The sequence below is a fragment of the Chionomys nivalis genome, chromosome 24, assembly GCF_950005125.1.
Source record: "Chionomys nivalis chromosome 24, mChiNiv1.1, whole genome shotgun sequence".
Lineage (NCBI taxonomy): Eukaryota > Metazoa > Chordata > Mammalia > Rodentia > Cricetidae > Chionomys > Chionomys nivalis.
Genome location: NC_080109.1, coordinates 50,683,517 through 50,735,203, shown reverse-complemented (window position 1 = coordinate 50,735,203; position 51,687 = coordinate 50,683,517). Strand labels below are relative to the sequence as shown.

At 38.1% G+C, this 51,687-nt stretch overlaps 1 pseudogene; it reads right to left on the bottom strand.

Moving 5' to 3' along the window:
• Nucleotides 1-26,866: 26,866 nt before the first annotated feature.
• Nucleotides 26,867-27,437, bottom strand: LOC130865838 (60S ribosomal protein L9-like; annotated as a pseudogene).
• Nucleotides 27,438-51,687: the final 24,250 nt, after the last annotated feature.

Sequence of the window (51,687 nt, the reverse complement as noted above, 5' to 3'; positions counted from 1 at the left end):
AAAAAAAAAAAAAAAAAAAAAGAAATTACTATTGAAGTTTTTAGCTGTATATTAATTTTGTCTATTCAAACTTCATGTAAATGAGACTGTATTTACCATGAGCATTTCTTTGTATAACAACTTCTTTTGTTTTTGAGAATAATCATCTTTTAATATTCATATCTTTCTACACACAATCACCATTTCACTGTGAGCATACCCCAATATTTCTAGTTGCTTTTATCATTTGTAACTTTGTGCTACTGTAAATAACACTTGAACAAACATTTTGCACAAGTCTTTTTGTTGACATATACTTCCATTTGGGTGAAATTGATGAGTAATAATTTGGATGCAGGCTTACCATGATTCCACCAAGCATTTTCCACAGTGTTTACATGACTTTAAGCTTTGGCTAGTTGCTTTAAATTCTCTACATTTGTCATCGTTCATTCTGCTAATTCTAGTAACTGTGAAGTAACTTCAAAATAATTGTAGGTTGCATCTTCTCAATAATTGAAAAGGCTCAAGACCCTTTCATTTGTTTAATCATAATTTATGAATCTAGTTTTGTGAAGTATCTACTGAAGTCTTTTGAAAAGAAATTCATTGCTTACTTTTTTATCTTCATTTTTTTGTCAGGATTTCTTTATAAATCTTGAATATATGTATTTTAATTTTTTTTATTTGTGAGTGTGCACATACAGCTGTGTGTGTGTATGTGTTTGTGTGTGTAGGACTTCTTTATATAGCTGTGTTTGTGTGTAGGATTTCTTTATATAGCTTAAACACATTTTTTAATATTTTATTTGTGTATATGTGTGCACATATATTTGCATGATATAATGTATATGAGGTCAGAGGATAACTTTCAGGAGTCTATCCTCTCCTTCCACTGTGAGTTAGGAGGATTAAAGACCGGGCATTAAGCTATAGCAGCAGGTGATTTTTATCTTCTGAGTCATCTAATGGGCCCTGAAGACAGGTTTGTTGTTGGAAATCTATGTTGCAAATATTTCTTGCTGGAACAGAGTTTACATGTTCATAAATGTTTTCTTTAGATATATAAAAATTTTATGTTTTCTTAAAGTTTCATTTGTTTCCAATTTTTATAGTTAGAGTCTGTTTATCTTTTCCTGAAAGATATTATTATCTATGCTAGGATCTCTTACAGAAGCTTTGCCATTTTAGTTATTTTGTATAGTGTTAACTAATTTTTAAATATTTGGGTATTCAGTAGATCCAGTTTTCTTTTATTGTTGAATTTCTTTGGATTCTTTGTCAAAATGTATTCGCCATGCATGCCATGAGTCCATCTCTGAACTTCCAGTTATGCTCCATGAACCTTTTGGTGTAATGTAAGATACTACTGGTTACTATTTCTTTTTTCACTTTTATATTAGTTTATTTTTTTGCTTTATAAATAATACCATTCAAAATTTCCACCTCCTCCCCTCCTCCCACTTTCCTCCCATTTCCCCACTCACCCTTCCCCCACCCCCTCCAGTCCTAAGAGAGAGCAGGGTACCCTGCCCTGTCGGAAGTCCAATGCCCTCCCCCCTCCATCCAGGCCTAGGAAGGTGTGCATCCAAACAGATTAGGATCCCAAAAAGCCAGTACATGATTCTACAGTACAGTAGAATCAAATCCCAGTGCCATTATCATTGGCTTCTCAGTCAGCCCCCATTGTCAGCCACTTCAGAGAGTCCGGTTTGATCAAATGCTCATTCAGTCCCAGTCCAGTTGGCCTTGGTGAGCTCCCTTTAGATCAGTTACACCATCTCAGTGGGTGGACAAACCTCTTGCGTTCCTGACTTCCTTGCTCATCTTCTCCCTCTTTCTGCTCTTCAACTGGACCTTGGGAGCTCAGTCCAGTGCTCTGATGTAGGTCTTCTGTCTCTATCTCCATCCATCACCAGATGAAGGTTCTATGGTGATATTCAAGATATTTATCAGTGTGGCTATGGGACAAGTCCAGTTCAGGCACCTTCTCCTCTACTGCCCAAGGACCTAGCTGGGGACATCCCCTTGGACACCTGGGAACCCCTCTAGAGCCAAGTCTCTTGCCAACCCAAAAATGGCTCCCTTAATTAAGATATCTTCTTCTCTGCTCCCATAGCTGCCCTTCCTCCATCTCAATTATCCCACTATCCCAAGCTCTCCCCAATTCTCCCCTTCTCCCTTCTCTCTCCCCCTCTCTCCTTCCCCCATCCCAGCCCCACCCCCATGCTCTCAACTTTTGCCCGGTGATCTTTTCTGCTTCCAATTTTCAGGAGTATTTATATATGTTTTTCTTTGGGTTCACCTTATTATTTAGCTTCTCTAAAATCAAAAACACCAATGATAACCTGTGGCGGCGCAAATGAATGTAGACAGATTATATAGATATATACAGCTTTAATAAGGAAATAGACTTACAGGACCACAGGTTCCCGCGGAGTACTGGAAAAGCGGAGCAAAAGAAAAGGGCTGCTGGGCTCACACCCGGCAGATTTATCCGTAAACATTAGCCCGAGGCGAACACGCCCCCAATGGGTGGGGCTATGTCCCTACAATAACCTAATGCTGGAGAGGTTGTGGAGTAAGGGGAACACTAATCCATTGCTGGTGGGAATGCAAACTTGTGCAGCCACTTTGGAAATCAGTGTAGTGGTTTCTCTGGAAACTGAGAGTCAACCTACCTCCGGATCCAGCAGTTTCACTCTTGGGGATATTCCCAAGAGATGTCCAATCATATTACAAAAACACTTGTTCACCTATGTTCATAGCAACACTATTTGTAATAGCCAGAATCTGGAAATAACCTAGATTCTCCTCAATGGAAGAATGGATAAAGTGTGGCATATGTACACATTAGAGTTCTACTCAACAGTAAAAAACAATGATATCTTTTATTTTGCATACAAATGAATGGAAATAGAAAACACTATACTGAGTGAGATAACCCAGACCCCAAAATATGAATATGGTATGTACTCACTCATTAGTGTATTCTAGCCATAAACAAAGGACATTGAGCCTATTACTTATGATCCTAGAGAAGCTAAATAATAAAGTGAACCCAAAGAAAAACATATATAGATCCTCCTGGAAATTGGTTACAGTTTCTTAAAGCATGCCTTAAGATCAAACAGTAGAATCTTAATTTTTTTGTTTGTTTTTTGAGACAGGGTTTTTTCTTTTTTTTTCTTTGTTTTAAATTTATTTTTACTTAAAAATTCCCACCTCCTCCCCTCCTCCCATTTCCCTCCCCCTGTCCCCTCTCCCTCCCTCTCCAGTCCAAAGAACAGTCAGGGTTCCCTGCCCTGTTTCAAACAGTGTAACAGAACTGGTTATCCTGGAACTCTCTTTGAGAACATGCTGGCCTCAAACTCACAGAGATCTGCTGGGATTAAAGGTGTGCACCACCACAAATGGAGAAATTTGTTCGTTCACAATATTGTGTTTGTTGTGGTAAGAATTTTACATTTACGTATATATTTTAATTTTCATGAAAAACTTTACTTTCACTGGGATTTGCACCAAATGTATGTATATACAAATTTGAGGTAAATTACATTGTTATACTGGGTCTTTTGTCTCATAAAAGTAATACTTGCCTGCATTAATTCAGTCTTTGTTGAAACATTTGATAGTTTTTTTCAATCCACAAGCTAGCAAGTTACCCTGGCTAGTCTGAAGCATTTTGGCAGAAGACATGAAACTGAAGTCGGAAGCAAAGGAGTTCATTGTTCATGGTTTAGCATGAAACACAAGAGTTTAATTTTTATCAGTTCTATTTCTCCTTGGTAGGATGGAAATCATGTATGGACCAGCTAGCTTATGTAAATCTGTACACTTGTGTCACAAGGGAAGCCTACTGAATTTAGAAAACCATCTCATGAAGGGGATCTTTGCAAATTCAGGCAAGCTTTATTCCAAACAAGTTTTATTATCCTGTTATCAAATAGGCCTTTCCTATTTGCTGGAGTAAGGGCAAAGAAGGAACGTAACATCTCCATTTTCTGCTGTTCAAAATACAGGGACAGTGCAAATAAAGCTGCCCTAAAAATGGGGAAATAGTATGACTCACAGTGAATTGGATCTTAACAATTTTAAATTGTTCTTACATTCTTGAATGGACCTTCCCATTAATATGCCACTTGATAAACACTTCAATTAATATGATTTAGGAGAACTGGAATTAAATGCACTCAGTCAGTCTAACATGGCATCAACTAGGCCTAATATTGATAGGATTCCATGTAATACAATGAAGTTGGTTGGTAGCACTGACATCAAGGATTCTTGCCCAAGGTATTGGACCCAATGGCTAGAACAATGTGCCTTCAAAACTTGACTGATGGGGGAGAGTCTTCTGTTTTGTGTTAATTTCATTGGTTAAATAAAGAAACTGCCTTGGCCCTTTAATAGGACAGAAAATTAGGTAGGCAGAGTAGACTGAACAGAATGCTGGGAGAAAGAAGCCGAGTCAGGAGTTGCCATGATTCTCCCACTGGACACAGATGCAGGTTAAGATCTTCCCTGGTAAGACACCTCATGGTATTACAGGGATATTAGAAATGGGTTAGATCAATATGTAAGAGCTAGCAAATAAGAGGTTATAACTAATGGGCCAGGCAGTGTTTAAAAGAATACAGTTTCCGTGTAATTATTTCGGGTATAAAGCTAGACGTGCAGGTGGCCGGGTGCCAGGAAAGTAGCCTGCCTCTCCTATTACAACACTTGACAGATTTCTCAAGTTAGTTTCAGGATTGACTGCCTTAATTCTCATTCATTCTGACTACAAGAAGATCTATTAAGGTAGAACAAACTCATTACAACCTGTAATAGGGAAGTCTAGGTCACTTTGGTGGTTCACAACAACCTTGTCCAATGAGTAGGAACTGATCTTATTGTCTTCCAGGGCGAAGATGTTCAATATACTGTATGCATAAATGATTTAGGACCCAGTAAATAGTATCATTTGTTTGTTTCTTCTCTCTTCAGTCTTTCTTAAGGTGGACTGGAATGTCAAAATTTATCTTTAATATCTTTGATACTTTTAAAGAGTACAAGCCAGTTGTCTTTTGTTTATTTCCTTATTTATCCTGATTTCACTAAGAATTTAAAAGCATTTAAATCTCAATTGCATGGCATTCTGAATATGAAGGCATAAATGATTCATTTACCTTTACAGATAAAACTAAGTAGTAAGTTGAAATTTTAGGCTGCTTTGATTTTGACAAGTTGGTTTGAGATATTCCCTTCTCTTTGCTATCTTGTAGCATTTTGCTTTAACCTATGTACTTTAGTTAATTCATTTTGGATCTTGGTAGAATATTTCTGAATCTTTACTCTGTTGTAATAGGATCGGCAGGGCTGCGTCCCCGGCACCTAGCCGCCCACATGGCTAGCTTATTCCCCGAAATAATTACACAGAAACTGTATTCTTTTAAACACTGCCTGGCCCATTAGTTCCAGCCTCTTATTTGTTAGCTCTTACATATTGATCTAACCCATTTCTAATATTCTGTGTAGCCCCACGAGCTGGCTTACCAGGGAGGATCTTAACCTGCTTCTGTCTGGAGTGGGAGAATCATGGCGACTCACTGACTCGGCTTCTTTCTCCCAGCATTCTGTTCTGTTTACTCCGCCTATCTAAATTCTACCCTATCAGAGGCCAAGCAGTTTCTTTATTAATTAACCAATGAAAGCAACAGATAGAAAGATGACCCTCCTCCATCATTACTCTCTCTTGGATTGCAGTCTCCCAGACAGATTAAACTGGGTCACATTAAATTGGATCTTTATTCAGTATTTTGATGTGTTGTAATAGGAGCGGCGGGCTATGTTCCTGGCACCTGGCCACTCACACTTCTAGCTTTATACCTGAAATAATTACACGGAAACTGTATTCTTTTAAACACTGCCTGGCCCATTAGTTATAACCTCTTATTTGCTAGCTCTTACATATTGATCTAACCCATTTCTAATATTCCTGTAACACCACGAGGTGTCTTACCAGGGAAGATCTTAACCTGCATCTGTGTCCAGTGGGAGAATCATGGCAACTCCTGACTCGGCTTCTTTCTCCCAGCATTCTGTTCAGTCTACTCTGCCTACCTAATTTTCTGTCCTATTAAAGGGCCAAGGCAGTTTCTTTATTTAACCAATGAAATTAACACAAAACAGAAGACTCTCCCCCATCATTGATGACTTTATTTCTTATTACATTTATATATTTAGTGTGTGTGTGCATGTGCATGTGTACATTCCATAGTATCTTAGGTCTACTATTGCTATGACAAAACACCATGACCATGCAACTTGGGGTGGGAAGAGTTTATTTGGCTTACACTTCCACATTTTAATCCATCTTCAAAGGAAGACAAGACAGGAACTCAAACAAAGTATGAACCAGGAGGCAGAAGATGTTTCTAGAAGTAGTGGAGAGACATTGCTTACTGGCTTCCCTTGGCTTTCTCAGTCTGCTTTCTTATACAACCAGGGCCTCCTGTTCAGGGATGGTACTATGTGCTGGCCTTTCCCCATCAATCACCAATTAAGGAAATTCAGGAAATCTCATAGGCTTGCCTACAACCTGATCTTATGGAGGCTCCTTTTCAATCTAGACTCCCTCATTTCAGATGACCTTAGCCTGTGTCAAGTTGACATAAAACTAGCTAGGACATGTGGCTTATGTGTAGATGTCAAAAGAAAAACTGAAGAAGCTGGTTCTCTTCTTCCAACTGGGTCCCACAGGCTCTGGGTATTTTTCATCCTAATTTATATTTTTTAGTAGGTACAGACTTCTTTGTTCAATAGAAATAAAATGAAATAATAACAATCTGACATCTTGACATCTACAAAATCCCAATTACTCTGGTACTGTTGAAATAATACATTATAGGGAGATTACAATTAAGGTGGGTAGTCCTTTTATAGGAAGTACAAATGCTTTTCTTTTTGGTTGATATCAATGACACTTTCCAGAATCCCCTCTTAGTTTTATAAATATATAGAAAGTCACATGAAAAAATTAGAAATATCTCAAATTATAATCTTGCTCCCACTCTGTCTACACTCCTAGGGTTGATAGTTTCTGTTCGAAGATTCTTAGAACTCTCTCTCTCTCTCTCTCTCTCTCTCTCTCTCTCTCTCCCTGTGTGTATTTCTCTGTTTCTCGTCTTTATCATTCCTTCTTTCTCTCCTTACCCCCATCCCCCCTCTATGTTCTTCATTTTAGACATGATCCACTATGTACCCAGCTTGGCTTCAAGTTTACTCACAGCCTCCTTCTGTCACAGCCTCCATAGAGTTAGGTTTACAGGTGTGAGCCACCATCATACCCAACTTATATGATGTCCTTTTGATTATCATACCCATATCGCACATTGTGCTCTGGTTCCTACATAAATGGTAAATGATATGATTTATTCTTTAATCATGAATTACCCTGAAATATCTTAAACCAACATACCATGCATATGCATGTTATCATACTGCAGAATTTTCCAGATTCTGATTTCACTCAGTTCTATTCAGATCTTGAGAAGTCTTTTCTGGGTGTCATTATTTCTCAAATGAATGTTAAACTTAACAGGTCAATGCTTTTACTACAAGGAAAGTTGGGAGAGTTAAAATCTACTTCCAATTTTGGTAGTGAGAGGATCTCGTGCTTTCTGGGTAACTTAATTGGAGAATTCTCTAAATTCACATAATGATTCAGAAGGCTCAGAATCATAAATATTCACTCAGGAAGGACACAATCATCTATGTCTGATTTCTATTTTGAACTGTGAAAATATTTGAGAGTTTATCTCAAATTAGTAATTCGTGAATCTAAGTAGAGGGAAATTAGGTTCATAATTTCCCATAGATACTGACATTTTGTTTCTTGTTTTATGTTTAAATTTTAAGTTATCCTTTTATATGTATAATACTGGTGATTAATAAAGCAGGAGGCACCATTGTGTCTTTCTGTGTTTTTTGTAATTGTTTGAGATTTTAGAGTATCTTAAAATTGCTCTATGGTGTTATAATTCATTCTATATCATCTTCAAATATGTGGAATTTTTTTTTTCCATAAACACATCCCATAGTACAAAAGGGTTCTGAGGTCAAATATGTTTGCTTTAAGCTAAAATAAACAAGCTCCTTTTTGAGCAATTTCTCAGGGTCTGTAATATGTGCTGTAAATCACCAAAAGTGGAATTTGGCATGCAATGTTTCCAGAACACATATTCCAGCTGTGCATGGGGTTGACTGAGTAGAGTTAAACCAAAGACTTCAACCCAAATCTACATTCCCATGCATCTGGGTATGGATCAATTTCTTCAAAAGCAGTACTTTGGTCACAGTTTGGGACTATCTGAACTGAGTTCATGAGTAGAATTATAACTTTATGGTGTGGTACTGTGAATTTCTGATCATTTTTATTAATTAAATTTTTTATTTGACAACTTCGTGAACACATGCATAATGTATTCTGAATACTCTTTACCCTAACTCTTTCTTATCTACCACCTACCCTAAAAACTCACACCCCTCCCTTCCAGTTCTTTACCCAGATTCTTCATTTTGGGTTTTGGTTTCTGCGAGATTTACTCAAACCAGTAACATCCATGGTAATTGGAAATACCTCTTGAAGCATGGTGGGGTCACCAGAAGACACATATCTCAAGGAAATGATTTCCACTTTCCTTAAATCTATTAGTAAAAAATATCTCACTGAATCTATCAGCAGTGGCAAGTACAGCCATTGATCATCCCTACATCCATTTCTGACCACTGATGATGCTTTCTTGTGTAGAGCCAGTGCAGGAAATCACAGCTGCTTTAATTTCACAGTTGTGTCTTTCATTTCCCATCCTTTATTCCTATTGTCTAGCTCTTACATTCTCTCTACATCCTCCACTGCATCCTAATGGGGATGTTATAAATGTCTTGCTTAGCTTTGAGCACTAAACTCTCACTCTTTAGTGTTGCTTGCAGCCATGTATCTGTATTCACCACTATTCACCAAGTGCCATATCTGAACAACTGCTGCAACCCCAGCAGTCCATCATCTCTAATGCATCTCCTCTTACCTCCTTCCCCATGTCATGGCTTTAATCAAGACCCCAACTCCAGCAGGCACTTCCTGGAAACCCATAGACCATTATAGCCAGGAGTGCAGGTAGGCTAACTAGAGATCTTGAACTCTTTCTCCATTCTTCCAATTCATATTACTAGTCCTAATCCCAGCTCTGAAGTAGAACATCTGCTGTAGATTCTTTCACCCTCTGCACCCATCTCCAGTAGATTACACAGACCCTCTCCACTAAAAATTCTTCCTCAACCCATGATATTGTCCCAGATCATAACTCCAGCAGGCACTCAACCCACAGCCTAGTCTGCCCAGGGAAGCAACTAACTGCAATCTTCTCCTCTCCTTCTATGCCCAGTTCTGTATCAGATCTTCTGCTATTGCCTCTCTTTCTTTGTACCAATTCCCATGTTACTACCTAAGCAGGTATTGGGGGAATACACTGATTTCCTCACTCCTGTGAACTTCCTCCATGCCCCCATCCATCCCTAGTCCTAAGTGTCTGTTCCCAATACCCAGAAACAGATTTTACCTGGAACTCCCAGTAGCCACCCATATCAGGATCCCAAAAGAATTTTCTACAAGACTACACACTGCTGCCACCTCTAAGAACCAGAAAGGAAGCAGAAACCAAGGAAGAGAATGCATACAAAAAAGGAAGACAAGACCAGATATCAGCAGCTAGAATAATAATTTTCTCAATTTCAAATACCCAGATGCTGGCACAAAAGTAAAATAATAACATCTGGAAAAACATGTCTCCAACAGAGCCCAGCAACCCTACCATAGCAAGCCCTGAATATTCCAACATAGCTGAGACATAAGAAAAAGACCTTTTAATAGCCTTTATCAATATGATAGAGATTTTTTAATAGAACACATGAATAAATCTCTTAAAGAATCTATAAAAACAAAAATAAACAGTGAAAGGAAATAAAGATGAACATTTACAGCCTAGAAGTGGAAATAGAATCAACAAAGAAAACCCAAAACCAAGAGAAATTTGGAAGCAAAAAAACTTAGAACCAAAACAGAAACCTCGGAGACAAGTTTTGCCAACAGAATACAGAGAATCGCTGACACTGAAAACACCAGAGAAGAAAGGAATACACTGGCCAAAGAACATGTTAAATCAAAAAAAAAAAAGAAAAACTGCTCGTATTATAACATCCAGAAAATTAGGTACACTATAAAAATAATTAAGAATAATAGGAATAGAGGAAGGAGAAAAAACACAGATCAAAGGCACAGAAAACTTTTTCAAGACACTTTCAAGCTATGTTTTAATACTGTGTTTAGAGTCACTGAAATACACATCAAGAAATGAAACTAGTCTACCCTCCATAGAAAAGCATTTTTAGCTGTATTTATAAATTTTCCAAATTTCAGAAATTATACCCATACTGAGTAGATACATTCATTCCATTATGTAAAATAATAACAACACACACTATCTCATTCACTATGCCTTAGCATTTGACAACGATCACAGACATGACCATAAACCAATAAATATAATGTTTTACTAAAACATTTTTTTTAAAAAAGAAAATCATAGAAAAAATTCTCTAACATAAAGATGGAGGTGCCTATCAAAGTACAAGAAAGCACACAGAACACTAAACAGACTAAACCAGAAAAGAAAGTCCTCTTTCCACATGATAATCAGCAAATTAAACATAAAGAATAAACAAGGAATATTAAAATCTGCAAGGGAAGAACACCAAGTAATATATGATGTCAGACCTATTAGGTTTAGACCTGACTTCTCAGTCAGTTATAATTGCAGATTTTAAGAGACCATAGATGTCAGCCCAGACTACTGTATTCAATAAAATTTGCAATTAACATAGATGGTAAAAGTAAGACATTCCATCATAATGTCAAATTTAAGCAATATTTCTACAATCTTCCCTAAAGAAGGTGCTAAAAAGAAAACCCCAACCTAGTGCTTAACTACAACCAAGAAAACACAGGACACAAATAAACCCTGACCAGACCAAATCAAAAGAAAGAAGTTTCACACATGCACACACAAACACACACCACCACCACCACCAACAACAATAACAAAATAGCATGAATCAGCAATCATTAGTCACTAATATGATCACATCAGTGACTTCAATTTCCAAATGAAAGATGGGTGTGAAAACAGGATCCATGCATAAGAATTACCTTAATATTAAGGCTAGATATCACTCTAAGGTAAAGGGTTGGAAAAAGCAAGCAAATGAACCTAGAAAGCAAGTAGAAGTAGCCATTTTAATATCTGACAAAATATATGTCAAACCCAAATGTGTAGGAGTTCCTTTTGTCTTTGTGTTGCTTTCATTGGTTAATAAAGAAACTTCTTTGGGTCTGTCGATAAGGCAGGATTTAGGTAGGCAGGGAAGACAGAACTGAGTGCTGGGACAAAGAAGGGTGGAGAGAGAAACGCCATGAATTCGCTGGAGACAGATGCTGGGAATTTTACCTGGTAAGCCACTGCCACGTGGTAATACACAGCTTAATAGAAAGGGTTAAATTAAGATGTAAGAATTAGCCAATAAGAAACTAGAGCTAATGGTCCAAGCAGTGATTTAATTAATACAGTTTCTGTGTGTTTATTTTGGGGCTAAGCTAGCCCAGTGGCTGGGAAAAACAAGCAGTCTGCCTGCAATACCCAAACTAATCAGAAGAGATAGGAAGGGGCAGTACACACTCATCAAAGGAAAATATACCAAAAAGACACGGCAATTCTCAATGTCCATGTACCAAACACAATGATACCCAAATTTGTAAAAAGAACACTGCTACAGCTTTCCCCCATAGCAGTCATGGCACTATAGTACAAGTATGTACACTTTCAACAGATTTAAAGATTTCTGGTTAGTCAAAGTTGATTTGAGTCTTGCAATCAAATTGTGTGGTGACTACAACAATAGGGTCTTATTGTATAGTTAAGGTAGGAAGCCAAAATCAATGACAATAGCATGAGTAGTTATGGGAGAGGTGACTGGACCTTCCCTGACAACTAACTCATGGGGATGTTATTCATATCTATATCTATATCTATATCTATATCTATATCTATATCTATATCTATATCTATATATATATATATAGAGAGAGAGAGAGAGTCATTCAATAAGTTCTGTGATTCTAGAGAATCCTAATACAGATACACAATATGGTGTTTTTGATAGATGTATATTATGAGATGGTTAAGTCAAGTCATCTAATATGTGAATTATTTTATGGAGCATTTTCTTTTGCAGTGATGTTGAAGGAGAGCTGGAGGAGATGTGGAAGGAAATCCTGGAGAAAGCTACCCCAAGATTACTAAAGGAAGATGAGCCCAGCACTTTGGAAACAAATTTATTTTCTTGCTCACTAGTCAACTACTGTTCTCAGGAAAGAAATTTTCCCTCTTTTTAAAATTTTTTTCTTATATCTTTGAGACTTTCATATAATTACATCATTTCTCCCTTACTTTTTTTCTCTTATATTTATAAACATAACCTCAGCCCACACAGTGTTACTTGTATGTATATTTTCAGGATTGACCATTTGGTCTTGGATAGCCAACTGCTGTGATTTTCCCTGGAGAAGATGATTTCTCCCATTCTAAGTTTTCCTTAGTTACCTGCTATTTTTTTTGTGTAGGGTTGAGACCTCATGGACTTTGACACATCTGCTTTGACATGTCTACTGGTGTTTTACTTATTCAGTTCATATTTGTACAGTCAAATTGGTGAGGCTAGGGGTGCATATTCTGAAATTACAGACATAATCTCACAGCAGACTCCTTGATTTTCTGCTCTTACAATCTTTCTGCCCTCTCTTTTGTAGTGTTCTTGTAAGTGTTAGGTGTGGGAGTGTTTTGTAGATGCATCCTTTGGGAATGGGTGCCACAACTCTAAATAAATTATTTTTGTTTTTATTTCTAACTATGCATTCCTGGTACAATTGATTATCTTGGGACCCAAGAACCTGGAGATTTCACTATGTGGACTCCAACCCCAACTCCATGCTAAAAAACAAGAACACTTAAAATGCACTCCTTTAACAATATTCATGTACATAATATGGTGATATAAACTTATTCTTTTACTGACACAATGATTTATAGTAAAATATGTGAACTATTTTTCCTGTATATCTAAAGCATTGTGTCCTTTAGTAGACATTTTTAATATCAAATAAGAATAAACAGAATAAGAAATTTTCTCAGTCTGCTTCACAATCTCTATTTTATACAATCTTTTTTTTTTTTTTTTTTTTTTGCTTTTTCAAGACAGGGTTTCTCTGTGGTTTTGGAGCCTGTCCTGGAACTAGCTCTTGTAGACCAGGCTGGTCTCGAACTCACAGAGATCCGCCTGCCTCTGCCTCCCAAGTGCTGGGATTAAAGGCATGTGCCACCACCGCCCGGCCTTATTTTATACAATCTTAATTCTTTCTTAGGCAATAGATATATTTCTGTCAAACAAGTTAATGTAAACTGAGAACACAAACATGGAAATTCATATTGGTGTTCTCATGTAAAAGTAGTTTATCTTTCATTATCAATTTCAGGCATCTTTTGTAGCATTTTGGAGACACAGTTGTTGAGGGGGCTGGTTGTTATTTCCTGACTGCTCATTGTTTTCTGGCTGCTTGGACCCAAAATAATCACACAGACACTATATTATTTGCAACACTAGTTGGCCAATAGCTTAAGTGTATTTCTGGCTAACTCTTATATCTTAATTTAACACATCTCCATTAATCTGTGCATTGCTACGAGGTCATGGCCTTCCAGCAAAGTTTTAGCATATCTGTCTCTGGCAGAGGCTCTATGGATTCTCTCTATCTCTGCCTCCTTTCTCCCAGCATTCAGTTTAGTTTCCCACCCATGTCTATTCCCTGCAAAGACCCAAAACAGTTTTTTTATTAGCCAATGATATTCACAGCATACAGAGGAGAATCCCACATCACCTCCCCTTTTCTGTTTAAATGAAAAAGATTTTTAATTTTAGCATAGTAAAATTACCATTACAAAACAAGTATCAAGCAAAAATTACAGTTACAACATTTATATCTACTTTATTTCTTATCACAACTAAGGAAAACTATAACTATCAAAAAACGGGGGGAGGGTCTTGCCCCAGGCCCCCAAAACACAAGTGTACAGGGCCATGAGCAGAGCAGCGGTTCCCATCAGATTCATTCCTCAAAGAAATGCTTCACTGTCAATGACCTTGTACAAGGCACCTCAGGAAGTACAGGACTAGACCTCTGTACCTCCGCCCGGGCAGTATTGACGCCACAAATGGATGTGCAGGCCTTGGGGACTGGAGTATTTGGACCTATTCCAGAGGGTTAAGTAGGTATAGTTTTGGGTAGAAGTAGTTCTGTGCTCAAAGGAATTAAAATTTTACCAGGAATTATAGACTGTGATTATACTGGAGAAATTAAAATTATGATTGAAGCTGGTATGGGAGTCCTTGTCATCCCTCAAGGAGCAAGAATAGCTCAACTAGTGCTTTTGCCCATGTTTCGCTATATTAATCCATTATTTATTTATTTTTTAATTTAAATTTATTTATTTATTAAAGATTTCTACCTCCTCCCCACCACCACCTCCCATTTCCCTCCCCCTCCCCCAATCAAGTCCCCCTCCCTCGTCAGCCCTAAGAGCAATCAGGGTTCCCTGCCCTGTGGGAAGTCCAAGGACCACCCACCTCAATCCCGGTCTAGTAAGGTGAGCATCCAAACTGCCTAGGCTCCCACAAAGCCAGTATGTGCAGTAGGATCAAAAACCCATTGCCATTGTTCTTGAGTTCTCAGTAGTCCTCATTGTCTGCTTTGTTCAGCGAGTCCGGTTTTATCCCATGCTTTTTCAGACCCAGGCCAGCTGGCCTTGGTGAGTTCCCGATAGAACATTCCCATTGTCTCAGTGTGTGGGTGCACCCTTCGCGGTCCTGAGTTTCTTGCTCGTGCTCTCTCTCCTTCTGCTCCTGATTTGGACCTTGAGTTTTCAGTCTAGTGCTCCAATGTGGGTCTCTGTCTCTGTCTCCTTTCATCACCTGATGAAGTTTAATATTCAGGAGGATGCCTATGTTTTTCCACAAATTGTGCTGGCAAAACTGGATGTCAATCTGTAGAAGAATGAAAATAGATCCATATTTATCACCATGCACAAAACTCAAGTCCAAATGGATTAAAGACCTCAATATCAGTCCGAACACACTGAACCTGATAGAAGAGAAAATGGGAAGTACTCTACAACACATGGGCACAGGAGATCACTTCCTACGTATAATCCCAGCAGCACAGACATTAAGGGCATCATTGAATAAATGGGACCTCCTGAGACTGAGAAGCTTCTGTAAAGCAAAGGACACTGTCACTAAGACAAAAAGGGAACCCACTGACTGGGAGAAGATCTTCACCAATGCCGCAACTAATCCATTCTTTAAACAAGAGCTAGGGGATGAGGGGTTTGGCTCCACAGGATCCCCTGGAGCTTTTTGGGTTTCTAGTTTAGAGAACCGCCCAACACTTACTTTAACAATCAGTGGGAAAAGGTTCCAAGGCCTTCCTGATACAGGGGCTGATTCTTCAGTGATTGCTAAAAAACACTGGCCTACAGCCTGGCCTCTACAGCCAGCCTCTATGACCTTACATGGGGTAGGAATGGCCAGTTCTCCAGAGTGCAGTACTCAATATTTAGATTGGAAGGATGAAGAAGGCCATAAGGGCATTTTTAAACCATTTGTCCTCGAACATCTTCCTCTTAATTTGTGGGGAAGAAATGTTTTGCAAGCTATGGGAGCAGTTCTGACCACTGAACCTGTGCAGCGTATGCTATCTAAGCAGGGCTTTGTCCCTGGTCAGGATTTGAGCAAAAATCTTCAGGGAAATGTGCAGATTTTAGCAGACAAGAAAATAATACAACAGTTACCTGGACAGTGTGCAGGGTTAGGAAATTTTTCCTAGGGGCCATAGCAGAGCAGCCAGAAAGCATTCCTATAAAATGGAAAACTGAAAAATCTATCTGTTTGGATAGAGCAATGGCCCCCAAGTAAGGAGAAATTACAGGCTGCTCATACTCTAGTTCAGGAAAAGCTAGAGGCAGGACACATAGTGCCATCCACTTCTTCCTGGAATACTCCTACTTTTGTTATTAAGTAAAAGTCTGGTAAATGGAGGTTGCTGTAAGATCTTAGAGCAGTAAATGATTATATGGACATTCTGCAGGGGAATCCAGACCCAACCTCCTTTTGTGAGTTGACACCTCAAACAAAGCAATGTATTACTTTAATTGAAGAGAAACTTGCCACTGCTCATATTCATTATATTGACTATAGTCAGCCACTGCTGTTGATGATTTCCCCCTCCCAGCATAGTCCTACTGGAGTTTTTTGGCAGCAGCAAGGACCCATCCTGTGGGTACATGAACATGTGTCACCTATAAAAATTGTTATCTCATATCCATCAGCTGTGCTACGTGTTATTCAGAAAGGGTATAAACTTAGTTTTCAAACTTTTGGAATGCTACCTGATAAGGTTATTGCACCATATACCCAGGCAGAAATAACTTGGTTGCAAAATCTTGCTGAAGATTGGACCTTGTTTTTATGCACCAATCCATGCAAGTTTGAGTGATGGATCTTCCATGGGGAGAACTGTGGTAGCCTCCCCTCCTGATTTTGATGTTCAGCCTGTTAATGCTAACTCTGCTCAGGTGGCTGAATTGGTTGCTGTCCAGATGGCCCTAGAGAAATATGCTGATATTCCATTTAACCTTTTTACTGACAGTCAGTATATAAGCAAAATTCTTGCACTGTTGGAAACTGCAGCTTATATTGCCTCTGTATCTTGAGTCCAGATGCAGTTATTGGCTATTCAAACTTTGCTTTGGGTCCGATCTGTTGCCATTTACGTAGGGCATTTGCGGGCTCATACTGACCTCCCTGGTCCTTTGAGTGAAGGGAATGCATTGGCTGATCAGCTTACTCGCCAAATTTATGCAGTGAGTTAAGAATCTTATGAAGCTGCAGAAAAGGCTCATAATCATTTTCATCTCAAGGCTGGGTCTTTAATATTTCATTTTAAGATATCTTGAGAGCAAGCCACTGATATTGTTAAAAAGTGCTCTCTGTGTACAGAACTTTTAACTGTTCCCCATTTGGGAGTTAATCCTCGTGGGCTTGCTCCTAATCATTTATGGCAAATGGATGTCACCCATGTTCCTTCTTTTGGGCACATGCAATATGTTCACGTAACCGTGGATACATATTCTCATCTTATTTTTGCCTCAGCTCATACAGGAGAAAAATTGCGGGATGTTAGAAGTCACTGTCTCCAGACTTTTGTCTACATGGGAGTTCCTAAAACTGTAAAAACTGATAATGGGCCAGCCTATACCAGCACTGGCTTTGCTAAATTTTGCTCTGAGTTTTCGATTTCTCATAAAATGGGAATACCTTATAATCCTCAAAAACAAGCTACAGTGGAGCGAACACATCATACGCTCAAAGCCTATTTGCATAAAACAAAAAAGGGGAATATGTTTCCACCCCCAGAGATCATTTGTCTTTTATTTTATACATTTTAAATTTTTTGACTGTTGATGCTCAATCTCATACTGCTGCTGACCGGCACTGGTGGCCAGATTCTTCCGGGATGCCTCATGTCAAATGGAAGAATCGAGCAGACGGCACCTGGTATGGTCCAGATCCTGTACTGGTGTGGGGAAGAGGGGCTGTTTATGTTTTCCCGCAGGATGCTGACAATCCAATATGGGTACCTGAGCAGCTGGTGCGTGCTGTCCAGAAGCCTAAAGACAGGACAGAGCCAAGAGATCAAGGAGATTCTGGCTTGTCAACTGAAGAGTTGCGGGATCCCTGAGGAACTGGCTGTGGTGGTCCAAGTGCTAAGGATTGCTCTTCCCATCTACTCATCCCATGATATTGGCAGCCATTGCTGTGGCTGCCAGAGTGGCTAGAGCTGCTGGATTTTTCATTAGTCAGTCAGTTACTTCTGCTAGCACAATGAATATCTTCTCAGGGCAGGTTGCAAATGCCTTGGCCATTCAAATTGAGCTAAATTTATGAAAGTATAGTGCAGTTAATTTTGCTATTGGTTGTGATTAAAGACCACTGCTAGATTATATTAGGCTTATTGCTGTTATTCATGGACCCTGGGGTGTACAATTGACAAATTGGCTCTTGAGATTATTCTAGTTAGCTATGCCAGGGTTCCTTTCACCAGCGCTGAGACCTTACTTAAAGGGTTCCAATTTGGGCAGACTTATTAAGGATTGAGCAGGCACAATCTTTTAAGGAATGCTTATATGTGCTGGAGCATCATCTTCATAGTTTCATGGTGCCAGAGCCAAAGGCAAGCTCAGGCCAATGTTGCCACATGGCAAGTCCTCTTAGCTATTGCCCCAGAGAATCTTTCAGCACAAATCTGGCTGAACTTGGTGATGGATGACTAGTGAGCCAATGACGGGAAAGGTTTTTGGGGGGCTGCCCCATCCTAAGACAGGAAATGTGTTTTGACCTGGATGCTTTCCCATGACTGGTAAGGGGTATTGCTTGACATCCAATGCCACCCAAGACAGGCTTGGTCACATAATTTATATAAAAGAGGGACCTGTAGGACCCGGGTCTACACTAGTTCCTGGGGTGCATCTTGAGGACAGTTTCTGGTCAGCTAACCAAGCATCCTGTTTGTTCCTGTGCTCTCCCTGCCCCACCTGGTGATTAGCTGTAGAACATCGACTCCCTTGTTGATATGGTAATTTCCCACCTGCCTGGGTGGAGGTCCTTGTGCAACAGTTAGGTACTTAAGGACTTCCCCAAGTCTGAATAAACGGCATTCGGCTGATCTCCTTATGAATGATCCAGGTCTCTTTGTGTGTTCTTTCAATCTCCAGGCCCTTGCCTGAATCGCATACGGTACAGTGGCGCGCAAACTGTACTGAGGTTGTAACACAAAATTGGGTGTTACAAATTTGGGCATAGTTCTCTCCAAACTGCTTCCTGATGTTTATTGGGAAAAGTAATTTTTGAGGGGTGTTCAAGGCAACCTTCCAGGGGAGTCTTGGTCTATCAAATCACATTAGCCTGGAATAAACCCACAGGTTCTCATCTTCTGTGAAAACAAAAGCCGAACCTCTTTTCCAAAGTAACAAATTTTTAGACCCAAATTTTGGAATCAAGATACCTTTAATATACTATTGTAGGTTTAGCATAGCAGCCCATACAATGAAACATCTCTTTGTTCTTAGCTCATTCACAGTCAAAAATTCAAAGAAAAAACAATAATATACATAATCTAGACTCTGTGTATTCTCTATCTTTACATGGCTTATTTTTCTTTACTCCTTTTATCTATGACTGTCTGGTTTTTTTTAAAGTAATTTACTTGTTTTTCAACTCTCTATACTCTTTTTATTCTCTCCCCCAAGCCTATGTACATTTATCCAACACTGTGACCCATTGAGAGGTCTTTTACCTCTAGATTTTTCTTTATTGCATATCTGTAATAATTTTCTGACCAGAAACAATTCTTAAAATGCTAAACCCTTCTTATGAAATTAAGCTGTGGCATTACTAAGGTATATACAGTAGAGCATGAGACTCTTAATCCCAGGGTCATAGTTTTGTGTACAATGTTGGGCACCAATTTGTTGAGGGAGGCTGCTTGTTGGTTCTCAGTTGCTCAGACCCAAAATAATTACACAGAAAATACATTATTTGCAATACTATTTGGTCAATAGCTTAAGCGTATTTGTGGCTAACTTTTATATTCCTATATCTTAATTTAACCCATCTCCATTAATCTGAATACCACCATGAGGTCATGGCCTACCAGTAAAAATTCAGCATGTCTATCTCCAGCAGCGGCTCCATGACTTCTCTCTGACTCTGCCTCCTTTCTTCCAGCTTAAAGTTTAGTTTTCCCTACATACCCGTTTTCCTTATGTAGGCCCAAGACAGTTTCTTTATTAACCAATGACATTCACAGTATACAAAGGAAGATCACACATCACACAGTGGTTTGGATTTTTTGTAGTTTTAGAGTATTCTCTAGAATAAATGGAATAAATAAATTTATTTCCTAGAATAAAATAAATTTATTCCCTCGAATAAATGGAACAAAATACTCTTTCTGCAGAGGGCAGTCATAATTTATAAGTTGTTTATATAAGGTTCTCACCAAATCAATAAAAGGCAATTTTGTTACAAAATTCACTTCAGAATATAACATGTTGGGAAGAATAGCTACTTGAAGTTCAGTGACACAAAAGTTGTAATTTTTATAAGTTTTTTTTAGAAAGACAATTTTCAAAATCAATGGAGGACTAAGTCACAAATATTGAAGAGTGTCAGGACTTCAGAGGCACACTGAAAGACAAGCTCAATATTTACCTGCATCATTTTTGGTACAGATATTAATAAAAATGTTTCTATGTCTTTCTATAGTGTTCTGTTTTTTCCATGACTTTATTCCGATAATATACCCATTAAAATATAATTAGTTTACTCATGTTTCATCTTAGTACTTTGGTTAACAAATATCACAAACAAAAATATTCTCCAAAATGACTGCTGAATTTTGGGAACATAAAAGAGGTATCAGGAGATTTAGAATGTACTGTCTATTCCAGTTACATGTGTCAAGTGTATGACAAAGATCTATTGAGGTGTAAGAGAAGCTACATATATTCTCTATAGTTATGGTACAGGGACTGTCCACATGACCCTTAAAAAATTTTAAGGAGTATGGAAAATGACTAAGACACGACTTCAATAGTAGAATTTATGAAGAGGAGATCTCAGAGCTTTGCTGTTTCTTGTACTTGTGGAATGAATTGTTAGTGCTTTGTGTAGTTAACAGTGTACATGCATCAGAGAGATATGAACATAAAATAAATCAACAATGTTTTAGAAAGCATTGTTGGATCTTACAGTGGCAGACTCTGTGATTTGAATGTCTACATGCATGCTCATATTCAAATTTTCTTACTGGTAAAAATTTGATGTCAAGGACTACAATCCTATACGCTAAGACTATATGAAAAGTGCAAAATGATACTGTAACAATGAAATTATCAACATTTTGTTAGACTCTTTCAGGGTTTCTCTACATTAGCCCTGATGACTATATTGACTAGATAATTCTTTGTGTGTCTCTGCCCTGTCACTGATAATGGTAAACAGTTCCTTTGCACCTACCACCTCAAATTGTAATATCTCATGGCATCTTCAGACATTGCCATCTATTTCCCTGTGACTAAATATGCTCTGTTGAGAACCCATTGGCTTACTAGTCTTCCTTCTAAATCAAGATGTGGCTAACATGAGTACATTAAGAAAAAGACATGTCTTTCTATACCTGTCTCAAAATACAGTGTAAGATAGAAAAGAAGACTTGACTTTTTCTGCTGCTGAGTTGTGGAGCTATATGTCACCACAGCACAATTTAGCTCACACTGATGGAATGCCAAGTGGTCAAGAGTAAGTTACATGTTTAAAAATGGAAAGTGAGGCGAGGGATATAGCTCAGTTGGTAGGTAGGGTAGTTGTCTGGCATGCAGAACCTTGGACATAGTCATGTATGATGTCACAATCCTGTAATCTCAAGTACAGATGAGAGGAACAGAAGTTCAAGGTTACCACTAGCTACTTAGTAAATTTGCTACCAACCTGCACTACACGGGGTCCTGTCTTAAAAGCAAATAGACACAATACTATACCGAAGAAGAAAGCAGAGCTTCCTCTCCTCCTAGTCTTATTGAAGCCTTTCCAATTCTGTTTCATAAACAGGATGGTCCTGAAATTATTTTCAGTGTCAAGGCTACAAATCCTAGTTTTAGCTTCAGATTAGGTCTCTAAAACTCTCAGGCAGAAGTCCTCAGGGTATCAGTGGGGAGATGAGCATCCTGTGCCTGTATCCTGAAACACTGAGATTTTAATAATCATCCATCATCACTGGTGTCAGTTAAGAGTTGGCTCTCTCGCCCTTCTTCTGTTCTCCCCGAGACCCGGGCATCTGGGAATTGCCAAGAGTAGGGGTCAGGGAAGGAGCTGCAAGCTCATGCTCTGTTCTATGAATACTCACATCTAAAAGAAACTAATTACTTTCCCCATCCACTCACTGGTTAGGAACCCCAGTTTGCCTATCTGAGAAGGAGGAAACTGGTGCTAAGAAGTACTCAATAATGATTTTGTTTGTTGTTGTTTTTGAGTCAGGGTCTCATTATCCCAGGCTGGCCTCTAACTCACTATGTAGGAGGCTGACATTGAACTCCTGATTCTCTTGCTTCCACCTCCCAGGTCTATAAGCATGTGCCATCAAGCCTGGTTCTGACAATGATTATTTAAGCTTAGCTTGCATGTTATCAAGGGTTTTCTTCTTGTACACAGATTTCCAGATTAAGATGACCTAACCATAGAGTGTTCACCAGTTGCTAAACCTGAGAAATATTCCAAGAATGAATATTCTATAATGAAATAAAAGGTTTCCTTTTCAGTTAAAAGTAAAGAAAGAAAGAAAGAAAGAAAGAAAGAAAGAAAGAAAGAAAGAAAGAAAGAAAGAGAAAAGAAAGACATGTATGTGCAGTGTTCATAGACATCGCCCATGGCTTTTTGAGTGGTTATGTCATCGTTCCTAGGAAGCAGTTAAAACACTAAATGACAACACAGTCTCAGAGACAATAGCAGCTTGAATGCCAACATGAAGCAGATGCCTACTGAAGTAGAATCTTGAAGCACAAGGAGGCTAGTAGCCTTGAAAGAGTGATGGTCAGTGACATGAAGCGCGACAAAACTTCATCCGCGACCACGGACGTCCTACACGGAGCCCAAGGAGGCAGACTGACCTGGCGCTGGAAAGCAACAGCAGTGCTTTGTTTGTTTGTTTTAGGCCTCCAAAGAGTGCAGACATTACTCACTTTTAATCAATGGAGGGAACTAATTTCTTCAATGTCCCTTTGTATTTGTCTCCTCTGAACATCTGCAAGTGTGGACAGTGTCTAAGGATAAGGGAGTTCCCTGAACAACACAGCTGGGATGGAAGCCATGAGCACAGTTATTCAGGCCAAGGCTTTGTTACTATTCCTCAGTTCCCCAGGGCTCAATTTTCCCCATTTTTCAGGGATGACAAGTGGGGCCAGGAAATTAACAAATGTGTACTTATTTTTGTTTCCTTCCTGTTTTGGTTATGATTCTGTATCCCCAGAGTGTAGTAAATATGAGGGATTCAATAAATAGCTCTTCTCTCTCTAGGATCCAATTAAATATTTGTTTGTTTTGCTAATCTTTATATTTGCCCATGGGCCTTAGCACATTTTGTACTGTTGTCTGCCTAATACTATTAGTAAAACATAACAAGAAAAAAAACATCTGTGTAGGCAGTAAACACTCCTCTTTCGTTTTTTATTTTACATTTAATATTAATATTCTTAAAAAATAGAATTCCTGAATCAATGTAATTTTGCTAACTTCGAAGTTAAAGAAATCTTTTTATTTTCTTGCCCCCTTCTCTCTTTTTCTTCTATACTCCACTCCCCTCCCATCCTTTCCTCTCTTCTCTTCTCACTTCTTTTCTTCCCCACTCTGTCTCTGTCTCTCTGTCTCTTCCTTTTTAAGGCAGGATGTCATGCAGCCCAGTTGGCGCTCAACTTGCTATATAGCCAAGAAAGCCTTGAATGTCTGATCTTCTTTCCTTCATCTCAATAGTGCCAGGTTTACAGAACTGTGTCACTATGTCCACTTTATATGGTGTTAGGAATCAAATTTAGGGCTTCATGTGTATGAAGCAAGCATTTTACCAACTGAGGTACTTTCTAGAGTCCCCAGAATTGTTGAGAACATGTGTTTTAAGTGATTTAAAAGTGAGTATCTTTAAAGTATGAAGTGAATGTGTCTGTTTCTTAGAAAGAGAGAGTACTTTAGTTGAAATGTGATTGTAGAGGGGAAGGTGATGTATAGAGGAAAGAGATTATCGATGATCATTGTGTCCGGGACAAGAATATGTGACTTTGAGGGGGGGGAGGAGTGGGGAGAGGGGGAGAGGAGTGGAAGGAAGGGGAGGGAAATGGGAGGCAGGGAGGAGTTGGAAATTTTTTCAACACAAAAATAAATAAATATTTAAAAAAATAAATAAATAAACCTTGAATTTTGACATCAAAAAAAAATGTGACTTTAAAATAAAGTGTTGAACTCAGGGCAATTTAAGAAAGCAGATACAGAAGAATGTCTACCTGAAAAAGAAACAAATTTATATTAAAAATCTACATTTAAAAATTTTTATTTTGTATTTTATATTTGCCCATTCTACCAAAGAGCGTAGAGTTTCACCACTGAGCACTGCTTTGGTTCTTGCTGGTTTGTCATTAGAAGAATCCCTATTGTAAATTCTGTTATCCTGTCACTATACTTCTTGCTCCTAGAACTATCTTATATTTTTTTTTAAAAAAATTACTGTTGTTTGGTAAAGATCCTATACACATGCACACACACACACACAAACACACATACACACAAGCACATGAGCCAGCTAAAACTGAGAGTTGGACTTGGGGATAAAACTCAGTGACAGAGCAACTTACTTAGGAAGCACTAGGTTCTGGGCTCTATCTCTAGGATCATAAACAAATAAACCAACAAACAAACAAACCAGCTGAACTCTATGTGTTCTTCCCTGGGTATGTCCTTTGCACATATGAAAGACACAACTTAGTAAACATCTCTAATCTTTGTTACCCTATAGTTTATGTTGTCTCTTCCAGTATATCCTAAGTACTATGTACATTATCTTTCTTCTATAGTCTGGAAGGTCATGGGTGGGCTTCTACTTTCTCGAGATTCTGTAGATGGAATCCTGGAATACTGACAGTAGCCAGCATAAGAACAGAAATTATATTAAAGTCAGATATTCTAGATATTTGTCTGTAGTGCCCAGTTGTTAGAGGAAAGCAAAGATATCTCTTCAGTCATTCTTTTCCAAATTCAAATGAACTACCAAGAGAAAAACATCTGTGAGAGTTAGTTTGTACTATGACTCTTGTTTGGGGGTACCCATTTGTTATAGGTCTGTGGGTGCCTATTTTTCCTGTTTGTTTGGTTTACATACTGAGAACCTGGCTTTGTGACCAGTTAAGGTTTCTCTGGTCTTTAGCAACTGTTCTATCATAAAGGTGACAGTATTAGGCTGGAAACCATATCAACTTGCAAGTAGGGTTCCAGATCCTTAGAGGCTTTGTCATTTCAACATTTCCTGCTTTTGGTTGGTGTTGGGGAAAAAATCCTATTCTTACAGTGAAAGTCCTGTGACATGAATGATCAGGAACATGGGAGGAGACATCCCATATTTTATGGAAGGCTATCCACATAAATATTAGCTCTTGATGGCTTATGTCAACTAAGGTTTTTACTTTGTTATCTGTCTCTAAAAATGGATATTTAGATCATAGGAGTTGCATTCAAAATGCCTTGGGCATCATCGTTAATCTATAAATAGGCATTTCATTGATATTTTACAGCCATTGCTAGTATTAGAGAAATGAATCTGAGTTCAGAGGCCACCACTAAAGTTTCCAGGTTCTTGTATTCTAGAACAAAGAATTGTACAAGGGACATATAGTAAACTAAAAGAAATAAAGATAATTTACCGAAAAAGAGGTAGTTTATGAAGAAAGAGAAACAGAAATGCTCCTAAGAATTAAAGTGGGCTAATGAGCTCAGAAAATAACATCCTTAAAGTACGCACTAAACCATGAGCTTGTCATTTATATAGCACAGCTTCTCCTGCTTGTGTATCAGGGACTTTTCATACGATTGCTCTATTTGTTACATGTAGTCCAAGCGGATGAGGGTGTCAGTCTTTATAGTCAACTGACTTCTTTATTCTGCCACAGATCCTTGATCAAAACTTTTTAAAGAAATATTCTTCTTCTTCTTCTTCTTCTTCTTCTTCTTCTTCTTCTTCTTCTTCTTCTTCTTCTTCTTCTTCTTCTTCTTCTTGTTAGTGTGCAGAAAGGGATATAGCAAACATGTGAATGACAGAGGAAAACTGTGTAGAGTTGGTTCTATCACCCCACATTTGCTGGGTTTTGGAGATGAATTGTTATGGTAAGCTCCTTTCTTTACTGTCCAAGTCATCTCCACTGCCCATGAACCAATCTGACCAGGTCATCCCCACAGACCCATTAACCAATCTTGAATAACTATTTTCATGCTGATGATGGGCATACTCACTGTCTAGTTTTGTGCTTACCACACAGCTCTGTCCTCAGTTTATTTATCAGGTTTCCCAACTTAGAATCCCTGTATCATAAGGAATTGGTGTGAAATTGTCAAAAATCTTAGAAGATACAAATTTTGCAAATTAAATATACATTTACATGATTATGTCAATCAATGACCCCAGAAATGACAGGAGTTAGTAAAGCCTATTTTGTACTGCTTATTCTTGGAAGTGTGATCACTTGGACTGTTAAAAAACTATTCACAGTTACACATTGAAAATGTGGCAAAAAATAAAAAAGAATCCAGTAGTATAATAAACTAAAAGGAAAATAGTGGGAAGGTATAACCAAGGACTACCAGTAGAAAAGTTAAAAGAAAAATAATGAGTTAAATCAACACAAGCTTAGACTAAAACTGATCTTTGTTTTATCGTCCTACCTGCCATGCTAGCAACTCATACTCCAGATTTATGGGAAGACCTATGAGGTTTGAATCAGTTTGGTGAGTTTTTTGTTTGTTTGTTTTGTTTTGTTTTCAATACAAGTCTTTTATTGTCCCCAAAAGACACTCCAAATCATATTAAAATTCAGGATCTTGTTTCTGGAGCTGGTAACTTAGGTCTACTATCAGCCTGCTGCACTGTTCCCTTTTCACACACATAAATACCATCTAAAAACTTCCTGATATCCTTATTCTTAACTGTTGTGTCCTGCTGTATCAGAGCCGCTGAGTTTGAAACAAGTTCTATATCATTTCCTTCAAGCAACACCTGTCCTCATCTGAACTCTGCGGATATATTTTTCACCCAAGAAATTTTGGATTTCAACCAAAGATACATTCTCCTGAATAATGACATTGATGGGTAAGTGAGCATACACGGACCTCATCTTGTAGCGGAAGCCCAGCATAACACCCTTGATCATGTTTTGATTGTGGTTGCAAATGGTTCTGACAGTGGCCTGTTCCTTCCTGTTGCCCCACCATTTGTCAAACAGGAGCCTCTTCTTCTTCCCAAAAAGGCTCAGCTCTACCTTGATGTGATTGAAGTTCCTCCGGAGGGTTCCTTTGGGGCCTTTCACAATGACTGTGTGCCCCTTCAGAGTGACGTCCACATTTTCTGGAATGTCGACCGTCTGATTGCTGAAAATTGTCTTCATTCTCGTAGTAGATGGGGCAAAGAGGAGTTTGGTGGGTTTTTTTTAATGTTTTTATTGACCTATATATTTTTCTACACTCCCCTCCCTTCTTCCTCCTTCCCCTTCTATCTTCTTCCATGATCCTGATGCTCCCAATTTACTCAGGAGATCTTCCCATGTAGATTAGATCTGTGTATGTCTCTTTTAGGGTCCTTTTGTTGTCTATACTCTCTGGGATTGTGAATTGTAGACTGTTTTTTCTTTACTTTGTGTCTAAACACCACTTATGAGTGGGAGTATATGTTATATTTTTCTCTCTGGGTCTGGTTACCTCACTCAATATGATGTTTTCTAGATCCATCCAAAACAAGTTGTTGTAGTTATCCTAATATCTAACAAAATAGACTTCAAACTAAAATCACTCAAAAAAGATAAAGAAGAACAATTTATATTAGTCACAGTAAAAAATCCGTCAAGAGGAAATTTCACTACTGAACATCTATGTCCCAAATATAAGGGCACCCTCATATATAAAAGAAAAACTACTAAAGCTTAAATCACACATTAAACCCCAGACACTAATAATGGGAGACTTCAGCACCACACTCTCACCACTGGACAGGTCTGTCGGACAGAAAGTTAACAGAAAATAAGGGAACTAATAGATGTTATGCCTCAAATGGACTTAAAAGACATCTATAGAACATTCTATTCAAACATAAAAGAATGTACCTTTTCAGCACCTCATGGAACCTTCTCAAAAACTGACCACATACTAGGTAACAAAGCAAACCTCAACAAAAAAAATGGAAAAACCCCATGTATCTTATTGGATCACTATGGTTTAAAATTAGAATTCAACAACAACACCAATTTCAGAAATCCCACAAACACATGGAAATTAAACAGTGTTCACATGAATCAACTAATGGGTCAAGGAAGAAATTAAAGACTTTTCTAAAATTCAATAAAAATGACCAAACAACATACCCAAATTTATGGGACACAATGAAAGCAGTATTAAGAGGAAAGTTCATAGCACTAAATGCCTACATAAAGAAGCTGGAAAAATCCCACACTGAGTTAACAAAACACCTGAAAACTCTAGAACAAAAAGAAGCAAACTCACCCAGGAGGACTAGATGGCAGGAAATAATCAAATTGAAAGCTGAAATGAATAAACTAGAAAAAAGAAAACAGTACAAAGAATCAATGAGACAAAGAGTTGATTCTTTGAGAAAAACAAAAAAATAGACAAACTTTTATCCAAACTAACCAAAAGGCAGTTTGGTCATTTTAAAAGGCTTGTTTACTTTTTGTTTTGAATGGTTACTAGTCATTTTAATTTTTGTATATACTTTCCTGCGTGTTATATATTTGACCCAAATTAATCATTTTCATTTTCACTATTGAGTTCAGTTACAGGCTGCTTAGGGATCCATTTAAGGAATAGGAGGAGCTTTATGGTTCCTTTACTTTTCTTATGCTAGTTGTGCCATCTTTTGGGATGAGTTAAGGTCTAACTGACTTTTTACAGTTTCCCTTGGGAACCCTGAAGATGTTTTATTTCAATGTTAAACCCATTCCCCCTTTTGCAGAATGTACACTGGTTAGAGTCCAATCTCTGGGGTCTTCATGTCCTTTCAGATCAAGAGAACAGATGACTCACTGAAGCTGAACGGCACTTTTAGAGGTATTCTGTACTTTGGTCCTCCATTTCCTACCTGATGTGAGGGTAAGAGACAAAATGGGCAATTTTGCTAGCCTCTATATCTTCAATGGCATTGGCCTCTTAGCATTGAAAATCCAGAAGGTCAGTTACATTAGTAGTAAAACTCAAATTATGGGCTAAAATTTATCTGTTGACTATTATCAACAATAAAAAGCAGAAAAATAAATTAAAAATATTTTGAATTGAAATTAGAACAATCCCCTATATTTATGAATTTTAAGTATGCAAATCTTCTTTCATTTGTAATAAATGTTTTTATTTTATGTATACCAGCACATTATTTTCTCAAGTTTTATTTTTACCTTTTTATTTTGTCCTTTCTGTGGTTGTGATACAATACCATGACCAAGGTCATTTATAGACTTTTGGTTCCAGAAGGTTAGAGTCTATGATGACAGGTAGGGAGGAGGCATCAGGCAGGATGGCAACTAGGAAAGATAGCTGAGAGTTCATATATCAAGCATAAAGCAGAGAAAGCAAACTGGAAATGGCATGAGTCTTTTAACTCAAGACACTTCTAATGATGTACTTCCTCTAACAAGGCTACACTTCCTAAACCTTCCCAAACCGTATTACCAAATGGGGACAATATATTCAAATAGCGAAACTGTGGTGGACATTTTTCATATAAACTACAGTAGTGACATATTTTTATTTAAATTTATTTGTTTATTTATTTTAAAACAATCTAATTTCATTTTACATACCAATCCTAGTTCCCACTCCCACCCCTCCCCTGCTCTCCTACTTTCCCTCCACTTTACTTCCCCTCCACTCCTCAAAGAGGGTGAGGCTTCCCATGGGGAGTAAACAAAGTCAGGCACATCACTTTGAGGCAGGACCAAGGCCCTCCCCCCTATATCTAAGCTGAGCAAGATATCCTTCCAATGATAATGGATTCCAAAAAGCCAGTTCAAGCACTAGGGATAATATGAAGTGAGAAAGGTCAAAACAGGGAGGAGGTTCCAATTGGAGAAGTAGGATAGAGGTCAGTACAGAAAGAGAAGAAAGGACATTATCGCCCCATGGTAGTTTGATAAGGCAAGAAGGAATCACATTACTTTATAGTTGCCTAAAATTATAGGCAATACATATAAGCATATAAGTGTGTATATATCTTGAAAGAAAGCACTTGGTTTGACAATGCTTCCCACAAGAACTATAGACTAAGAAACCCCCTGTATCAGGCACAGGAACCCCAGGAAACATCCCTTCTTTTTTTATTTTTTGGTTTTTCGAGAAAGGGTTTCGCTGTAGTTTTAGAGCCTGTCCTGGAACTAGCTATTGTAGACCAGGCTAACCTTGAACTCACAGAGATCTGCCTGTCCCTGCCTCCAGAGTGCTGGGATTAAAGGCGTGCGTCACCACCGCCTCTCCTGGAAGATTCCCTAAGCATTAGAGATTATCAATGTTTCCCTTGGTTGCCTCGTAGGTGCTGAGAGTAGACTTCTAATGATGAAGATATAACACAATTAGGACATAGAACTTGGATAATTTAAGCTAGTTATGACCCAAAAGCCTGTTCCCTGCAGTCTAACTTTCATGCTTCAAGAAAGTACTATGAATGCTGCCAAGGAAGAGAAGCAACTAAATAGTTCTAATCAGCTATAACATTGATGAACTGCAACAATCACAAGCATAGTAAGACATATATAAAGGTGCAATAAGTGACCCTCACATGAAGATGCCAAGCACCAGCTGTCTAAATGGACTTAAGACCCACTCACTGGAAGAAAGTCATGCTGGCATTAGAAAGTCTGCCTGCTTCCTGGGGCTAGAAAGGTTATGAACCTTAGAAAATAACTATGTCTACCACTTTGCTAAACCAGTATAAATCCTTACTAAATTTTAAAATTTATGCTTACATTCACAGATAAGTCTAGCTTCCACTTGTTATCAAAGAAGCTTCTTTTTAAAGCAAATGGAGACCATCATAGAAAAACCACAACTGAACACAATGCAAAAATCAATAGCTCATGGAAAGTCTAGTCCCAGTGAATATTTTTTTTATTAAAGCTCTTATACCTATGGCTCAGAGAATATAAAGACAAGGGGATTAGAAAGATGTAAGAGCCAGCATGTCAGGACATTTACTATGAAACAGTGTCTGCTAGAAATGACTGTATAAATAAGACCAGAACATTGCAATATCTACAGACATGTTATATTGGAAAAAGGAAATTCTCTTGGGTTCTCAGCCCTAAATAAAGAACTACAGGCAACTGATGACTCCAGGAAGAAGGAGAATTACCCTCTCCCAGGGATATCAGTTATTGGTTGTCTAATGCAAAGTGGTCAGCCTTGAAACCATATACATTCAAACAAAAAATATTATATATATATGTATATATAATATTATATATACGTATATATAATATGATATATTATATATATGTATATATAATACATATATATATCATCTTCCTGGGCTGGGGGAAAGGGTGGAGAGAAATTGATACAATTATATTTTGATTAACAACACACAAAAGACTGAAATGGGAGCAGCAGGTTACAATAACAATGAAAGACTTTGAGCTTTTTTACATTAGAAGGGAATATAAGACAAAAATTACAAATACAGCAACTAATTCAAGAGACATTGAATGTATTATAGAAAATTGAATATTCACCTCGGTGGAAATAAAAAGGACTGAAGGATAGAGGAGAGAAAGGTTTTGTCAGTTCTAGGAAGAAGTATGAAGACCTCAGTGATAATCATCTTGGTAAGAATGGGAATATTTTTAAAGAGACACTTGTGCCCCTTTTGACTATTGGACTATGTTTATTGAAACAATAAGCCGCAACTAGTTGGAATTTCTCTAGGAATCTCATGGTAATAGAAGGAAAAGGATGGGATCCAGAACCCATACAGAAAGGGATCCTATCTCCAGGAAACAGATTTCATCCAGTTTTGACAACTGGTCAAATCACTTTGAAGTACATATTGGAGATGAGACAAAGATGGGTTACTATAGTGCACCACTGGCTTATTGTTCAAAGTGTAAAGGTTAAAACTTTTGGCTGAACTTCATCAAGATTACTCTGGGTTCTTTCTGAACTTTTCATGTACAGTATTTATCATAATATTGATTCCCATTACTGTTTAATATAGGTTAGAGAATTCATGTTTGTCAGTGGAATTGCTTTTAAATAGAAGGAATTTCATGTTGAGTTCAAATAACAAAATAAAAATACAGTTAAGTTTATCATCTATCAGAATTAAGATGAGATATAATCTGAATTCTATAAAATGTCCTCACTACCACAGCCCCCTAGAGAAACTAGAGGCTTTGAATATCAAGGGATACAAGGACTAAGGAACCGCCTGTTTTCTCTTAGTGTTATGCATATGATGATGGAGGCTAGCAGAGGACGTGGTTTGCCCAGTTTAGTACTTTCGTCTGGAGAAACAAGCAAATAGTGCTGTAAAAATGATCTACCTCTGGTTATAAACTAAACATTGTGAATAGGCACCTAGAAGAATTAGCAGAAGTCCAGAAGGGAAAACAACTAAATAAAACTCTTTCTTTTTTTAGTTCAATTCTATGATTGATGGGAAATTAAAACAAAAAGAATAAGAATAGAGGTGATAGTAAATTATAACACAAAGCTTCTTATAGATATTATTTTTGAATGAGATGGATAAAGATTAGATTTTTAATCAGTTTCTTGGCTTCTAAGATCATTATTTATCATATTAAAATTATCATATTAAATTAATATTATTATTAATTTAATTAAAACTTAACTTTGGACCTATATCAGCCAATGTTCTATGGATTTCTAAACAAAGATATCACATAATTTTAATTTATTCTCTGTAATACAAATGTCATGGTGAATTAATTAGATGGATGTGATTTTTTTCTTAATGGTATGTCATAGTCTAAGCATAACATGCGCCTGTTACCCTTGGTGCCAAATCCTGTATCTACCAGCCTAGTGAACAAAAGAAACTTGGCATGTACCACATGAAATGTAAGAAGAATAAAATAGGTGCCCAAATAAATGAAAGGTATTCCATAAAAGTTCAATCTTGCTTCGATCTTTATATTTTTCTTTTTATTCTTACTTGTTTTGAGGCAAGTTCTCACTATCTAGCCTTGGTTGTTCTAGAACATACTACTTAGACGTTAATGTCGTACAACACACAGGGATGGGCCTGCCTGATTCCTGAGTTCGGGGATTAAGGTGTGAACCACCATGCTGAGCCTTGTAGTTAGAGATATTCTCTAACAAACCATCAATATATTATTTATTCAGAACTAACTCTGTGTTAGGCTAGTATACTAGGATGTAGTAAGTAACTTAGTGTTCATAATTTATGAGTTGAAGAAACTAAACCTTAGAAAGCAAACAAACAAACAACAACAATAACAAAATCTCAAATTGCTAATGGTCATGCAACTGGTCAAGGAAGCCAAGACTTGACTCAGATATCATGCTTTTATGAACTTGTTAACAAGCTGACAGGGAACCCTGTGCAAGCTGGAAATGAGTCACTAAATAAAAGAAAAAGGAAAAAGAGGGAAGATTCAGATCTGGCTTTTATAAAGTTATTTCTATCTGTTTCCCAAGTTAACCTTTTTGTAATGAATTGTGAATATCAAACAACACAAAATTTATCTAGGAAAAGTGAAGTAGAAAAAAATAGTTCTTGTTTCTTTATTGACTAGATAGTATAATACTAAATAAATGTCATCAATTTAGATTCTTACTAATAATTTTGTTTTCCAGATGAGTTTGTTATTGTTTTTATGAAATTAATTCAGATGTTTTTTCAAGAAATCATATTTGAAGTTGTTACATGCAACTTACTGAAATTAAATATTTAACATTTAATAAATTCCATTTTCTCATTGGGAAACAAATATTTCTGTTATAATTTTATGGGGCAAGAACAAGAGACTAGGTCTCCCCTGTCACACAGAGCAGCCTGAGTCGTTCCTAGAGGAATCTGAACTTTTAGGGATCTTTACTTATGTCTGTTAGGTCACAAAGAATGCCCCTAAAATGGTGACACAGCTACCAATACCCTAGAATGGCTATCCAAGCTTAGTTGGGACAGATGACTACAAAGAAACAGAAACTTCACCCTCCATATTCCTCAGAAATTCCATGATTCAAGCTTTGTTTTAATCAGATATTTGAAGTTTCCTCATTCCTTTCTAAAGAGTTGTCTGGCACAGGCCAAAGAATCCATAAAATAGCCGAATTGTGACAGGTACATACCCACCTCTAATGGGCACAACATGGGGGCCTTGTTCTATCTAAGATAGGAAAAAAAAATCTCCCAAGAGGAAAGGATCTGCTCTTACATCTTCAGAAACACTAGAAAACCTCCTTGTTCCCTCTGGTTGACTGCTTTTTTGAGAGTCTCTTCATGTTTTATTTTTTTTTTTTAGTATTCTTTTAAAACTACTGTATTAGTTACTGTTCTGTAGCAGTGGCAAAATGCCCTGATAAAAACAGTTTAAGGAAGGGAGGGTTTCTTTTGACTCACAGCTGAATTTACAGTCTATCAGGATGATGGAGCCAAGGCAACAGAGACTTGAAGTATTTGGCCACACTGTGTATGCAAACTGAATGACTAGAGCAAACACTGGCTATCCTCAGCTCTCTTCCTCCTTGTTATATAGTTGAGGATCAAAGGCTATGCCTGGATTTTATCACCTTAGTTAACCTAATAAAGATAATCCCTCACAGGCATGGCCAGAGGCAGATTAACTTAATCTTTTGCAGGTGTGCCTAGAGGTTTGCATCCTAAGTGATTTCTGGTCCTGTCAAGCTGACATTAAATATTTAGCATCACAACATCATGGGGGTGGGGCATGATCAATGGTATTTTGAGTTACACAGTGACAGTTTACAGTTCAGTGACATCAAAAGTATTTTTTTCTTTGATTTTTTCCTTCCTTCCTTCCTTCCTTCCTTCCTTCCTTCCTTCCTTCCTTCCTTCCTTCTTTCTTTCTTTCTTTCTTTCTTTCTTTCTTTCTTTCTTTCTTTCTTTCTTTCTTTCTTTTTCTTTCTTCTTTTTTTGAGACAGGGATTCTCTGTAGCTTTGTAGACTATCCTGGAACTAGCTTTATAGAGCAGGCTGGCCTCAAACTCACAGATATCCACCTGTCTTTGCCTGGTGTTAAAGGCATGCACCACCACTGCCCAGCACAAGAGCAATATCTTTTAAGGAGAAGGCAGTAAGTGGCTATGTAAAGCATTATTAAAATTTGAATATCAGGGTTTACTTCATATTTGGTTAGTGTAACTTTTTTTTTTTTTTTTTGGTTTTTCGAGATAGGGTTTCTCTGTGGTTTTGGAGCCTGTCCTGGAACTAGCTCTTGTTGACCAGGCTGGTCTCAAACTCACAGAGATCCACCTGCCTCTGCCTCCCAAGTGCTGGGATTAAAGGCGTGCGCCACCACCGCCTGGCGAATGTAACATTTTAAATGCTGAAACATTTTAATAATCTTCTTAACTATTCATAGCCATTTGTAGTGCTTTGCTAACACTAATATGGGATTACCTAATGGAACTTCAATTTCCAAAAAGAACTTGAGATTTAAATTATAGAAACAATGGTTGAAAACCTACTTTGTAGAATGACAACTTTGATGCCTTCATCCATATGGAGAAAGGTTAATAAATGATTATCTAACTATATCTACATTCTAATCTGAGGAAGCTGTTTATTTATTTATTTTTTTGTTTATTTGGAAGAGACAGAACACATCTAGTCCCTTGTCTATGTTCCCTGCTGTGTTTTCCTGTATGCATGTTTTATTCATACAAATGATTCAAGGATTTTTCTGTGAGATGTCTCATATGCCTGTTCTATACTGAGAATTTGGGAAGGTTGAGCAAAAAAATGGAGTAAAGGAAGAGAAACGGGGAAAATATAAGAATGGAAAAAAAATAGATACAGAGGTATAAGGGAGAGAAAACTGCAGGATAACAAGGTAAAAAAAAAAGAACTGTGTGATCTACACAAGCATAAGCTTCTCATGTTCTTTGAGATTCAAAAGGTTGAAAATACTGATCCAAACTCTAAAATCTGTTGCTAATGACCTTGGCTTTTTGCATTGATGCTCTTGTGACACCACACTTCTTTATATGTGGTTTTACTATCTTTATTTGGGGGAAAGAGAAGCTTTATTATAGAAAGGAACACACATTTTGAGAAAATTCTAAAAAGTTTTGAGTCCTGAGGAGGGAACAAGAGCTCACTAGCCAAGGAAATTGAATCTCCTATGATGGAATGTTTTTGTCTTCCATTTATAACAGAGGAAGATGCTCCAGAGATTCCTGCTAAGAAAGGTACTATCCAGAGAATCTCTTTTATTTGGCAAATGTCTTTGACCATCTCAGAACTAGTCTGACCTACTGACCTGCTAATCCCCAATTTTATCTCACAGAGCAAAACACTGTCATTAAACTTTCATGGGGTCAAAGTTCATTTCCTGCCAGAGTCCAAAGCTTCTATGAAAGGCCAACATTTTTCTCTTTGTATTGTTATTGCCCTCATTTTGTGTAGCATGCAAGAGCACATTTTAACAACTACTGTTAGAAATCATGGCACTGCTCATTGGGCTGCCATTGATACATCATGTCTTTTGGTGCCTGAGGCCTGAACTGAAATTAGCTGTTACATTTTACATAATCATTCCTGCAAAAGCCTTTTGGTAGGGTACTAATATTCAACATGGTTGATTCTTGTTAATTTGCTAGAGTTCTTAAGTTTTTTGTAATACAGAAATACACTTTTTAATTACACATGTTAGAATTTAAAGTATAAATGTCATGTATAAGCTCATATATTTGAACACTTACTCTCCAGTTGGTGCTACCATTTTAGGTGTGGAGCTTTGACAGAGGAAGCAAGCTACAGGGGATGGGTATTGAGCACTTGCAGCTTTCCCTCACTTTTAGTTTGCTCCCTCCTTCCTGCACATATATGAAGATTTTTGATTAGTCAGCTTCCTACTCTGACTGATTGCTACTGTACCCTCTTGCCAAGATAAACCCTTATCCACCTGGAACTACAAGCCAAAATAACACTTTCTTCCTTAAGTTTTGCTCAGAGAACATTATTACTACAACAGAAAAGTAGTTAATATATGTATATAAGTAACATTTCATTACTAATAGTTTGAAATGGGAGGTAAACAAATCAGGTTGAAATAAAATATGAACAAGTGCCATTGTTTAAATACTGTCCTTTCTTGAAAGTTAAAAATTTTAAAGTATTTGTAGTGTGTATTATATATGCCTATATATTTTTAGTATATGTAGTATAAAATATGGCCTAATATTTGACTTAATGATCTTCTGGATCTGGTGAAGGTTATTGGTGATGACATACATGCAATGGAAGGGCTGAAATAACACGATGGTGACATATGAAATAATTTTCCTCAGTTTGATCTTGATGAGTGTCTTCAGAATCATTGTTTTATGACCAGATGTTTACCCTCTCATATTCAGAGCATATATTTTGTATAAGTAATAAAAGATCTCTTTCCTTCAGTAAATTTTGTGAACAAAGTTGTTTAAAGTAAGAGAACAATCAATTAATATTAAACATCTAAGTTCTTGAATGTACCAACAGTTCCTCTATTCTCCCAAGAGATTAATTAATCTGGACAGGCAAAATCATAGGTGTAATTATCACACATTTCTTTTTAAGTAATTTGTTCAAAATGAAAGACCAACAGTCCTTACAATAGGTGCTGACATTCATTCATCCACTTAAATAGTGCAGCAATAGATGTGATACAATTATCCCATAATTATTTTGTTGGGAGAAAACAGTAGCTGAATTTTTGTGTAGATAACCATCAGAAGGAGCTGGTATATCAAAATAAATTGATCTTGGCATTCAGAAGTTTAGAGAAAAACAATTAGAATTCAGTAGTAATGTATATGCATTCTAAAGAAAGAAATGGTTCATTTTTTAGAACACCATGAATTATATGTAAATGAAAAGAAGATCCAGATGCTTCCCATCATGTAGGTTTTTTATATCTAAGTTATCAACAAATATATAAAAACTTTTAATCTTTCTACCTCTTTAGAAAATGGCTGTTATTTTATGCCAGAACACACAACATTTATAGCAACACAATACATTAATTATATAAGGAAAATAATATTAAGGCTGATCTTGCAAAATGATTCTCATTCCTCCCAGCAAAACTTATTATTCTTCTGACCCTCCATAGGATTGCAGATTGGCAAAAAAAAAATACAGTTAAGTCTTTATTTTCAGCCATCAGTCATAAACTCAACTTTTATTCTAGTTCAATACACACGATCTCTCTTTTTAAAAACTGTGTCTTTGATTCAGTTGATTTAATTGCTGCCTCCTTACACTATAGGTCTCCTTGCTCCACAGATTACATCAATGTCTGGCCATCTGTGTACTACGTCATTTCTCCTGGCCCCAAATCCTCTTGGTTTCCCTTTCTAGGTTTATGGTAAGATATATGAGTCTTATGAGCATGGAGCCAGTTAAAGACTCAAAGAACATTGGGTCATCATGGAAAGCATGGGCAACCTCATAAGAGTGACCTGAATGGAAGATAATTTTTTGTTTTGTTTTGCTTTCTATTGCAACACAGAAATAAACTACAAATACCCCATTTAGTTTTTATATTAGTTATTTTGTTTTGCCTTAGAGGAGGAAAGTTTTCTGAGCCAAAATTTACTGATGTTGCCCCTCAGTTTTAAAGTCCACATCAGGCTTTTGTTCCCACTATCAGAAAGAATGTTCAACTGGAAGAATTATTATGAAAATAGCTTTGTTCAATATTTCCTCATTGTGGAAACTTTATACTTGCCTCTGCTGTTGTGGATGCCAAGTCTGTCTTGGGAAACCAATTAGGTAGCTGAGTAGATATCCAATAATTTCCATCACATGCTAGAAAAGTCATGGTCAAAAATCAATCTCCAAATCCACAGTGAAAAATCTTTGGTTTATGCTAGACAGGACAATACTTGTCTTATTCTTAGAGGATAGTATGACTAACATATATGTATTGAAGGTGTAAATCAGTTCAGAAACCCTAGATTCTGCATTGACATTCATTCTTCTGCAGTGTAGACATGAACTCCCCAGAACTGCCAAGCATATGTGTTTAGTGTAATTGGTCCTTATGAATCCAGTTCACAATTTACTCTCAGAAAGAAGCAGTAGATTCTGTTCTGGATACTACAAATAGACTTTGTTAGGGTCAATGATAGAGCTATTCATTTTTTTTCAGGAATAGTCTGTTTAAAATGATTAAAATTGGGATGAAAATATATTATGATTATCAAATGGAAATCTCCATCCAATTGTAAACTAAAATTATAAAGAAATTTTAGGACATAGAATTATTATAAATAAAAGTTAGCCATAAAGCCATTATTTAAAAATTTTGTATATTAAAATGTACTGCATAATAGGGTGATATTGTTTTAATAGAAAATAGCTCTCCAATAAGTATATAATCTCTTCAACAGTTTGTATGTGACTTCCATTGGGATCCTAGCCACAGTGAATGCATATGCTCAAGGGTAGGAGCATGAGGATTAGAATTATTAGGCAAAAGAAATATAGATATAGGAGAAATAAAAAAACAGAAACATAAGATAATATCAGAAGTGACATCCAGTGAATACTGAAAGTCATCCACATTTAATTTCCATTTGTTCAAATACCCTGACCCCAAAAGGCAGGAGTAGGATGAAAAAACTGCATTGACATTATACAAGGAATGAACAAGACAGTTGAAAGATTGTGGGCTGCACTCTTAGTTAAACATTCTGTTGCCAGAACAAGAAAAGTAACGTTCACACCCTAGACCTAAATATTCTGTAGACAAACCACTCCCTAGGTAGAATCCATAGCTATTTCTCTAAGGGATTAGGAGCTTTGTTGAACCCTTAAGTTTTTTTTTCTTAATCTTCTTCTTCTTAATATCTGAAATACCAGGTCTAGATATTAGCCACATCTCTTGACAAAAACCTTGAGAGAGCAGAATTCTCTGATCTGTTATTTGAATTTTTTACAATAACCTTGAAGGAACAGAATTAAGTTCCAACTTTCTGACCTTTAGTATAGATAGAATGAACCCATAGCTATGGGCCCTGTAAAATCCTCCCTTTATATAATATTTAATAAAATCCGTTCTCTCTGTGATTCTACAACAGAACAGATGATCACATCTCCCTTACGTTGACATTTTCCCATTTTCCAGACTTACCCATTGTCGGTACAAGCATTCTAATCATGCATGTCCTTGTCTTAGACACCTGAGAAGGGAACAAATCTTACCCATCTCAGACTGCCAATCTCTGTAAACAAAAGGTTAAAGGAGAGTTTATCTCTGGATTCTGATTCTCTGAAACCAATTTTTGTCAAGAGAGTTCATAATGATAGGCAAGCAGATAATGCTTTGTGCTACATGTACTTCTATGGCTGCAGTATCTCTTAATTAAAGAAGTGGAGATAGTCAGGGATGGAAATGACCTTCTGAATTGGTCTAGGGTGTTTCTAAACAGTTTTCAGCTTCATCAAAATCTAAATTTGTCTTATTAAACATGTCAAATCCAAGAACTCATTGGTAAGGTCAAACTTCTCTTAGACATTTCTATTTGTTTTTTTTTCTAATCAATAACACAACTCATAGTGAACTAAACCAAATACAAATATTAGCCGGTCAATACCAAAATTTTTGTGAAGAAATTAGCAAAAGCATGCAATTTGTCAAATTATAATTTTCTTAAATCAATTCTCATCAAAAGATAAAAAAAACTTTTCTCGGATGGGTGAGAGTCCAACTGCATTGTTGATTCTAAGTAACTGTTCCAGTCTCTTAGCAGCAGCAAAAACCCGTAGGCTACCCTCATCATCTCTGAAAATGGCCTTCAGTCACTCTTTGAAAGGAGACTTTTTTTTTCCAGAGGGGAAAATTTAGGTCTCAGTTCTCAGGTCCTTTATTTCAATAGCAGATTGGTAAATGAGTTCTGTTTCCCAAGATATAGTATCTGTCCAATATTTAGTCAGTGTCCTTGGACTGGCTCCAAAGTAAACAAGACACATCAAGTTCTGGAAGTTTTAGGACCACCAAAAAAGTAGCAATCATCAGTTGTCATTACAGTCTTCTTTCCCTTCTCAGACTACAGCATGATGGAATTAAGGAAGTCAGGAACACAGAAGTAGGAGCCTCTTTCTGGTTCCTCTATGGAGTCATCAGCAGCTGCAATGTCATCAAGGTTAGCATCCTTCTGGTGTACATATCAGACTAGACATTCTGGAAGCCATTGTGCTTCCCATCCTCCTGTAAAAAAAAACACAGACATATTCTATACCCAAAATTAATACAGGGTCGGGTCCTTTCCATAATCCAGGACTATGGTCTCTCCACCTTGCTTTAGTGAAGGTCACTTTGGTGCCATCATGCCAAAATCTGTCTGAGGCAGATTGCTCTTGGGCATCCCTATTCAAGAAACTTAGAGTAAAAAGTGTATGACTTAGGGCATTATGTGGCAGTTGAGGGTATAATTCTTCTGGTTTTTCTTTTCTTTTGCAGTTGTGTTTTCAAGGAGTCATGGGCATGCTCTATTATCACTTGCCCTTGAGGATTATAGGGAATGCCTGTCTTTTGCTCAATATTATATTGGGAACAAAATTAGTGGAATGTTTTACTAACATACCTGGAACCATTTTCTATCTTTATGATTTTTGGGGTTCCCATATATGAGAAACATTTTAAGCAATGAGTTATTACATGTTTAGGGCCTTTTCCAATTTGTGCAGTGTCCATCAAGAATCCTGAATATGTATAGATTGTCACATGATACAAGGCATGTGGTTGCTGAGGAAGCTCAATCTGAGATAAAGCATCATCTTCAGCCAATGGATCATGAAAATCTGAATATGTTCTAATATGCCCTAAAAAGCACAACAACTTTCTTTGTTGTATGGCATTTTGAATTTACTGAGATAGCATTTTAACTTGCTTATTGTTAGTCCCAATACATGGGATGATTTCTAAGACTTGAAGAGCATTAAAGATATACTGGCTGTCACTATATAGATTAAATACCTCATCTGCAAAAAACTGAAACACTATAGTAACAGCTCCCAGCTTAATTATTTGACTTGAGGCTAGTTCTGTTTGCACTGCATGTACTTTACCACTAAACAACAGGATGCTCTTTCATTGGAAGAATCATCTTTAAAAATTAACATAGCATTCTTTAAGGGATCTTTTGCTAGAATGTTAGGGAAAATAGAAGAATATAGTTGTGTAGATTGCAGCAATGGATCAGCTGAAAAAAAGATTATTCTGGCCTTCATATAGAGCAAAAATGATGCCCAAGAATCACTATTTTGAAGTAATCAATCAATCTGTTGCTTAATATAAGGAAGGTTGATTGCAGCAGGTTCTTTGTCAATATATCTCCTGATTCAATACTGCTCTTGTTCTACATAATAGAAATAGAAGAGTCATTACCAAACTGTTTATGAAGCTACAGTTACCCTGATATCAAAACCACACTCAACCAAGATAGAGAATTTTAGACCAATCTCACTCATGAACATCGTTGCAAAATTTCTCAATAAAAAACTGGCAAACCGAATCCAAGAACACATCAAAAAAAATCATCCATTATTATCAAGTAGGTTGCATCAGAGAGATGCAGGGCTGGATTAACATATGAAAATCTATCAATGTAATTCTTCATATAAATAACTGAAAGAAAAAGATCATATGATCATTTCATTAGATGCTGAAAAAGCATTTGACAAAATTCAACACCCCTTTATGATAAAGGTCTTGGAGATATTAGGGATACAAGGATCATATCTAAATATAATAAAAGCAATATACAGCAAGCCAATAGCTAACATCAAATTAAATGGAGAGAAACTCAAAGCCATTCCACTAAAATCAGGGACAAAACAAGGCTGTCCACTCTCTATATATCTCTTCAACATAGTGCTTGAAGGTCTAGCAATAGCAATAAGACAGCATAAGGAGATCAAGGGGATACAAATTGGAAAGGAAGAAGTCAAACTTTCATTAATGACAGATGATATGATAGTGTACATAAGTGATCCCAGAATCTCTACCAGAGAACACCAACAGCTGATAAATACCTTCAGTGATGTGGTAGGATACAAGATCAACTAAAAAAATCAGTAGCCCTCCTATACACAAAGGATAAAAAGCTGACAGGGAAATCAGAGAAACATCACCTTTCACGATAGGCATAAATAGCATAAAGTATCTTGAGGTAATACTAACCAAGGAAGTGAAAGATCTATTTGACAAGAACTTAAAGTCTTTGAAGAAATAAATTGAAGAGAATACCATAAAATGGAAAGATCTCCCATGCTCTTGGATTGGTAGGAACAACATAGTAAAAATGACTGTTCTACCAAAGGCAATCTGTAGATTCAAAGTAATCCCCATCAAAGTCTTAACAAAATTCTTCACAGACCTTGAGAAAACATTAATCAACATTATATGGAAAAACAAAAAACTCAGGAAAGCCAAAACAATCCTATATAATAAAGGTACTTCCAGAGGCATTACCATCTCTGACTTCAAACTCTATTAAAGAGCCACAGTAATGAAAACAGCTTGGTATCGGCATAAAAACAGAGATATTGACCAATGGAATCAAATTAAAAACCCAGATATTAATCCAGAAACCTATAAACATCTAATTTTTTACAAAGAAGATAAAATTATACAATGGAAGAAAGAAAGAATCTTTAACAAATGGTGCTTGCATAACTGGATGTCAACCTGTAGAAGAATGAAAATAGATCCATATCTATCACCATGCACAAAACTCAAGTCCCAATGGATTAAAGACCTCAATATTAGTCTGACCACACTGAACCTGTTATAAGAGAAAGTGGGAAGTAGCCTGCAATACATGGTCAAAGGAGACCACCTCCTATATATAACCCCAGTAGCACAGACAATTAGAGCAACAATGAATAAATGGGAACTCCTGAAACTGAGAAGCTTCTGTAAAACAAAGGACACAGTCATTACAACTAGGAAACCTAATGAATGGGAGAAGATCTTCACCAACCCTGCAACAGACAAAGGTCTGATCTCCAAAATATATAAAGAACTCAAGAAACTAGACTTTAAAATGCTAATTAACCCAATTAAAAAATGGGCTACTGAACTGAACAGAGAATTCTCAACAGAAGAAATTCAAATGGCCAAAAGACATTTAAGGTCAGGCTCAACCTCCTTAGCGATAAAGGAAATGCAAATCAAAACAACTTTGAGATACCATCTTACACCTGTCAGAATGGCTAAAATCAAAAACACCAATGATAGCTTATGTTGGAGAGGATGTGGAGTAAGGGGAACACTCATCCATTGGTGGTGGCAATGCAAACTTGTGTAACCACTTTGGAAATCAGTATGGCAGTTTCTCAGAAAATTGGGAGTCAACCTACTTTAGAATCCAGCAATACCATTCTTGGGAATATACCCAAGAGATACCCAATCATACCAGAAATCTTTTGTTCTACTATGTTCATAGTAGCATTATTTTTAATAGCCAGAATGTGGAAACAACCTAGATGCCCCTCAATGGAAGAATGGATAAAGAAAGTGTGGCACATCTACACACTCAGTGATAAAAAACAATGACATCTTGAATTTTGTATGCAAATAGATGGAAATAGAAAACACTATTCTGAGTGAGATAACCCAGACCCAGAAATATGAATATGGTATGTACTCACTCATTAGCTGATTCTAGCCATAAACAAAGGACATTGAGCCTATAGTTTGCAATCCTAGAGAAGCTAAGTAATAAGGTGAACCTAAGGAAAAACATATATAGATCCTCCTGTAAATTGGAAGCAGACAAGATAGCCAGGCAAAAGTTGAGATCATGGTGGTGGGGTTGGGGTTGGAGGAAGGGGAGAGGGGAAGAGAGAAGGGAGAAAAGGAGGATTTGGGGAGAGCTTGGGGCAGTGGGATCGTTGAAATGGAGGAAGGATGGGTATGGGAGCAGGGAAGAATACATCTTAATTGAGGGAGCCATTTTGGGGTTGGCAAGAAGCTTGGCTCTAGAGGGATCCCAGAGCCCATGGGGATGACCCCAGCTAGGACCCTGGACAGTGGAGGAGTGGGTGCCTGAACTGGTCTTTTCCCATATTCACACTGATGACTATCTTGAATATCACCATAGAACCTTCATCCAGCATGGAGATAGAGACAGAGACCCACATCGGCACACTGAACTAAGCTCCTAAGGTCCAGTTGAAGAGCAGAAGGAGAGAGAATATGATCAAGGAATTAGGACCACGAAGGGTTGGTCCACCCACTGAGACGGTGTGCTTGAGCTAGTGGGAGCTCATCAAATCCAGCTGGACTGGGACTGAACGTTCATGGGATCAAAATGGACCCTCTGAATGTGGCTGACAATGGGGCTTGACTGAGAAGCCAATGATAATGAAATTGGGATTTGTCTCTACTGTATGTAATGGCTTTTTGGGATCCTATTCTATTCGGATGCACACCTTCCTAAGCCTGGATGGAGAGGGGAGGGCCTTGAACTTCCCACAGGGCAGGGTACCCTGCCCTCTCTTAGGACTGGAGGGGGAGGGGGCAAGGATGAGTGGGGGAGCAGGAGGGAAGTTGGAGGAGGGGAGGAAGTGGGAATTTTGATTGGTATTATTTATAAAGTAATAAAGAAATTAAAAAAAGTCATTGCCATCAACACTCTTAAATGAAATTGGTTAATTAGAGATGTGTAGTATATTTCATTATGTATTCATCAGTTGAAGGGCATTGAGGTTGTTTCCATTTCCTACTTATTGTAAATAGAGCAGTAATGAACATGGTTGAGCAAGTATCTGTGGAATAGGACATCAAGGCCTTTGGACATATGCCAAGGAGTGCTACAGCTGTATCACATGATAGATTTACTTATAGCTTTTTAGAATTATCCACAGTGATTTCAACAGAGGCTGTACCAGTTACAATCTTGCCAACAGTGAATATGCCTGAATAAGGGACTGATTTATCAGTGTAGTAGAAAGTAATAAGGAGTAATTTTAAAACCATGTTTTATTTATTTGTCTGTTAGTTTTTTTTTTATTAAGACCAGTAGGATTTAGTTTTACCCTAGACCACTGGCTATTTAGTCTTTGATTCTTGATCAACCACACAATGTAGGCTGTGGCTCCATCTCATGCAGTGGGTCTTAAGTCACATCAGATATTAATTGGTTACTCCCACAATCCTTGTGCCAACATTTCTCTAGTATTTCTTACAGATAGGGCATCACTAGATCAGAGGGTTTTGGGCTGACTTAGTATTTATATTTTTCTTTTACTAGTGTCTAAACTACCTTCCTGTACCAAACATGCTAGGAAATAGGCATGAAGCCTCTATGTAGTCACCAGCTCAACTTCTTCATGTTTAATAAGTTTAGTAGGTGTTGTCCTCAGCAATAGAACCTTGCTTTCAGTTTGTGGAGAGCAATTATCTTGACAACAGTCTGAGTTGTTTGGTGATTCCAGTGGGATTCTTTGGCCAACAACATCATTAGATGTAACCCAATCCAGGTACTGGAAGTTTCATATGGTGAAGAGAGATGACAAGTTGGTCTCCTACATTATTTGTCTGTTTCATTTAGATCACTTTCATGTATGTTTATATTTTAGAAAGCTTCAACAGTACTAGGTTTCCATAATACTCCTCAAATGGCCCCGAATTTTAGCTGTTTCTCTCTATATTCTCTCCCTTAGCCTCTGTCGTGCCCGCCTAGGCCAGCAAGGAAGACGCAACACCGGAGCTCTTCTTGCAAGCAGTTTATTCAGGACCTTATTTACAGCTTCTCTCTCTTTCCCTTTCTCTCTCTCTCTCTCTCTCCCCGGGCAAACTTCTCCCAGCCCTTAAATAGGCATGGGCCGCCAACCCTGGATTGCCACGTGGGCACTGTCCATAGGTCCACGCATATGCAAGCAGCTGACAATCATTGCGTGATAATAGCATAAATCAGGCCTTAGCCATATAAGGAGTTGATTATTACAGAGAGCACTCGCTTTCGGGATCACAGAGGGCAGAAGCCAGCACCATCAGGTGCGGCTCCATGCAGCTCTCTACACATCACCATCAAGTGCGGCTCCACGCAGCTCTCTATAGTTCTCCCTTTTTGTTTTGCAAAGCAACAGGCAAGAGTAGAGGTCTGATCTCTGTTAAAAATGGAACATGTACTAGTGTCTGTCTAGGTGTCATCCACCCAGAGAACACTAGACCTGTCCAGTGTCTTTTTACAGAGGTGGGAGTTAGACACCAACCCACATGCAATCAGACTTGTTCTTCTTGAGGTTGACTTCTCTGACCTCAAGTGCAGTGCGCAAGCCTCGCATCCTGTGCTCAAATATAGATAACCAAGCTTGAGGGGACTGTCCTGCTTCAATGGCAGTGAAGGCCTGAATGATCATGACTGCATTGCGATGCTGTGAAACTCTCATGCGACAAATGCACCATAGGCATACCAGGGAGGCAAGCATCATTACGTCTGTTAGGGCTCCTATTCCCGCCCACTCCTTCAGATGATCCAGGAGGATAGTCCTTCTGCCAAGCCAGCATCCATGCAGGTTGAATTAACAGTCACTATGGCCATCCACAGCTTCTCAAGTTGTTTTTCAAATTCTCCAGACCAATTACCTAAAAATTAACTAGACAGTTCTTTAGACAAATTAGCTGCATGGGTAAAGTTTTTATACTGAATACTGGTCACTCACAGTCCAGGAAATTTCCAATTCTTTCTTTTCCCAATACATACGTCCCCTCTGGCCGGGGACAACCCTGTTTGCTTACCCCTTTCTCGGTTGGTTCCACTTGTTGCCAAACCTAGCGAAGGACGTCAGGATTAACACATACCACAATCTACCCTCACCTTCTGAGGGCTACCTCTCAGTGTTCCCTAGTTCCTGATATCTCGGCTGGGACCTCCAAATGCTGTTCAGGGCCAGATAGAGATAGCCATGCCCCAGCCAAACCCACCAGAAACCACTCTCCTACCATCAGGAACTCCTGAAGGGCTCCTGCTCAGAGTAGCTGTTTGTTCTTTGGCGCTCCTGCTCCAGTTTGTCTTATCTCCAGCACTTGTAGCTCTTTCTGCTGATGCTCCTGGCACTGCTGTAGCATCTGCCAGGCTAGGCACTGACTGGGCTGAGGCAATGTGCCTTCCACCACAGCCACCTAGCAAAGCTCTGCTCCAGCTGCCTTCTAGCCTCAGCTGCATTCGTTCTGGGTCCAAACTGGTGCATGAAGTGGAGGGGAACTCAGGAAAGCAGGCTTGCTGCTCTGCAACCACTGAAGGGTCCCATTTAAATTATCTTTTAGGGAATTTGGACATTGTCCATCTGTCTGGCTACTTCCTGCTGAGCGGGGACACTGCATTCTTAGGGGTATTTACTGCAATTTACTGCCATTTTCCAGCCGTGCTAGGATGCAGGTCATAGCAGCGGGGAAGAGGCGGAGGCTCCACCTCCCCACCTAGCTGGAAGGTGGAGGCCTGGTGGTGCGGAGCAGCGGGCCACGATCCCGTTGGGGTGGGGCGGATCCCATCCTGGCCGGTTGCCCTGGGCTGGGACAGAGGTCCAGGCCAATGGGCCTTGTCGCGGTCGTGCTGCGCTTCTGTTTTCCTGAGGCCTGCCTGCACTGGAAGCGTGCCTCGAGGCAGGTCCCAGGGTTTGCACGCATCACAGCCCCTCAGCGCCAGCAGCCTGGAGCCACTTGGCCTTGGATCTGCAGCAGCTCACACTCCACTGCAACATTTCAGGAGGTTTCAGGGATTCAAACCACATGAATATCAAATAAATCCTTAGGCTCTCATCGTCTGTGGAGACAAAAACAGAGTCTCCTTTCCAAAACATCAAATTCTTAAGCCCATATTTTAAAGTCCAGTCCAGAACACAAAAGACAACACAATCAACATATCGAAAGTAGTAGCTCATTAAGAGCCCCCCAAAAAAAATTGAGTGCGAAGGTGAAGCGCCCATCTGAACAAATGTTAGATTTGTAACCCATCCGCTCTTGTCAAAGCTCTACTACCCTGCTCTCCCTTTTTCTACCAGTGAGAGCAGAAAACCCGCTTTTTGTCGTGGTTCCTATTACCTGAGGATTTATCGGTGCACCCCATGACTGCAGCAAGTTCTGGGCTCCACAGAGAGAGGTTTGGAGGTTCCCCATACAGGCCACCACTTGTAGCGCCCGCCTCGGCCAGCAAGGAAGACACAACACTGGAGCTCTTCTTGCAAGCAGTTTATTCAGGACCCTATTTACAGCTTCTCTCTCTTTCCCTTTCACCCCCCCCCCCCCGGGCAAACTTCTCCCAGCCCTTAAATAGGCATGGGCCGCCAACCCTGGATTGCCAAGTGGGCTCTGTCCATAGGTCTATGTATATGCAAGCAGCTGACGATCATTGTGTGATAATAGCATAAGTCAGGCCTTAGCCATATAAGGAGTTGATTATTACAGAGAGCACTCGCTTTCAGGATCGCAGAGGACGGAAGCCAGCACCATCAGGTGCAGCTCCATGCAGCTCTCTACACATCACCATCAGGTGCAGCTCCATTCAGCTCTCTACACATCACCATCAGGTGCGGCTCCATGCAGCTCTCTACACATCACCATCAGGTGCGGCTCCATGCAGCTCTCTACACATCACCATCAGGTGCGGCTCCACGCAGCTCTCTACACATCACCATCAAGTGTGGCTCCATGCAGCTCTCTACACATCACCATCAAATGCGGCTCGACGCAGCTCTCTACAAGCCTCCTCTACACCTCTACACTTCCCTTCCCCACTTTATCCTTCTGTTCCTGCTATCCAAAATCCATCCACAGCTACTTCTTTCATTTTCCTTTCCTAAGGAATTTGATCTGTCCCTTTTAGTCTCTCTTTCTACACCTAACCTCTAACCTTTAGAGGTTCTTTAGACTGTAGCTTGGTTATCATTGACTTAACAGCTAATATCAACATATGAATTAATACATATTATATTTATATCTATATGTTGGAATACCTCACTCAGGATGAATTTTTTTCTAGTTCCATCCTTTTTCTGCAAATTTTATGTAAGTTTTTTAAATGGCTGAATAATACTCTACCATGCAACTGTATCACATTTTCTTAATGTCTTCTTCTGTTGGGGAAGATTTAGGTAGTTTTCCCTTTCTGTCTGTTATTAATAAAGCAACAATTGATGTACTTAAGCAAGTGTTCACTTGCATATATAACAAAGAGTGGTATAGTTAGATTTTGAAGTAGATTGGTCATCAATTTTTTTGAGAAACTACACAATTTTCATTGTAGTTATACAAGTTGTACTACCACCAGCCACTGATGCATGTTCTCTTTACAATCTTATGACTTACAAAATGTATTCCAGGAATAGATACTTAAAATATTCTGATAACAAATGAGCAGGAATTTTATGAGTTTGTGTTTTATTTGTGTTATTTGAAAAAAAAATGCTCAGAGAGGTCTCTTTTCATTATGTGTTTCAGCTCCTTAATTTCATGGTGGGGTCTATCTTCTGTAGCCTATAAAGACTGAAATAGCCTCCATTAAGCATAAAACATTCTTAACACATCTGATGGATTCATTTCATTGGATAAACATTTGATATTTTAATGCTTCTCATAGAATAGAAAGTCTGGCTTCCACCTATCATTAGGTTGTATTTGACAAATGCCAACTTATTCTGAAAATGCATAAATTGATTAGCCTTAAAATTTAATCAGAAAATGATAGTGACTAAATTGCCATCCTATGTCACACAATCCAGGCAGTACATCATCAGTTTTCAATTAAGTTTTACAATGTCTCTATTTTCAGTTTTCATGCTTGGCACTCATAATCAAAGAATAGGCAGGACAAACCATTAAAGGAGAGAGAGAGAGAGAGAGAGAGAGAGAGAGAGAGAGAGAGAGAGGGAGGGAGGGAGGGAGGGAGGGAGGGAGGGAGAGGGAGGGAGGGAGAGAGAGAGAGAGAGAATAGGAGAAGGAAGTAATTTTTGTGAATGCCACTGTGCACTGAGTGCTGGGCTAGGCCACTATATATGCCTCAGTTTGTGACATTAATTCTGTGTTTGGAATGCATATTGAACATCAACCGTCATGGCTTAGGTATAATGTTAAGGCCATATTTCTAATTGTTGTCTTCCTTATGCTGCCTTTCCTGAAACCAAGGAGTAGGAAACCATGAAGACATTTTTCAAGGCTTTAGGAAACTGCAATTCAGTGTCACAAAATTGTGGAATCACCATAATTCTTGCCTGTTTTCATTTCATTTTAGTGTTGCTGGAATAATATGGAGATCATCTTTCCCAGGATTCAGATCTTGGTAATGATGAATATTCTTTCTGTTTTTAATATTTTCAATTTACCTGTAGTTTCAGTTCCTCTTGCCCCATTCCCCTGATGCTTATCAAGAATTCCAATTGTCTCACTATAATCTTGTTAGGACTGGAATGTTTTGAAAAATCAA